At 35.4% G+C, this 72,089-nt stretch overlaps 1 pseudogene; it reads left to right on the top strand.

Annotated features, from left to right (window-relative positions):
- The first annotated feature begins 13,730 nt into the window (after positions 1–13,730).
- Positions 13,731–50,141, top strand: LOC107847107 (annotated as a pseudogene).
- The last annotated feature ends 21,948 nt before the right edge of the window (positions 50,142–72,089 follow it).

Raw genomic sequence — 72,089 nt, 5'->3', positions numbered from 1 at the left:
TTTATGCTTTTTTCTTTTTTCAACTCTATCAAGTAACTTCACTTCTTGTTGTAGCAATTTCTCCTCCCTAGTTGAATAGGACTCTTTTGCTTTATTCTTTATCTTTGCAGAACTCTTCTCATTGCTGGACTTCTAGATCAACTCAATTTCTAAGTATTGTATTTTTCTTCCACTTTATTGAAGTGATAAGTGTTTGAGAAGGTTCCTGAATATTCTTGCTTATCCACTCATATCTATGCATAATATCATCTTATCAACATTCTTGCTTGCAGCTTTTCTTTGTACACTTGAGTGGACCAGCTTTCACAAAAAGTTTATTCACATATCTATCATCAAAACTCCACATGCCTTAAAAAATGCCCCCATTTTGATGATGACAAACATAGCAGCACAACATCACAGACCCCTTACATACTCTATAAGGAATTTGAATAAAATAATAGCACAGAATGAAATAGGTTCGTCCAATCGAGTTATAAGCATTTCATAGCCTACTCTTTCTCTTTTTGACATCATCAAAAAGCTAGATTAACAAGTGAAAAATGTCTAATAATTCATGGACATCGAGGCTATCATTAAGATAATCAAAATTTAGAATAAGAGAACATGAATACAATATGAGAAAATAGGAGCAGAAAGCAGTAAAACAACTAAGCCCATTTCATTCATTAGCATAGATGACTACATATACCAAAAAGTAAACTAAGAGAGAACAAGCTATTAGGGAAAGGAAAAAAAAGAGATAGACTTAAGATATCAGTCACGAGGCTAAGTAGAAGAAGGGGAGGAAATAAGAGAGGTGACTTTCCTAATAACAAGAAATTTGAGCATGGAGGATCATCTTTTCTTTTTCATGAGCAGCCTGTGCAGCCTCCAAAGCTACCTAAGCAACTTCCACCTTAGCTTATTTTCAACCAATGAATTACTCAATCTTTACATCGGATTATCTGCATTCCTCATGGAAATAGTTAGCATCCTGTGGTTCACATGACCTATGATATCTTTGGTAGTCTGCAAAGACTATACTTGAATAGAAACACCAAAGTCCTTAACTATGGGGGTGAGCCAGAATAGATAAGGTAGAGCATGTCCATTTATTTACTTGAGTATAACCCTTTGCATATTCTTTAGTATGAGTAGAGGCAGATCAATTTTTACTTCAGTATCCAATAATTCCATGAGAGTGAGATCAAGAAAGCTAGCAACAGTCCTTCTTTCCTTCCTAAAAAGAATTATCTTACGCACTACATCAAAGTATAGTTGGTGAAGAGGACACATCTCCCTCTTAAACACTCTTATATGATTGACCAAGTGTTGATTCCCAGAGAACTTTCTACATATGTCAAGAGTTGCGGTAAGATTATCAAGAGGTGGCCAACTGCCTTTGACGTAGTGACCCCATCCCCAGAAGAAATATCCAGAATCTAAGTAATATTACCAATGTAAAGGTTTAGTGTAACCTTTCTAACTGTACTAGAAAATAACTCACCAATAACTACCCCATTCGTATAGAACTTATACACTTTAGGTCAAGAAAATCTTTTTTGAAGGTTTCCCTATAGAAAGAGATGAGACCATCCCTGAAACTCTAATTTTTCTAGAAAATTCTGCATAGCAACTCCCCCAGATCCACAGACTACTCTTACTCTAGCTAATTTTCTATTCTAGAAGTGAAGATGATAAGCCTCACTAGTATCTTGATAAGAGAATAGTGCAGGATCCTCAAAATCAGGATCTACTTTAGCGGTGGTGTCCAGATAGAAGTCAGAGTCAGGTGAGTCAAAAGGAACAGGTTTGCTGACCTGTTTCTTTGAATGGATAGACGATCTAGGAGAAACTCTGAATGAGTAAGCTTTGATAGTGGGGGAGGGTTTTGAAGAGGAGGAAGCCTTTGAAGTGGGTTTAGAGGAAGTCTTTCACTACACAGAAGATTTGGAAGATTTTCCCCTGACAATATTGTTTTTCCTAACTAATCGAAGAAGAAGATTAGGAGAGGATGTAGGAGAAGAGACAGGAGGAGGAGTGGGATTAGAAATTAATACATATTTTCTCTTGTTGTCTCTAAGATCTTCAGACAATGTAGCATCTTTACATTGCATCTTTCCTAAAGTATGTGGGGTTCGAGGATTAGAGACATCTAGAGAGGGTTTTGAAGGCACAATGTCTTCGACATGGATAGAGGGTATTTTCTTGAACTGAGATCTCAACCTTTTTGGGATTAAGTCTGAAATAGGAAGATCATATCTATCATCAGGAAGATCATCCTCATCAACCATTCTGAGTGATATAGGAGGAGGAAGAAGGGGCGCGAAAAGGATAGAGTAGGTGAGGAAATTTGGGCAAAAGGGTTTGAGAAATTTCTGAAAGATGAGAAGTCTATGAATTTTTGGGAGATACGAGTAGGAATTAAGGGAAGTAAGGTGATGTTGGGATGAAGGATAAGTGCGGTGAGGAGATTTGGAACAGAGTCAATGGAGAAAAAAGAAGAAGAAAAGAAAGATGATGAGAGTGATGCCATTTTTGAACCAGGAAAGTGTTCTTGTGTGTGAGGAGGTTGAACAGAATTTTTAGAGTAGAATCAAAACAAAAGAAAGCGTATTTAAGAGGGAAGGGTACAAAAGTTGAAAGGGTGAGGGACTGTATTTAGCAGAGGCGTAATAATGAGTGTTTAAATCCTGATGGGAAAGAAAGTGGCAGCTTTTTGAAAGGGAAGGGACTCTTCATATTTTTGCGGTTTAAATGGACCAATAATGAACCGGGAAAATAACTTGTTTCTCTTTAAGCTACTTTTAAGTAATAATAATCATACCTGAATGACAATATAGCCAAAATTGCTTCTGTAATCAAGTCTTTCTGCAAAATCAACACACACATGAGTCAACATACTCTAAAATCTTTGACTTAGGATACACAACATAATGTGTGAGACTGAATTAACCAATAATCACTTGTCAAATCAACTAATTCTAGTCAAGCATTGAGGGAGACTTATGCAATTTTAATAACACCTAAGGCTAACCTATTTTTTCAAAGTGTTCTCTACTCAAGGCCTTAGTAAATGTCAGCAATCTGTTCCTCAGTAGAAGAAAACATAATGGATATATGACCTTTTTTAACATTATCTCTAAGAAAGTGATGCCTAATATCAATATGTTTGGTTTTATTATGTTGAATAGGATTTTTTGCTATGTTAATAGCACTTGTATTAACACAATAAATAGTAACACAACCAACATCTATACCAAAGTCCATGAGTTGTTTCTTAATCCATAGCAATTGAGCATAACAGGAACCTGTAGCAATATATTTAGCTTCAGCAATAGACAAGGCAACTGAATTTTGCTTCTTAGTGAACCAGGTAATCAAACATGATCCAAGGAAGTGTGCTATTCCTGTAGTACTTTTCCTGTATAACAAATATCCTACATAATCAACATCTGAGTAACCTACCATATTAAAGTTACTACCTTTGGGGTACCATAAGCCAAGATCATTGGTTCCCCTCAAGCATCTGAAGATTCTTTTCACAGATTTTAGATGTGATTCTTTGGGTTTTGCTTGAAACCTAGCACATAGCCCTACACTGAACATAATGTTAGGTATGCTTGTTGGGATGTACAATATTGACCCTACCATACCTCTATACATCTTTTGCTCTATATTTGAACCTGTTTCATCCAATTCCAGCTTTGTGGCAGTGGCAATAGGAGTACTTATCTCTTTTGCTTCTTCCATGGAGAATATCTTGAGAATCTCTTCAGCATAATTTTGTTGGTGAATCATTGTACCTGAAGCTAACTTCTTTATTTGCAAGCCCAAGAAGTAATTCATATTTCCCATCATGCTCATCAACTTTATTTCTATACACCTATTTAGTTTTAATTACTAATCTATCTTTAGGGAGAGGAACTAAGTGTCATACTTTGCTTCTCTCAAATTGATTCAACTCTTTCTGCATGGCTATGATCTAATCAGCATCAAGCAATCCTTCAGTTATCTTCATTAGCTCAATCTCTGACAGGAATTCCTTGAATACACACATACTTCTCAATCCAGACCTTGTGGTGATCCCAAATGTGAGATCAGTAAGAACATTTTCAATAGGATGTGATCCTTGATAATTGCTGATGTTCTGAGCTAGGGTATGTTGAGGGTCTATTCCCCCTATCATTGTGACCTCAGCTTCAGTTCCCCCTACCAAAGTGTCCCCATGTTTGGTAGCTCCAGTTGATGAACCGGGTTGTATAACCTATTCCTCAATGTCACTTCTTTCCTTCAGGTTAGTCTTAACACAGGATTCATTAAAGATTACATGCATGCTTTCTTCAACACAGTTAGTTTTGTTATTGGAAACCCTATAAGCCTTATGATGAAGTGAATACCCAAATAAGATTCCCTCATCACTTTTAGCATCAAATTTTCCCAGATTATACTTTCTATTATTGTGTATGAAACATTTACAACCAAAGGTTCTAAAATGAGAAATGTTATGCTTTCTTCCTTGTATTAACTCATAGGGAGTCTTATCTAACATTGTTCTGATCTTGCATCTATTTATGATATATGATGCAGTACTTATTGCCTCGGCCTAAAGGTTTTTAGCAATATTTGCTACAAGCATCATTGCTCTAGCCATATCTTCCAAGGTTCTGTTTTTCCTTTCCACCACTCTATTTTGTTGTAGTATTCTAGGAGCTGAGAAATTGTGATCTATACCATTTGCTGAACAAAATCCTAAGAACTTTGCATTCTTAAATTCTGTACCATGGCCAAACATTATGGAAACTAAAGAAGTGCTCAGTTTCTTTTCAACTTTTTTAAAGAAGATTTCAAAGACATCAAAGGCATTTTTCTTAGAGCCTAGAAACAAAGTCCATGTGAATCTGGAATAATCATAAATAATAATAAAAACATACCTTTTTTAACCTCCACTTTGAAATTTCATGGGTCCACATAAGTCCATGTAAACCAGGTTGAGACACTTGGTAGTACTAACATAGTTCTTTGACTTAAAAGAACATCTTACCTGCTTCCCCTTTCCGCATGCACTACATAAATTTTCTTTCTTAAACTTAGTCTTGGATGATCCCAATACCATGTCTTTGGATAAAAGTATGTTTAGCTATTTCAAACTTGCATGACCAAGTCTTTTATGCCAAATGAGGGGATCATTTTCTATAACACTCAAAAAAGTTAGCTCAGATCCAGGTAGTGCCATAATGTCAGCTTTATATATATTTCTGTATCTCATTGCAGTGAGCGCAATCTCTTTGGTGTCCATTCTTTTGACTTTAACACCTACAGTAGTGAAAATAACTTTATTTCCTTTGTCACACAGTTGAGAGATGCTCAAAATATTATGTTTTAGTCCATCGACAAGATAGACATTCTCTAATGCTTTTGACTCAGTTGAACCAATCTTTCCAACTCTACAGATGATTCCCTTTTTTCCATCTCCAAAAGAAACTCCTCCTCTATCTATTTTGGAGAGTAAAAGGAACATTTTTTTATCACCAGTCATGTGTCTTGACCAAGCATTGTCTAAGCACCAGTTCCTTTTGCTTCCTTTCACCTTCTCCTGCACAAGAAATCAATGATTAGGCTTAGGAAACCAAATAAGCTTGGATCCTATTTTATGAGTGAAAGGATAAATTAAGTTCCTTCTAGTCCATGCAGGCAGCATGTAGTTCAACCTGTTTCTCTGACCAGAACTGGTATTGTTCTTTTTGGTTTGAGAAGATACGTTAGCTAGGTTTAGAATGTTTAATCTACTTTTTGCAGCCACTAGACATTCCCTGATGGGATGTCCAAGGTTTCCACAGATATAACATAAATCCTTAAGATTACCAAAACTTTTGTGGAATCCCAATCCTTCCTTTTCATTGAAATTTCTTTCACTAAAATTGTGAACAATTCTTGAGGAGGTTGTCAACCTATTTGCCCTTTCTAGATCAAGTTTTAGTTTAAAAACTTCATGACTCAACTTATTCATTTTTTAGCTAAATCACAACACTCTTGTTTGTATCTAACCAACTTAAGTTCAGCATTTTCTTATTGTTTACTCATGGCCTTTTCCCCATTTTTAGAGAGAGTTAGTTTGAGAACTTCAGACCTAAGATTATTGTTTGACATCTCAAGTTTCGAAACTTTTTTCTTGAGAGTGTATTTTTCCTTGTCAAGTGTATCTGAGCAAGCCTTTAGATCAATGAGATCAAATTTGAGACTGGCAAGACTGTTGAATAATTCATCCCTATTAGAGGATAACTCTAGGAAATCATCAATCAATGCACTCATTAAGGAAACAATTTTTGGTTTTGAAAAGAATTAAAGTTTTTCTTTAAGTTTGAGTATGCTTAAATCAGAATATTTTTCTTCTTCATCTACATTTGAATCTTCAAAATTCATGAATACAGTTTCATGATACAAGTATGATCATGATCATGACACTTTTGAGTATTTTTGAAGACTAGTCACTAAAGGGCTCTTTTGTCATTTCTTTATTATTTGTAATGTTGTATAAATAGAAGCTTGTAGGGTTTATTTTCTTAGTTTATGCTTGATATTGAAGACACTACTCTTTGGAGAGAGAGTTCTGAAAACTAAAATTAAGGCATAACATAAGGGCGAACTCTCTTGTGTGTTGCAAAGCTTGAGACTTTGGTGCTTCGACAGGTAGATTCCCCTATTGTGTAATTGTAAGAGTTAGGTTTTTGTTGTACGAAGTGTTAAAGGTCCAAGAGTGAATATTCTCTTGGGTTGTTAAGACTACACCAACACTTGTCTAACTATCTATATTTGTTTCTTGTCCTAATCTTGTAGTTTGTGTTGTTGTTGTTCAAGCCATTCGGTTATTGTGGTTGTAACATTGTTGTTCTTCATTTTTATTGTCATAATAGAGTTTGGTTTGCTGATGGTAATTAGGTGTTAAACACCTTATTAAATGGTGTTCTTGTTGTGTTCTTGAATTCGAGACGGTCACCAAAAAAGGTCCATAGTTCCTTGAACTAGTGGACTATTTTAGTGTTTGTTTTCTTGCGTTCTTGGTTTGTCTTGTATCATTTAGTATCAAAGAAAGGTTTTATTTTGTTCCAACAAATTCAATCTTGGTATTGCTATCTTGAAAATAAAAATAAAGTGAAAAGAAAGAAAAAGAAAAAAGAATAGTTTACGTTTTTAGGGTCTTTCAAAAAAATCTGATTTTTGTGTGTTTTGTGTGTTTCTAGTGTTTGATCCTTGTTCCCTAACACTATTAGAGTCTAGAAATTGAAAATCCCAACAAAAAAAAACTAAACCCATTTTTGACCCTAGGTCAAATTTTGAGTTTTTGATTTTCTGTTTTTCTTGTATTTTTAGTGTTAGATTTTTGTTCTCTAACACTATAGAAGTATAGGGTTCGAATTTGAGCTAAATTAGAGGTTATTTGAGCCATCCACCATTGTTAAGCTTGAGTTTGAACAAACTTGATGGTGGGTTCTCATTGTGAGAGGTTGTTTTGAACTTACGTTTGTTTTATTTTGTAGAATTTGTATTGTATTGTTGTATGTGGCATTGTGAACTGATTGGGTTTCTTGTTGTACCATAACTTGAAGGGTTATTTTTGGTATAACAACAATGGAACTCGAGGTTTCAAATGCTCAAATAATGGATAATAATGCCATCAATCACATTTTGGCTAGCCTTGAACTATATCCCAAGATGTGGCTAGGTTAACTATGGGTGTTGAGAAATTAGATATGGATGTGGCATCAATAAGTGAGAAATTAGAATGTGTAGAAAGCCAAAGGAGTCAACCTTCCACACCTCTAAACAATTCCCCAACTAATACTCCCGGGATCATGCACCAAATTCTATATCCACCAATTGCCATAAATCCAACCAATCTGTACTCCTGAAGCCAAAAACAAGATAGACCAAACTATCCTCCATTCCACCAAGTTCAACAAGAAGGTCTTGGAACCTAAATACCAACACCAAACTCGAAACCTCTTATCCAAACTCCACTTGACCAAAGACCTCACTATCCAAATCCAATCTTGCCACTACAAGCTCCACTTAACCCAAATAGACCCATCCATGTTGAGGGCTATAGTAGGGGAGAACAATATAGTGGTTATGGTCCGTATGATGATGTTTACTTAAGGGAAGAAAAAATGAGGGGTAGACATAGGGAGTTAGACCAAGAGATGAGATATAGCCATCCAAACAGAGATGTAGGACTTAGCTCCATCAAAGTGAGCCTTCCCATTTTCAAAGGTGAGTGTCATCCTGAAGTCTAACTTGCATGGGAGTGGTCTTGTGACAAGATCTTCTAACTTAATGATCTCACCGAAGAAAAGAAAGGTTTCTATGCTATAGCTCACTTTGAAAGATATACTAATACATGGTGGGAGTATGTTAAATAGTTTGGGAATGAGATGATTGGGGGACAACATCCTCCTTGGTTTCGGTTTAAGAACTTTATGCGGCAATGGTACTTGCCCAAGACTTATAGGCATGAGCTTTTTTCCAAATTGTATAATTTTAGCCAATGGAGCAAGAGTGTCATGGCTTACTATGGTGAATTTCAACAATTGATATTGAAAATTGACCACCGAGGTGAGCAAGTAAGTCATGACATTATGCACTTCAAGGTTGGATTAAACAAGGATATTTCCACTCTTATTATGCTTTATAAATTCTACACCCTATATAGCATCTTCCACGCAGCTTTAGAGGTTGAGAGGGAGCTCAAAGAGAACTCATTCATGGATACCCAACTCGATGCCACTAAGGGTTTCCAAAAACATCCTCCAAGGTATGAAGGTAAATCGACTTCTACTTCCAATCCCAAGGGGTTTCAATGCTTCAAGTGTCAAGGGTTGGGGCACAAGGCTAGTGGGTGCCTAGACAGGTGGAATATGATCCTATGATGGGGGGGAGGGGGGGGGTAGATTATACTATCTTAGAGAAGAGGTGGGAATTGAATCAATTTAGAATAATGACAAACCGTAAGATGGAGAGAGAAAAGAAGCCGAAGTGCAAAATGAAGAGTATGGAGAAGATATGTGGCCAGAAAAAGCATATTGTGAAGTGCCTTTGTAAAAGAGGTGAGCCCATGAATTTGAAGTCAAATTCCTCTCAAGATTGACAGGATAATACAAGTATAAACATGATCATGACACTTTTGAGTATTTTTGAAGACTAGTCACTAAAGGGCTCTTTTGTCATTTCTCTATTATTTATAATGTTTTGTAAATAAAACCTTGTAGGGTTTATTTTGTTAGTTTATGCTTGATATTTAAGACACTACTCTTGTGAGAGAGAGTTCTCAAACCTGAAACTAGGGCGTAGCATAAGGGTGGATTCTCTTGTATGTTGCAAAGCTTGAGACTTTGGTGCTTTGAGAGGTGGATGCCCCTCTTGTGTCATTGTAAGAGTTAGGTGTTTATTGTATGAAGTGTTAAAGGTCTAAGCGTGAATATGTTCTTGGGTTGTTAAGACTACATCAACACTTGTCTAACTAACTATCTTTGTTTCTTGTCCTAATCTTTTAGTTTCTGTTGTTGTTGTTCAAGCCATTTGGTTATTGTGGTTGTAACATTGTTGTTCTTCATTTTTTTTGTCAAAATATAGTTTGGTTTTCTGCTGTAAATTAGGTGTTAAGCACCATATTACATGGTGTTCTTGTTGTGTTCTTGAATCCGAGAGGGTCACCAAAAGAGGTCCATAGTTCCGTGAACTAGTGGACTATTTTGGTTTTTGTTTTCTTGTGTTCTTGGGCTGTCTTGTATCATTTCATCAACTTTATCTTCACATGAATTAGATCCCCAAGCTACTATCATTGCAATCTCCTCCTTCCTTTTTGACTTCAATTTCTTTTACAGTCCTTTCCTTCTTCCATTTTATTTCCCAGACTGGACAGTCTCTGATCTGATGATCAATTTTGCCACATTTGTAGCATCCATTTGGATTGTCATTTGAATGTTTCTTGGTACCTGTTCCCTTATTCTTTTTAAAAAATTTTCTGAAGTTTTTTGTTATGAAGGCAATTTGCTCCTTATCAAGTTCAAAATCCTCATCACTATCAGAAGCATTCAATGCTAAAATTTTCTCAAAAGAGACTGGTTCTTTGGTTCCATCAATTTCCATTTCTTAAGACCATAAGTTCCCTACTAGTTCATCTAGGGTCATTCCTTCAAGCTCCTTATTTGCCTTCCTGATTGCAGTGACCTTAACATTCCATTTTGACCTAGGCAATACCTTTAGTACTATTTCAACTTGTTCCTCCTCAGAGATGATCTTTCCCAGGGAATTCAATTAATTTGTCAAGGTGGTAATCCTTGTCATCATTTCATGCAGGGTTTCATTTTCTTTCATTTTGAACGCCTCATACTCAGTAGATAGAAGAGAGATCTTGAATTTTCATACTTGAGAGGTGCCTTCATGGGCATTCACCAGTGCATCCCATATTTGCTTAGCAGTAGTGCAGGTGGATACCGTGTTATATTTAGTAGGTCCTAATCCACAGACAAATATGTTCTTGGCCTTTGTATTTTAGTTCAACGCCAACAAGTCATCAAGAGTAAACTCACTCCTTACGTTCTTGACTTGTTCACCATCTACAATCTTCATTGGAATAGTAGGACCATCAGTAATACCGTCCCACAATTTATAGTCTTCACATTGAATGAGAGCAATCAAAAGTAGAGGTCTAGTAGTTGACTGGCCTTCACTGTGACTAGTAGGAGTTGCAAAATTCATCATGTTTATATTTTCTTAGGTGTTAGCCTTATTTATGAAAACCCCTCTCTGATACCACTTTTTAGAGTACGAGCCCTACTAATTGCCTATCAGAGGAACAGGTAAGTAAACGTGGTTCACAGAAGTAAAAGTTGAACACAGTGTTTTTACGTGGAAAACACCTGGCTCAAGAAAGGTGTAAAAAACCATGACCTGTACATCTACGGGATTTAACCCCAACTTCACTATAATACTTGTGCCTCAACAATCAACAAAGTTACAAGACTTTTTGTAAACGCAGAATTAAAACTTCTAACTCCTATCACTACAAAAACACAAATCTTCCCAAGATAAGTGTTCCCAAGTCTTCCAGTTTCCTAACTTGAAGACACAAATCCTAACTCTATTTATAGATCACTGAAACTAGAACAATGACTCATTATAACTCAAAGAACCTACCTACTACTCAGAGTCTAAGACTTTAGTAAGGAACCAGTGAGAACTGTTTTGCTGATTGTTGATTTTCTTTTCAGTGCATTGAGTGGGTTACTTGACCGTGCTTTGTTGTATGTATGCACACTTTTAATACACTAGTGATGGAGTCCTAATTGATTTATGCTTCTTTCACCTTTCAACTCTATCAAGTAACTTCACTCCTTGTTGTAGTCGTTTCAACTCTATCAAGTAACTTCACTCCTTGTTGTAGTCGTTTCTCCTCCCCTGGTTGAATAGGACTCTTTTGCTTTATCCTTTATCGTTGCAGAACTCTTCTCATTGTTGGACTTCTAGATCAACTCAACTTCTGAGTATTGCATTTTTCTTCCACTTTAGAGATGTGGTAAGTGTTTTAGAAGGTTCCTGAATATTCTTACTTATCCACTCCTGTCTATGTGCAATAGCATCTTATCAAAAGTCTTGCCTACAGCTTTTCTTTGTACACTTGAATGGACAGCTTTGACAACATTTTTCATTCACATGTCTATCATCAAAACTCCACACGCCTTAATAGTATGTAATTTATGCGAAAATTAAGTTGTCACACGCTTTTTGGTGATTCTATTAAAACACTTGATCTTATAATCTTCAATATGTCTTTTGATAAATAATTGGTGATTGTTCAGGTTGGAAACAACTGGTGATAGAAAACTCCTACTAGTCCAGGCGTGAAGCTCGCAAAAAATTGGTGCTTTGACCCTGTAATAATATTTGTTTTGCTATCAGCGTCTCTTATTAACAACTAAAATAACAATTTGTGGAACATGGTTTGTTCTTCAACCAGCAACTCTTCATTAAATGATTTTGAATCAAATTGCATTTGTGGTAAGTCCCATCTCCATTCTCTATATCTTGGAAACAAATATTCAGTATGTGTTATCCATCGTAAAATTACTTTTTAAGGAATTTTCTTATGTATATGGTTTCACTTATCACAGGCTACTCAAAGGAAGAAATAGCATGAAGAAGCTTCATCAAGTTCAAGTGCTTAGATGATGAGATCTCTAGGTTGCCATTGATAAAGAAGTAAGAATGTAATTGTAATTTTCTCATCTTGTTGCATATATTTCTTATATATTTTACGCAGTATGGGGGTGTTATTCTACTTCTGACGGATAGTTCTTGCAATCATTTAGGACTGATTTCTAGCAAAAATAAATTTCTTCTTTGCTGGTTTCTTTGAAACCGGTTTGTTGTTTGACATGTACTTCGTTGAGAATATAGAATGAGGATCCCATACTCCTGCCACAAGATTAGGTGGAGGAGAGATTTATCTAAATTATGCTATGCCTGGTATTCTGTTCATGGTGGTTGCAATAGGAATCACACAAGTGTGCCACGTATATTTTTCAGAATACTTGCAACATACATATGCCATGTTTTCATGGACCTGGAGGCAATCTTTTGGTTCGGCTTTTGGAGTTCTTCCATTTTGTTAACAAAAAGAGGAATGATTGAAAAAGGAAGATGGAAGCCAAGGTGAAGAATTACATTTTGGGAGAGTTAGTCAGTTCTGTATTTGGTGATTCTTCAAAGTTCAGTTGCATATGCTCTTATATAGGTTCCTGGTTTGATTTGCAAATAATTGGATATGTAGAAACAAATATAGTATTGATAATTGGTCAACATTAATAGTATGGTTATTCTTATGCCCTACTCTCATATAAAAGCAAATAGGGTGGCTACTTTTTTTTCTTCCTTTTTTGGACTCATCATCTTGGTTTGTCCATGAAAGAGGAATTGATTTTATTAATTAGTAGGTGCCACCTTGGAATTCCTACTAAGTTGGAGCATTTTTGACCTATAGGTCCATTAGCAAAAATGACATTATTTTAGGGTTGCGTTTAATTTTTATCTTTCAATGCAAGGTAAAGCTACGCATAATAGACCCTCGTGATTCAACTCTTTCTCAGACACTTCATATAGCAGGATATTAATTAGTCACCGAACTGCCCTTTTTTAATTGATAGTGTTTACTTTTTGTCCTACGGCACTTCAAGTAACGAATAATAGTGTATGATGGACGAAGAATATATGGTACTTGACGATGTAAGAAAGCTGAAGCCAAATCTGAGTGTCTATTAATGTATAACAATATATTCCACCTGTATCTTGATGAGGTTTTAAGGGAACATAGATAAGAATCTCTTTAACATATCATAAAAACAACTAGTGCTACTTAAACATATATTAATTAGAAATGATAATCTAACATCCCCTACCAAACCTTTGGTGGATTTTGGTATTTGAAATAAAATTAAAGGCGCTAGCTGCCTGTTCAGTATCTTGCAAATATGTTCTTGTATGGTCAAGTGGGGCAACTGGGAAAAGATTAAAAAAATGATTTGCCAGTTTCTCACATAATTGACTCGTATGATCAGTTTTTAAAGGTATCATACAAATATATGTTCCTGTATAAGGTCAAGTGAGGCAACTTCAGGAAAAAAGATTAAAATGTATGAGGAGGCTCATTCTGCTATTGCAAGGTGTTTTTCACCTTTGTTATTGTTGCAACAATGGCCTCAGCTGTAGTTTGAAATACTGTTGAAGAAGAGATCATTCACCCATCGCCAACTTCTCTCCAAGTCTATGGAGCGATCTTTTCCTTTCCTTCTCCATCGACTATCACGTAATTAATTATTATAATTCGTAGTATCTTCTTAGTTCTTTGCTTTTATTAGACAATATAGTTCGATTTCTTTTGGATTTTGAATATATTTTTAGGTTATACAAAAGATGCTTAAGAGATTGATGTGTTGAAGGAATAAACAAGGATTATGTTGTTAGCTACCGGACAGGAATTGGCTGACAAATTGAATCTGATTGACACTATTGAACTCCTTGGCATAGCCTATCACTTTGACAAAGAAATTGATGACATCTTGGATCAGATTTACAATGAAAATTCAAACTTTGAGGACAATGGCAATAATGATGTATGCACTTGTGCTCTTCAATTTCAATTGCTCAGACAACATGGTTACAACATCACTCTAAGTAAGTCCCTCTTCAAGTACAAATTCAATGTTGTTATAGTTATATATGTACAAATCTATTTAATATGAAGGTTAATATTGTGTATTTTTCCCTGAAAATCAGAAAATTTCAGAAAATTTTTAGATGGAAATGTCAAATTCAAGGAGTCTCTTGCTAGTGATGTCTTAGGATTATTGAGCTTTATGAAGCTTCACATGTAAGGACTCACAGTGAAGACATCTTAGAAGACACACTTCCTTTCTCTACTATTCATCTTGAGTCCGCAACTCCACATTTGAACTCTCCTCTTAAGGAGCAAGTGACACATGCCCTTGAGCAATCTTTGCACAAAGGTATTCCTCGAATTGAGATTCAATTCTTCATCTCATCTATCTACGACAGCAGGAAACAAAAAATAATGTGTTGCTTCGATTTTCCAAATTGGATTACAACTTGCTCGAAATGCTGCACAAACAAGAACTTGCTGAAGTTTCAAGGTGAGAATATATGAAAACAGTAAATCCTTTTTGATTGATCATTTACCAAGTACTTGTCACGACCCAAACTGGGGCCTGGCCATGACAGATATCACGAACCATGAAGGCCTGAGAGCCCTTCTAACTTGTAATCTTACACACCATTCATATACAAATAGGAAGTGTGGAAAGTACATACTGAAGCAGAATCATGGTCATAAGTCTGAACTCAATTTATAATGTGAAAGTAAAGTCCAACAATAACTCAACAATGTTTGAACAAGTCTGTGAAATCTCTACTACATTTGAAAATAACAACTGTCTGAAACTAGGACAAGGACCCCAGTGGACCAAAACCAAAATAAATAACATAATCTGAAAGGAATAAACCTTCTGGAATAAAGAAGGATCACCAGTTTCACACATCATTGTTGTCTGAAAACTCTATGGCTTAGCAGGGATTCTGAATTGAGCTTTAGACCCTGGAGGTATAGAGTTCAATACAATTGTACTGGTGCATAGAGAAATACAAAATAAAGCTTTTATATAAATAAAATAGTTGAGAGCTAGTTATAAACATCCTGGAAGATATCATTTCTAAACACTTGGGCATTTTTGAAAACATAAAACCTTTCTGTCATTGCAGTTTCTGATCTTTGAATTACTTCTAAGATAGGTGGCATTTCCCTACAAGTCTGATATTTCACGGGCTATATGGAATCTGTAATTGACTCGGCGGGGTAGCCCCCAACCAAAGTATGCCTCAAGGGTTGGAGTGTCTGATTCTAATACGCCACAGGGCACTAGCCCAACATATAATAATATACCCGGATTGGCAAATCACGCTTTTGGACAATGAGTTATCTGAACTCGTTCCTTCTTTGGGGAATCACCTAAGATCTCTTTATACCCAATTTAAGTCTGTTCTGAAACATGCATCATACTAGTTTTAAAATCTGAAAATCTAATTTCAAACATGCATTCTATTCTTTTCTGAATTACCATGGCATTATCTGAGTTGGTGTCGTCACACCAAGACTTGCAAGTCCTAATTCTGAGCCACATTGTACCATTCATGATTCTTTCATGAAAATTGAATTCAGACCACCCAAACATACAAATAGTGTAAGAGATTTGATGTTCCAAAACAAAAGTCAAAACTATGCAAGAATCCTACAAACATATGGTGGCATATGCTTTTGGAAAAATCATGCACTCTTTTGTTATATGAATATTTTGAACATTTATCAACATAACTACCCTCTCTTTTGAAATAAAAATCATAATACAACTATAACAATACATAAAGAATTTCATATCATGTTTTTCAATATATATATATATATATATATATATATAATTTCAAATCAATTTGGGGGAAGGCCCAAAGACCAAAACAATATCATCAAGGCTTCTAAAACATGTTTATAATCATAAATCCAAAATCATTTTCCTAAAATCATGATTTCTAAACCTTTTGCATAATTAAAAGAAGATTTCTATGCCCAAGTGATTTTAGGAAAATCCCACGTACCTTAAATTAGAAGATTTTGAATGAAATTTAGCTTTTGGGATGCTATACATATGATTGATGGGTGCTTCTTGTAGCCTGATACGCCCAAATTACATCTCTCTTACGAGAGAGTAAGCGGTCGCTGTCAAATATATAACCCAACTAGGTAGAGGTCGAATCCCAAAGGGAATATGGTGCTAATTAAGTTGTATGCAGATTAGTTGACTTTTAATCTTTCATTTTCATAAAATAAATAGGGGATTTGATTCAGTTTACAAATTAATGGTTTCAGTTTAACAAGATGAAATATGTGTAGTAGTTTTCAAATTTATAGAAATAGAAAGCTAGGGTTATGTCCACCTTGTAGTTTTTAATACTTTCTAACTATGGGCTTTACGAATTCATACATGCATCATGGTTGCAAAGAAACGTATTGTATTTAATAACATAATCCTTATGTTTCTCAGCCATCAAGGTCTAATTCACTTTAGTTCTCTCGAATCAAAAACGTTTACCAAAAACAATACGAAATCTCCAAGTAGTTTATCCTGCTAAGTCATTAACTTATGAAATAGGGATTGGTAATCCTATTTTCTTGTCACTACTCTCTTTTCCGAACATAAACCTTTCTCTCGAACAAGTTGCGTTTTAAGGCATAGCCTCTATGTTTGCAACCACGAGAATTCAAGATAAGCGAAGAGAGTATGATATAAACAAATCAATGCATAATGAATTCAAAACCCAAAGTGATAGATTGTATGCTACAAGGCTTCCATAAAACTAACTAATAAACTTAGCTACTCATGAATAAAACTAAAAACATCCTAAATATATTCATCATACCAAAAACTAGAGGAGGATCTTGGTTTGTGAATAGTGAAAATAAGAGAAAAAACGCTTTTCTCTCTCCCCGGGCTAAGCCTCCACTCTCCTTTCAAAAACTAACACATAATAATTCAAAAATGAATAAGAATTCAGCATTAAGTCTTTTAATAATATTTTCTCTCATAATTGCCTTCTAAGTCCCTAACTAATTATAAATGACAAACTAGTCTTGGACATAGTTTATAGTCGCCACATTCGGCACATTTGGTCCAGACTGCTACTCTCTCTTGTGTCATATCGCATCCACATTCCATAGTCCCATTATGTCTTTATATACTCAATTAATACCAGAAATCATGCTAATCACATCGGTTAGCTTAATTACCAAGAAGTAAAGTATAAATATAAGAAACTAGGCACTTTGTTCTCTAAAATTAGCTAAAATATGGATAAGTTATGGTGCTTAGGCGTATAAATACACCCTAGATCACCACCCCACACTTAAATCTTTGTTCGTCCTCGAACAACATATCCATTTATGCATACTACACAAGCCTTAGCACCCACAAAGGATGAAAAGATGCTCAAATAGTTTCACACAACAATTATGAAGAAGAAGTAGATTCAAGAATCATTATTAGAGACAACCTACCCTTAAGAATAGACTCATTAAGTTGGAAAATTCATGCATACAATTTAAGCAAAGATATCATATAAATTACCCAACCTTCATCAACCATGTGCCCTCACAATAAGAAAGTTACCCATAATCACTCACAATCATGAAATTTCTAACAAAATGGGTAACAAGAATCAAGTTGCGATAACTCTCACAAAGAATTCTCAAATTATAACTGATGACCATATGCTTGCCCTTAGTGTAATACTCCACTAATACCAGAATGCTAAGATTAGGATCAAATAGGTCTTTTATGGGTTGTAATGCAGTCTAAAGGATGGGTAGAAACTACTTTTGCCAGAAATAGTGACTATCTTCCCTAAGCGCTTTAATACACTACATTATGCAACTAAGACCAATCTCTAACAACAAATTTCCACTTCTGCTATCTTCACATATTTGCTCTTCACACGAACTCGTTAACCCAACTAATAACACTATGGTGGGCATATACAACCCTTTCAAATATATTTTTACACCCTTTTCACATTACGCAACCCTATAATAGACACCCTCAACTTAAGCGATTTGCCTTAGTTGAGGTACACAATGTCCAAGAAGGACAAAGGCCAAAAAAGGTTCATTGTAACATGTCCGGGATAAAATTTGGAACTTTTTTCAATAATTTTTGCTTCTCCCAACCACATAAATTTCACACGCCAATAACTAGACTTTGGGGCATTATTTTCATCTTTTTTTCTCCAATTGTTAAACTCCTAACTCAAATTGATTTTACATTAAAGCGCTTAGGAAATTTTGGATCAAATTATGGTCTATTAAAGAACGGAATAGTCTACATATGAGGCTAAAAGAAGCACAAGCTAAAGGCTCTAAGGGGATAGCTAAGATAATGTACAAAGGTAGGTAAAAAAAAGGTATGAACAATGGCTATCAAAGAAATGCCTAAATCATATCCTAAACTCACGATCTTTATTTCGCTGTGCACACACACCAGGAAAGTTCTAGCATCAGTTGCAATAAGGAATATACAACATTCTTACACACTCATGGCGCATGGTCAACTCAATTTGGAGCATTATAGATTCTCGACCCAATAATTACATGAATTCAAATAAAACCAACAATCACAACAAGAGTCACAACTAGAGCCTAGGTGTTTCAAATGTAATGCTCCATCACATACTTATGTTATAATGTCATATGATCCAGAAGAGCAGTAACATGCAATTAAATGACTAATTTTCTCATAAGACAATCGTCATCCATCCATCATCGAGAAAAGCAACTAATTGTGACTAAATAGAATAAACATCTAATAAGAAACAAAATAAACAAAATAACTAATCCTATCACAGAAGAATGCTAAGGAGAAGGTACCACTTTCTTACAAAACAAGTAGCAAAGTAACAAGCCACCCCACACTTAAGCTCAGCACTGGACCCATTACAAATAACAAGATAAAGAACCTGGATAGTAGTACTCCTCATCCACATTAGGAGTCATGCCACCTTCATTGATATCATCATCAGAGCTATTTTTCCTGTGTTCATCATATCATCAACATCAACCACACATAATGAAACTAACTACAATTAATATGAAGGTGGTGTAGTCACCACCCCATACTTAATTTGTTAGTATAAACCAATTAAGTGTTATTATTGGGTACTCAGACTTCGCCGACATACACTTTGGTATGGTGCACCTATATTATTCGCAATACAATTCACTCATTTCAATTGCCCTAATTCTATTTCAATGAAGCACTTTTTAAACAGAATCATGCTCTACACTTTCAACCATACCAAATATAAAAAACATCATCAGTTTCACAACATCTCCATGGAAAGAATTTAATTTGTAATCCTTAAGAAATCAATTAACTATAACATAGAGTCACAATAACTAAGGATTAAAAAAAATAAGACTTACCTCGAAGATGGAAGACTATTAAAGTTCAAAGAGAATGGTGAGAGATCAATATTGGACGGCTTAAGGGTGAAATAAGGATAAATTTAGGCATTTAGGGTGTGAAGTCTATTTGAAGAATAAAAATCTGGGCCGGGTTAACCCAAGTTAAAGTTGGAAGTGGGGTTTTAGGCTTATTTGGACTAAGTGTGCGACGCACATCTTATCGAACATCTCAAAGTGTGTGTCACATACGTTGTCGCACATTTGGGACAGTGAGCCTGTGCAAAGAAGTGGGAACGTACTACCTATCACAGACATCAAGGTGTACATCGCATAAAGTATCGCAGACTTAAGGCAGTGGGCATGTGCATCTAGGTGTACGATGCAAATCTTATCGCACATGTTAAAGTGTGTGACGAATAAGTTATCGCACACATCAATGTGTGCGGCACATTGCACATTGCATAGTTGGTCCATTGAGCATGTGCGATGGGATGTGCGGTGCACTCTTGGTCACACACATAAAGGTGTGCGATGCACACATGCCCTTATTTTTTCTGGTATGAAGCAATGCACCTATGCGAAGTGCTAAATGGTGCCCTTACCAAGATTCAAGTGAAATTGAGTGCCACACCCAATAGTACACTTAAAATCCAATACTATGCCAACAATATCCGATACTATCGGCCCGATCCCTGTACTACCACCACATACCTCATTTAAAGTCACAAAATAAAGTTGCATCGCAAAACTTTTTGGGTCGGATTGACATAATTCGAGGCATGACTCTAATGTGAATCATACTTTAACCTTACACATTTGACCAGTCCAACTTACCTGTAATGTTCCCATCTCTCCTAAACTTCCCACCATTGACATAGCCCAATTTCAAATCAAATTTGGTACTAATCTCCTCCTTAGTACTTCATGCACCTACATTTACTCAAAAACAACATAAATGATTAGAAGGATTGGTTGCCTCCCACCAAGCGCCTAATTTAGTATCGCAGCACGACCCAATCAACTTTTTCCTCCACCTTGAGGATATGAATTTCACCCCAGCATCGCATCCATCTTTTTGCCTCGCTCATACGGGGGTGGTGCAAAAATTAAGAAACTGAGTAATGGAAGATGCATGGTAAACAACTTAGTCTTAAAGTGAGGTGTGTTTTTATGTTGCTTATCAAGTGTAAAATAAAGAATATAGGATTCTTGGTCCTCATCTTCACACTCTTCCACTATTTTTTAGATAATTCAACGGATAAGATATCATCTAAACATAATGTGGAAATATGCTTTGAGTGAGGCCCAACTAATTCTACTTCCAAATTTACACTATCTACTACACACTCACGTTTACTTACCTTTTCAACATCTTCTCTTAGAATTGGGCTAGAGTCTTTATTAGAGATTTTCTTTGTTTCTTCTTTTGCCTCTAGCACCAAGTCCTCAATCTTGGCATCATCTCTCATGGTTGGTTCGGTTGGTTGGAAAGTCACTGAGGGTTGCTCAATAGAAATATAGGGTTCTAGATCCTCATCTTCACACTCTTCCATTATGTCAAATGATTCCACAAAAAAGATATCATCTAAGTATATTGTAGAAGAGTGCTTTGAATGATTGACCTCTATATCCATCTCCTTATGAATGATTGGCCTTATGCCTTGACGCATATCACATACTATATCATATGTTTCTTCCTGGAGATCCAACATTCATTGAAACATAGCTACAATGGAACTCCTTCCGGTGCTTTATTATTCCTTTTCATGACCATAAGACCTGTTAAACTCAAAAGAAAAACTAGAATTTGGGTTAGCGCAATGAAGGGAAAGGGTATTAGGGAAATCACTCCAATGTCCATCTTGACCCCCACATAAAGAACAATTATACTCCCGGTCGAATGAAGATGGTGCACACATCTCTCTTCGGGGAGCATATCTACAATCTTGCCAACAATATGGCCATGGATCATTAAGATAAGATTTTCAACCACCAAGCTCATGCTCATCCCACAATGCCATAGTAATAAGTAAACTAAAATAAAAATCTACCTAACACAGGAAATAAAAGAAAACAAAAAAAATATTTACAAGTTGGAATTCAAGCAAGTAGGCTAAAATTCCAAACCAACTCTCTTAAACGTAAAATTAAGAAACTTGACTAACAGAAATATAACACACATAAACTCAATCAACAACCATATTCCCCAACAATAATGCCAAAATTTGATATGCCCAAATTACACATCTCGTATGAGAGAGTAAGCGATCGCTGTTAAAGATATAACCTAACTAGGTTAGGGTCAAATCCCACAGGAAATATGGTGCTAATTATGTTGTATGCAGATTAGTTGACTTTTAATCTTTCATTTTCATAAAATAAATAAGGGGAATTTGATTTAGTTTACAAATTAATGGTTTGAGTTTAACAAGATAAAATATGTGTAGAAGTATTCAAATTCAGAGAAATAGCAGGGTAGGGATATGTCCACCTTGTAGTTTTCAATACTTTCTAATTATGGGCTTTACGAATTCATACATGCATCGTGCTTACAGAGAAACGTATTGTATTTAATAACATAATCCTATTGTTTCTCAACCATCAAGGACTATGTCACTTTAGTTCTCTCAAATCAAAAGCGTTTACCAAAAACAATATGAAATCTCCAAGTAGTTAATCCTGCTAAGGCATTAACTTATGTAATAGGGGTTGGTAATCCTATTTTCTTATCACTACACTCTTTTCCTAACGTCAACCTTTCTTTCGAACAAGTTGTATTTTAAGGCATATCCTCTATGTTTGTAACCACGAGAATTCAAGATAAGCAAAAAGAGTATGATATAAATAAATTAATTCATAATGAATTCAAAACCCAAAGTGATAGACAGTATGCTACAAGGCTTCCATAATCCTAACTAATGAACTTAGCTACTCATTAATAAAATGAAAAACATGATAAATATATTCATCATACCAAAATCTAGAAGGCGATCTTGGTATGTGAATAGTCAAAATAAGAGAGAAAACATTTTTCTCTCTCCCTAGTCTAAGCCGCCACTCTACATTCAAAAACTAATAGAGAATAGTTCAATAATGAATGAAAATTCAGCATTAAGCCTTTCAATAATCTTTTCTGTCATAATTGCCTCCTAATTCCTTGAACTAATTATAAATGACAAACTAGTCTTGGACATAGTTTCTAAGCGCCACATTTGGTCCAGACTGCTACTCTCTCTTATGTCATATGCCATCCACATTCCATAGTCCCATTATGTCTTCATCTACTCAATTAATACCTGAAATCATGCTAATCACATCGGTTAGCTCAATTACAAACAAGTAGAGCAAAAACATAAGAAACTAGGCACGTTTTCTCTAAAATTAGCTAAAATATAGATAAGTTATGGTGCTTAGGCTTATAAATACACCCTAGATCATAGCACTCATAATGGGGATTTCAAATCTTGAAGAACTAAGGAAAACCCATGGTTAAATCTTGAGATATGTTGATCTTTGGGTTGAAACCCTAAAGAGTATTCTTGGTGATCTTGAGAGAAAATAATGTTTTTTTGTATTTGGAGGATTTAATCCTGTGTTATGGCTGAATATGGGATTGAAAATACCACTTTTTCCCTTTAAAATGGGAAAATAGTACCTGGAAATTGGGTGCATGCATCGCACACTAATCGCGCGATGCTACTATCTCAGTCACAAAAATAGCTATAACTTTTATCTCGGGTATGTGATTTTGATGAAATTGGTATCGTTAGAAAGCTAATCCGAAGAGATTTCATTTGATATATAGTAGGTCCTATAATTCGTTATATACAAAGAGGTATGGTCAATTGAAGTTGATCCAAGTTTTGACACTCACTCAAACTCGAAAAATAGGAAAGCTTTCAACTCGTCCTTGAGTTTGGGGACCTCTATGATCTCAATTCATGCTTAAATAGGTTCCCACACTACATAATTAATTAACATTTTGAATTTGCATAGGATTTATGGCTTTTGGATCATCTATGCATAGAAACAACGGTTTTCATTCTAGCCCAAAATGCGGGGTGTTACATTATCTCCTCCTTGGGATCAGTCTTCCCCGAATGATGGGTTGGAATGTTGAATTCTTAAAGGTATGAAATAATGTGGACATGATATGTCTTCTAAGAAGGGATATAGCCGAGCAGAAATATTTAAACTTCTAGCATGTAACTGAATTCTGACATGACTTGACTCTACTTGCTTTAAGGAGATGATTCATGCTGAGATTTTAGGATTCCCCTGAAGTGTTCATGATCAAATCATACATATTGAATTGAGAAGTGATAACTTATGCACGTATCAATCATGAGATAAATGGACTTAGATAGTATCAAGGTATTACACTGTTTGAGCTAAAATACTTGGGAAAATTTGAGATTATGCGCTGAACTCTTATGAACTGAGTCTTGATTAAATAGATGAATCTAAAACATGATGCTTTGAATGAACTGAATTCGCAACTTACATGGATGGAATAGATTATCTCTTGGGATGGTCATACAATTGAGACTTCGAATAGTAGGACTGGGTGAAAAGGTGGAAAACCAGCATAACTTGTCTGGTTGACTGTTAAACTGAATTATACTAGACATTTATACTTAACTGGAGTATTTCTTCAACACCCTTTCTAAAAAAATCCTAGTAGCATTAGGAAGCAAAGAATCTCTAACATGATTTACACAATACATCCAACTAAGGAATAACAACAATGATACTACTCTATAACATGGAATATAGATATATAACTCATAAGCTAGGATAGAATTACCAGGCCTTAGGCAATACAACTTCTTACTTTCAAGCTTAGCACACCTCTCAAATATCCCTTAACTATACTATTCTTCTTAAATACCATACTCATTTGATTCAACTTATTTTTCTCACATATCCGCTAATATTTCCATTACTAATGTCTAAACTAAACTAAATCCCGTCACCATCTTCAAGCCTAACTCAAAATCACAAGACACACCACATAATACTGTAGTACTAGACTGAATCATGAATTCAGTACACCCTGTATTTCATAATTCCTTATCTCCTGCATAATTCTTATTGCCACTCCAACAATCACCTTCAACTTCGTATTAGACATTCACAAATGCTCAAAGTATCCATCCGTATGTATACAAACATGACATTCAAGCCTATCTTCATACCCACATATGCACTTCTAAACAAACACTCATAAAGCAGTTTTCTCATATTCTCTAATACTTCTATCCATAACAACTTCCCGACACTATTCAGATGATACACATAAAATATCCTCAACTAACCAAACCATACACAAAACTTCATCTCAAAATTCTTTCAACTTATAGACTTACATAAAACAAGCACACAATAATTTTTTCCAAATATAACACAAAAAACTTCAACTAACTTTCACAGATATCAAATACTTGGCCTCCATCTTACTCCACAATTACTTCCTTAACTCAAATGTGCACACAACCATCTTTCATCAACAAGAAATATTTACTCTTTCCCATCTACGCAACTGTTCATCATCACTATCTCTACCTAAGGGAAAAGGTCAATGAAAAATTGGAATATCGAGATCCGGAACATGAGGGGAGAACTAAGCATAACTTGATACCTTACTGAGGCGTGAGGAATAGAGCAGTCACGACATGAACTCATTAAAGAGATCTAATCTAAGGACGTAGCTGATATAAATTTGAATTTTCACTGATCATTAAGAATGTCACATGTGCACAAGAGTCATGAACTACATTACCTGATTTTTTAGAATTCATAACTTACGAAAAGTAATTTGACTGCTGAATAAATTGGGAATTCATCATACTAGGAACTAGGAGAGTACATGATTCCTTATCATATACATGAACACGAGAAATGATAATGAAGCTGAAACCTAAAGAATGAGTATTTATCGGAATAACTGAAGTAAACTGCTGAAATAAGAATAGATTGAGCAGCATTCTTTCTCACGGCCAATTCCACAACTTTACTGGCACATCTAATAGCATCTGAAAACTTGACTTGGTTACTCATTCTATCATCTCCCTCTTATATTTAAGCCATTACTCTAAGTCTACAAACCACTATATACACTCTGGTATAAACTAAAATCACTTTACTCTAGAGTCGGGGATATAAAAATACACATAAAACTAAACTTACCCTGTAAGATGGTATCCTCATGTATAATAACGAATCCTAGTGCCTCCTACTAAGATTCAACCCTTAGGTTTCTATAGCCCCAAAAGTCATCATATAACAGCTTAAACATTCACCAACTTAGATTCATCATAGTCTACCAGCATCATGCCTGCAAACTTATATTTCTAAACCATGAGAATCAAGATTATACAAAAAAGCTCAACATCATTAATCACAACTCTATAACTTAGCTATAAAGAACATCACATATTATCTAACTAGTATTTCTCCGCCTATCAAATCAACGGTACTACTAACCACAAAACATGCAATGATCTAGAAAATAATGCATCACCATAGCACCTTGGGTGTACTTCTACATCATACTTACCATATCAGACTTGACTACGAATCAAATAAACTTAAGCTCTTATAGACATTGTTCACACCTACTAGATCAATTTCACACAACTAACACTCACCACATTACTTCATCATATCCATCTTGATCATCATCTACTATTCCAACTTAGTGTCTAGTTCTAGCTATGATGAACCACAACTTCACACAATTTTCTTACATGCCAAACATCGGAAAACATTAATTCGCCAAAACTTAATAACAGTAAGGCTCAATCACAATCCTATGATCTATCTTATTTAAAATCCATTAACACATCCTCCTTCTACACATCATTATTATCTACGACTTTCGTACAGCTAAACTTAGTTCATAGCTCTATGAGTCCCAACTAAACTCCTTCTTGCAACCTCAGGGACATTTAAATTAACACCACTCATCCACCAAGTACCTTCATCAATAACCTATAATTTTCTTGCACGTGAAACACCATCAACAACACTTTTCATACTTCAAATAAACAATAATTCACCTTAATAAATAACTCTTTCTCTACCTTACCTTCTAGTAAACTATCAAAAAGGGATGTATCACTTCATTACCAACTCAATCTCATGCAAAAAGATTCGGCCATACATATATTCAATCAATCACTCTTACCACTTTTATTGCCATTATGCCACTAAATCCCAGTTCCAACCAATACAAGAACAACAAGATGAACAACAAGTTGCTAGTGAACCAAAATAGGCCCCACACGGCACCACTAGACTTTGATTTTGTGTTTTGAATAAGAAATGAGATGAATGACAAGGCAATTGTGCTAGTGAATCGAAAGAGCCCCACACGGCTTCACTAGACTTTCAATTTCAACAACACAATGATAATAAGATTACAAGAGATAGAAACTTGACACACAACATTCTATGATCTAAGAATTGACATCTACTCTGTATAAATAAAACAAAATTTACTTAAACATTTCTCCCACAGACTACCATACAATCCACACATGCTACTAGCAACCACATTAGTCTATCACTATAAAATGGTAAATCATTCTCAAATATCAGTTATTCAACTAAACACATTTATCTACACAAAAGTCACCATCACTTTGATTTCTAACCTTGCGACTTTACATCCCAACTTCTTGGTCCAAAATCACTACCAATAGGTCCTGACACCGTTAATTTAACTTATACTACCACTTGGGTGGAAATACAATTCCAACACTCTACTACACATTATTCCCGCTGAAGCAAGACGTCTGCAACATAAATTTTGAAAAGGACTGAATACACTTAATAATGCAACTGAAAAGCATGATTTCATCAGAATCAAAGTTCACAGTAGAATCAATACACCTTGGAGTACTAACGGACTCTTCTCAAGTCCTTGGACAAATTTTAAACTCTTATATGGCTTAATCATAAAGGATCATACCGTTTAGACTCTAAACTTGTATACTTGAATTACCCCAATAATAAGACATATCTGAGCACATTAAAGTAAGAAAAAAATTAGGATGAATTTACTCCGGTATGGGAAATACCATTGCATAAATTAAAGTATGTAAGAGGAACATTATGACTCCATAGCATGAACTAGAACATGAAGTAAGAGAGACATTCCTAAACACCTAGTAGCCTCCTGCCTATAAGTGTGGCATGCTACACACCCATAAATAAGACTCTACCCAACGTGATTTTGCAGATACCCTGGGACCATCTACCGTGCTCTGATACCAAGAGTCCTTCTAATTTTTAATCATACACACCATTCATATAAATATAGAAAGTTCAAAAATGTAATGCCCGATAAAATCTTCTTCAAGTCTAAGCCTTAGAATGTATTTCGTAAAGCAAAAATCCCAGTCTAAATGTTTCAAAAATATCTTCCCAAGTATGAATACTTTGAATCATGTGGGAATCTACTTGATCATGAATTAACATCATATCAAAAGAAATATCTTTGAATTATCTTTCTAATGATACCATTTTTGTCAAAAACTGATATTTGAGTAAAGAGTTATACCCATTTTACTCTAGCATGTCAAGCTGAGAAACGGAGTGAATACATTCGTGAAAAGCTGTCACTAGAATGATGAGCTATCACTTATGTCATCATCCCTGGGCATATTTTTATCCCTGGTGATGACATTTTATGACAATTCGTCATGCCCATGACGGCCTATCACCAATGTCGTCAACCTTAACCAAACACTCAAAATTTCAATCTTTTGTGACGACATTTCATGGCAACTTATCACCAACTTGATGACTTGTCATGGAGGTCATCAGCTATTTTTTCCAGCGGTTTAAGGATGTTTTTGCAAGGGTATTTTGGTCTTTTTCCACCTTTTAGAGGTCTCTGTAATATAAGGAACCCCATTTAAACCCTAATTCCTTCATCTACTCTTCCAATTATCTTAAGAGAAAATATCTAGGGTTTCAATTGAAGAACCCTAATCTTCCAAAAATTCATCCATAATTATTCAAGATTTCTTCAAGAATTAAGTTCCTCATAGTGTGGGCTTCGAGAATTATTTATTACAAGTGTGGATAGAGTCTCAAGCATTAGAATTCATCTAATTTAAAAGATTAAGGTATGTAGATATTGATTCTTGGATCCCTTTTATCCAAGAAGCTCAAGAACCCTTTTCAAAACTCAAAATTTTTTATGTTTATGAGTTGTTAATGATTTTTATGAGTTGAAATTAATGTTACATGTGTTGTTGAGTTTTGATTCATGTTTGCTTACAAGATTCATGAGACTTGACCCTAGTAGGTGGAATCCATGTGATATTTGTGATGAATCTTCCTTATGTTGCTTTCTATGGGATGGGTTCATGTCAAATGGGTGTAGAAATGGTTGAATAAGTGAAGCATGTTCCCCCTAGGTTTGATAAAAAGCTTAGGTGAAGAATAAGGTCCATTGTAGCATGTTAAAGATGAAACCCAAAATTGTAAGTTAGTTTATGCATGCCGAGTGTTTGATAAAATAACCAAGTGAATGAATTATTCCATGGTAGTACTAAATCCCCAAATAAGTGTGAACCCGTGCATGTCTAGTGTTTGTTGAAGGACCTTAGTGAATAAGTGGAGATGTGATGTTAGTCAATTCCCTAATTATATGCTCTGTATATATGCTAAGTTTCTAATACATGCCAAGTTGTTAGCAAGTAAGTTATGACATGATAGTATGAAGTTTCCCCAAGCCATGTGATATCCAAACACAAATCAAGACTTATTTAGGTATGAAATAGTTGAGGTAAAACCTTGTTGAATGGAGTATGATCTAGTAGCATGTTTCCCTTATGTTATTATATGATTGTGATTTAGAGATGCTTAAAGTGACCCACTGAATGCTTGTGATAATGAATGAATGATTGTGGTGATGACTAGTCAAGAATAATTATGCTTTACTTTTATGTTATCAAGTCCTGGGGGTATTTATACCCGATAATAGAGTTGTTGTCTAGAGCCCGTGTCAGTTTCTCGATAATTTTAGTCGATTCATTATTCTCAGAACTTAGTGAACTATAGAACTCTGTATCCTTAGACAAGTGCAGAACTTAAGAAAGCTCAGTAATCTCAGTTAGCTCAGTAATTTCTGTATCGCTAGTAATCTAGCCACAGTCTTGTAATCAGCTCTGATAATAGTATTCAAGTGATTCAATTCTAATATCAGAAGCAATTCTAGTAATCTCTTTTCAAGCTCAGTATCATTAGTCAGATACCATGATTCGATACCTTTTTCATCAGATACAAAACTAAGTAATCTCAGCGTAACTCAGTCAGATCTTTTGAGAAATATAATCAGTATCAGATTTAGTTTAGTTGTGTTCAGTTAAGATTTTAGTTTAGAGTCTTTCAGTTGGGAGTAAAAACTAGCACCACACGAGGGAAGGGATGGCGGCTCCCCATTTCAGAGGCTAAGTCATTAGGAACAATCCCTGAACACTAGAACTGCGTAGCCATCACAGGATGCAGGAGTCCCAATTAGTACAGGCTATCACCGTCAGAGAGGTTTGAATATTATATTACCTTAGGCTAACATTCTGCGAGGTTCATCCCGTTAGAGAGGCTTGACCAGAGAGGTCTTTAGCCGTGGCACAGTATTGTCACCCTTCCAGCTGGGGTTACAAATTGGTCCCCACCTGTGGTAGGTTGGGGCATGTCAATTAAGTAACTACTTTCCACAATTGCAGTTTCAGTATCAATCTTTAAAAATTAGGACTGTGTGGTACAGTCGTCTATCTCATTGAGGAACTCAGATAGTTCCATTAATTCATGGACTATTCCATCAGATAGGCTTGGTCTCATATATAGATTTTTTTTATCATATCTAGAGATCTCCCATCGGATAGGCTTGATCTCCATCTCAGATTCTATTGAGTATTTTCGTTGTCAGATTCGAACATGATCATACCTCTTATCATTGGTAATCGCTTCCATAATAATTTCTTAGAAAAGTTGATCTTTAATTCATTCAGTCGAAAATAGTAAGCTCAGTTTTCTATATTATGAGTATTCATAGATGTGTTGAACCTTATAGCTAGTTTTTGTATTTATTTTGGATATTATGTAATGTACAGGTACAGATATCAGTAAAGGGTTAGCTTGTGGTCCTTCGGGGTCATAAACATCGTGTGACATCACGGGATAGGATCTTAAGGCATTACAGGAAAATACATTTTGAAATGGAATCATGGTCATAAGTCTAAACTCAATTTATAATGTGAAAGTAAAGCCCAACAATAACTAGACAATGTCTGAACCAGTCTACAAAATCTCTACTACATCTAAAATAACAACTGTCTGAAACTGGGACAAGGCCACCAGTGGACCTAAACCAAAATAAATAACATAATATGAAAGACATAGACCTTCTGGAATAAAGAAGTCTCACCAATTGTACACATTATTGTAGTCTGAAAACTCTATGGCTTAGCAAGGCTTCTGACTGAGCGTTAGACCCTAGAGGTTGGGGGTCAATACAATTGTACTGGTACACCGAGAAACCCAAAATAAAGATAATATATAAATAAAATAGTTGAGAGCTAGTCATAAACATTGTGAAAGATATAATTTCTAAACACATGGGGATTTTTGAAAAAATAAAATCTTTCTGTCATTGTAGTTTCTAATCTTTGTATTATTTCTGAGTTAGGTGGCACTACCCTACAAGTCTGATATTCCATGGGCTATATGGAATCCGTCATTGATTCGGTGGGGAAGCCCCCAACCAAAGTGTACCGAAAGGGTTGGAGTGTTTGAGTCTGATACACCATAAGGCACTAGGCCAACGTATAATAATATACCCAGAACGACAAATCACGGTTTTGGGCAATGAGTTATCTAAAATCGTACCTTCTTCAGGGAACCACCTAAGCTCTCTTATAACCAATTTTAGTCTATTTTGAAACATGCACCATTCTAGTTTCAAAATATGAAAATCTAATTTCAAACATGCATTCTATCCTGTTCTAAATTACCATGGCATTATCTGAGTTGGTGTCATCACACCAAGTTGAGCCTTAGAGCGTATTTGGTAAAGCAAAAATTCGAGTCTCAATGTTTCAAAAATATCTTCCCAAGTATGAATACTTTGAATCATGTGGAAATTTATTTGATCATGAATTAAGATCATAGAGGTCCTCTAACTCAACGACGAGTTGAAAGCTTTCCTATCAGTCTTAGTGAGCGTCAAAACTTTTGTCAACTTCAATCGACCATAACTTTTTATATATATGGAATAAGAGGACCTACTATATATCAAATGAAATATCTTTGAATTATCTTTCTAACGATATCATTATTGTCAAAAATCTGATATTTGAGTAAAGAGTTATACCGATTTTACTCTAGCATGTCAGACTGTGAAACTGAGTGAAGGCACTTATGATAAGCTGTCACTAGCGTGACTACCTATCACCAAAGTCATCATCCCTGGGTAGATTTCTATCCCTGGTGATGACATTTTATGACAAGCCATCACGCCCATGACGACCTACCACCAATGTCGTCAACCTTAACCATAAACTCAAAATTTCACCCATTTGTGACGACATTTCATTACGACATATCACCAACTTGATGACTTGTCACGGATGTCGTCAGCTATTTTTTTTCAGCGGTTGAAGGATGTTTTTACAAGGGTATTTTGGTCTTTTCCCACCTTTTAGAGGTCTCTGTAATATGAGGAACCCCATTCAAACCCTAATTCCTTCATCTACTCTTCCAATTATCATAAGAGAAAATATCAAGGGTTTCAATTGAAGAACCCTAATCTTCCAAAAATTCATCCATAATTATTCAAGATTTCTTCAAGAATTAAGTTCCTCATAGTGTGGGCTTCGAGAATTATTTATTACAAGTGTGGATAAAGTCTCAAGCATTAGAATTCATCTAATTTCAAAGATTAAGGTATGTAGATGTTGATTCTTCGATCCCTTTCATCTAAGAAGCTCAAGAACCATTTTCAAAAGTCCAAAATTTTTATGTTTATGAGTCAGTAATGGTACGCATAAGTTGAAATTGATGTTACATGTGTTGTTGAGTTTTGATTCATGTTTATTTACAAGATTCATAAGCCTTGACCCTAGTAGGTGGAATCCATGTGATATTTGTAATGAATATTCCTTATGTTACTTTCTATGTGACGTGTTCATGTCAAATGGGTGTAGAAATGGTTGAATAAATGAAGCATGTTCCCCCTAGGTTTGATAAAAATCTTAGGTGTAGCATAAGGGACATTGTAGCATGTTGAGATGAAACTCCAAATTGTGAGTTAGTTTATGCATGCCTAATGTTTGATAAAATGCCCAAGTGAATGAATTATTCCATGGTAGTAGGAAATCCCTAAATAAGTGTGAACCCATGCATGTCTAGTGTTTGTTGAAGGACCTTAGTGAATAAGTGGGGATGTGATGGTAGTAAATTTTACAATTATATGCTCTGGATATATGCTAAGTTTCTAATACATGTCAAGTTGTTAGCAAGTAAGTTATGACATGATAGTATGAATTTTCCCCAAGCCATGTGATATCCAAACTTAAATCAAAACTGATTTAGGTATGAAATAGTTGAGGTAAAACCTTGTTGAATGGAGTACGATCAAGTAGCATGTTTCCCCTATGTTATTATATGATTGTGATTCAGAGATTCTTAAAGTGTTCCCCTGAATGCTTGTAATGATGAATGATTGATTGTGGTGATGACTAGTCAAGAATAATTATGCTTTACTTTTATGTTATCGAGTCCTGGGGGTATTTATACCCAATAATAGAGCTGTTGTCTAAAGCCCGTGTCAGTTTCTCGATAATTTCAGTCGAGTCATAATTCTCAGAACTCATTGAACTATAGAACTCTGTATCCTCAAATAAGTGCAAAACTTAAGAAAGCTCATAATCTCAGTTATCTCAGTAATTTCTGTATCGCTAGTAATCTAGCCTTAGTCCTGTAATCAGCTCTGATATAATAGTATTAAACTGATTCAATTCTAATCTCAGAAGCAATTCTAGTAATCTATTCAAGCTTAGTATCGTTAGACAGATATCATGATTCGATACCTTTTTCATTAGATATGGAACTAAGTAATATCAGCGTAACTCAGTCAGATCTTTTGAGAAACATGATCAGTATCAGATTTAGTTTAGTCGTGTTCAGTTAAGATTTCAGTTCAGAGTCTTTCAGTTGGGAGTAAAAACTAGCACCAAGCGAGGGAAGGGATGGCGGCTCCCCATTTAAGAGGATGAGTCATTAGGTACAATCCCTGAACACTAGAATTATATAGCCAACACAGGATGCAGGGTCCCCGTCAGTAGTGGCTATCACTGTCAGAGAGGTTTGACTATTATATTACCTTAGGCTAACTTTTTGTATCATCCTGTTAGAGAGGCTTGACCAGAGAGGTCTTTACCCGTGGCACAGTATTGACACCCTTCCAGCTGGGGTTACAAGTTGGTCCCCACCTATGGTAGGTTGGGGCATGTCAATTAAGTAACTACTTTCCACAGTTTCAGTTTCAGTATCAATCTTTAAAAATCAGGATTGTGTGGTACAATCGTCAATCTCAGTGAGGAACTCAGATAGTTCTATTAATTCATGGACCATCCCATCAGATAGGCTTAGTCTCACATATAGATTCTTATTATCATGTCTAGAGATCTCCCATCGGATAGGATTGATCTCCATCACAGATTCTGTTGAGTATTCTTGTTGTAAGATTCGAACATGATCATACCTCTTATCGTTGATAATCGTTTCGGGAATAATTTGTTAGAAAAGTTGATATTTAATACTATCAGTCGAAAGTAGTAAGCTCAGAGTTCAATCCTCAATATAAGTACATCCAAACTCTCAGTTATCAATATCAGAGGAGTCATTGATTTAGTATCTTAGTGTGAGTAGTGAGTTCAGTCTGTAATAAAGTGGTACCCGAGTTTCAGTATCTAGAGTTGCGGTGATTGTGTTCATGGTCTGTGCATTCATGTATATGCTCTCATGTGGCATCTTCATGATTATTCAGTTTAGATATTGTGCATGCATGAGCCCTTGCATTAGCCTACCTCGTCAACATACTCGGTACATTTTTGTATTGACGCATTTGCGCTATAGTGTTTTATTTGACAGTTAGGTTCAGAGGCACAAGATCCAGAGTATCCTCAATAGTGCAATACCAGTCAGCAGCAGTAGCAGTGAGTCCTCTTCTTTCAAGGATGAATTTTAGTTTAATATTATTACTTCAGTCTTTGTTTATTTTCAGTTGATGGAGTAAGTCGGGGACCTGTCCCATCAACTCCGTAGTTCAGATAGTTTAGAGCCTTTTCAGATGGATGTATTAGTATTTAGTTTTCTGTATTATGATTATTCATAGATGTGTTGAACCTTATCGCTAGTTTTTTCATTTATTTCAGATATTATGCAGTGTACAGGTACAGATATCAGTAAAGGGTTTGTTTGTGGTACTTCGGGGTCATAAGCACCGTGTGACATCACGGGATAGGATCTCAGGGCATTACAGGAAAATATATAATGAAATGGAATCATGGTCATAATGCTAAACTCAATTTATATGTGAAAGTTAAGCGCAACAACAACTAGACAATGTCTGAACCAGTCTACAAAATCTATACTACATCTAAAATAACAACTGTCTGAAACTGGGACAAGGCCCCCCGTGGAACTACACTAAACCAAAATAAATAACATAATATGAAATACATAGACCTTCTGGAATAAAGAAGGCTCACTAATTGCAGACATTATTATTGTCAGGAAACTCTACGGCTTAGCAGGGCTTCTGAACTGAGCTTTAGACCCTGGAGGTTGGGGTCAATACAATTTTACTGGTACGCAGAGCAATCCAAAATAAAGATTTTATATAAATGAAATAGTTGAGAGCTAGTTGACATTTTATGACAAGCCATCACGCCCATGATGGCCTATCACCAATATCGTCAACCTTAACAAAAAACATAAAATTTCACCCTTTTGTGATGACATTTTATAATGACTTATCACCAACTTGATGACTTGTCACGAATGCTGTCAGCTATTTTTTTCAGTGGTTTAAGGATATTTTGCAAGGGTATTTTGGTCTTTTCCTACCTTTTGCAGGTCTCTGTAAATATGAGGAACTCCATTCAAACCCTAATTCCTTCATCTACTCTTCCAATTATCTTATGAGAAAATATCTAGGTTTTCAATTGAAGAACCCTAATCTTCCAAAAATTCATCCATAGTTTTTCAAGATTTCTTCAAAAATTAAGTTCCTCATAGTGTGGGCTTCGAAAATTATTTATTACAAGTGCGGATAGAGTCTCAAGCATTTGAATTCATCTAATTTCAAAGATTAAGGTGTGTAGATGTTAATTCTTGGGTCCCTTTCATCCAAGAAGCTCAAGAACCCTTTTCAAAACTCAAAATTTTTTATGTTTATGAGTTATTAATGATTTGTATGAGTTGAAATTGATGTTACATGTGTTGTTGAGTTTTGCTTCATGTTTATTTACAAGATTCATGAGGCGTGAACCTAGTAGGTGGAATCCATGTGATATTTGTGATGAATCTTCCTTATGTTGCATTTTCTGTGATGTCTTCATGTCAAATTGGTGTAGAAATGGTTGAATAAGCCAAGCATGTTCCCCCTAGGTTTGATGAAAAGGTTACGTGAAGCATAAGGGACATTGTAGCATGTTGAGGATGAAATTTCAAATTATGAGTTAGTTTATGCATGCCTAATGTTTTCTAAACTGCCCAACTGAATGAATTATTCCATGGTAGTAGGAATTCCCTAAATAAGTATGAACCCGTGCATGTCTACTGTTTATTGAAGGACCTTAGTGAATAAGTGGAGATGTGATGGTACTAAATTCCCCAATTATATGCTCTTGATATATGCTAAATTTCTAATACATGCCAATTGGTTAGCAAGTAAGTTATGACATGATAGTATGTAGTTTCCCCAAGTCATGTGATATCCAAACACAAATCAAGACTGATTTAGGTATGAAATAGTTGAGGTAACACCTTGTTGAATGGAGTACGATCTAGTATCATATTTCCCCTATGTTATTATATGATTGTGATTCAGAGATGCTTAAAGTGGCCCCCTGAATTATTGTGATGATGAATGAATGATTGTGGTGATGACTAGTCAAGAATGATTATGCTTTACTTTTATGTTATCGAGTCCTGGGGGTTTTTATACCCGATAATAGAGATATTTTTTAGAGCCCATGTCAGTTTCTCGATAATTTTAGTTGATTCATGATTCTCAGAACTCAGTGAACTATAGAACTCTGTATCCTTAGACAAGGGCAAAACTTAAGAAAGCTCAGTACTCTCAGTTATCTCAGTAATTTCTATATCGCTAGTAATCTAGCCTCAATCCTGTAATTAGCTCTGATATAATAGTATTCAAGTGATTCAATTCTAATCTCAAAAGTGATTCTAGTAATCTATTCAAGCTCAGTATCGTTAGTCAGATACCATGATTCGATACCTTTGTCATAAGATACGGAACTAAGTAATTTCAGCATAACTCAGTCAGATCTTTGAGAAACATAATCAGTATCAGATTTAGTTTAGTTGTGTTCAGTTAAGATTTAAGTTCAGAGTCTTTCAGTTGGGAATAAAAACTAGCACCAAGCAAGGGAAGGGATGGCGGCTCCCTATTTAAGAGGCTGAGTCAATAGGAACAATCCCTGAACCCTAGAATTGCATAGCCAACATAGGATGCAGGAGTCCCCATCAGTAGGGGCTATCACCGTCAGAGAGGTTTGACTATTATATTACCTTAGGCTAACTTTCTGCGAGGGTCATCCTATTAAAAAGGCTTGACCAGAAAGGTCTTTACCCGTGGCACAGTATTGACACGCTTCCAGGTGGAGTTATAGGTTGGTCCCCACCTGTGGTAGGTTGGGGCATGCCAATTAAGTAACTACTTTCCACAGCTGTAGTTTCAGTATCAATCTTTAAAAATCAGGATTGTGTGGTACAGTCGACTATCTTAGTAAGGAATAGAGATAGTTCCATTAATTCATGGACCATCCCGTCAGATAGGCTTGGTCTCATATATAGATTCTTATTATCATGTCTAGAGATCTCCTATCGGATAGGCTTGATCTCCATCTTAGATTCTGTTGAGTATTCTTCTTGTAAGATTTGAACATGATCATACCTCTTATCATTGGTAATCGCTTCTGGAATAATTTGTTAGAAAAGTTGATCTTTAATTCTTTCAGTCGAAACTAGTAAGATCAGAATTCAGTCCTTACTGTAAGTACATCCAGACTCTCAATTATCAGTTTCAGATGAGTCAGAGATTCAGTATCTTAGTGCCAGTAGTGAGTTCAGTCTTTAATAAAGTGGTATCCGAGCTTCAGTATCTAGTGTTGCGGTGATTGTGTTCATGGTCTGTCCATTTATTTATTTGCTCTCTTGTGGCATCTTTATGATTATTAAGTTTAGATATTGTGCATGCATGAGCCCTTGCATTAGCCTACCTCGTCTACATACTAGGTACATTTCTGTACAGATGCATTTGCACTATAGTATTTTATTTGACACCATAGGTTTAGAGGCACAGGATCCAGAGTATCCTCAGCAGTTCAATCTCGGTCAGCAGCAGTAGTAGTGAGTCCTCTTGTTTCAAGGAAGAATTTTAGTTTAGTATTATTGCTACAGCCGTTGTTTATTTTAGTTGATGGAGTAAGTTGGGGACCTATCCCATCAACTCCGTAGTTCAGATAGTTTAGAGGTATTTCTGATGGATGTATTAGTATTCATTTTTCTGTATGATGAGTTTTCATGGATGTGTTGAACCTTATGGCTAGTTATTGCATTTATTTCATATATTATGTTGTGTACAAGTACAGATATCAGTAAAGGGTTAGCGTGTGGTCCTTCGGTGTCATAAGCACCGTGTGACATCACAGGATGGGATCTCGGGGCATTAAAGGAAAATACATATTGAAATGGAATCATGGTCATAAGTCTAAACTCAATTTATAATATGAAAGTAAAGCCAAACAATAACTAGACAATGTCTGAACCAGTCTACAAAATCTCTTGTACATCTAAAATAACAACAATCTGAAACTGGGACAAGGACCCCAGTGGACCTAAACCAAAAATAAATAACATAATATGAAAGACATAGACCTTTTATAATAAATAAGGTTCACCAATTGCACACATTATTGTTGTCTGAAAACTCTACGGCTTAGCAGGCTTCTGAACTGAGCTTTAGACCCTGGAGGTTGGGGGTCAATATAATTGTACTGGTACGCAGAGAAATCCAAAATAATGCTTTTATATAAATGAAATAGTTGAGATCTAGTCATAAACATCATGAAAGATATAATTTCTAAACACATGGGCATTTTTGAAAACATAAAATCTTTCTGTCATTGCAGTATCTAATATTTGTATTACTTCTGAGTTAGGTGGCACTCCCCTACAAGTCTGATATTCCATGGGCTAAATGGAATCCATCATTGACTTGGCGGGGAAGCCCCCAACCGATGTGTGCCACAAGGGTTGGAGTGTCTGAGTCTGATACACCACTGGGCACTAGGCCAATGTATAATAATATACCCAGAACGACAAATCACGGTTTTGGGAAATGAGTTGTTTGAACTCGTACCTTCTTTAGGGAACTACCTAACCTCTCTTATACCCAATTTTAGTCTATTTTGAAACATGCATTATTCTAGTTTCTAAATATGAAAATCTAATTTCAAACATGCATTCTATCCTATTCTGAATTACCATGGCATTATCTGAGTTGGTGTCCTCACACTAAGTTGAGCCTTGGAGAGTATTGTGTAAAGCGAAAATCCGAGTCTAAATGTTTTAGAAATATCTTCCAAAGTATGAATACTTTGAAACATTTGGGAATCTATTTGATCAGGAATTAAGATCATAGAGGTCCCCTATTTCAAGGACGAGTTGAAAGCTTTCGTATCGTTCTTAGTGAGCATTAAAAATTTGGTCAACTTAAATCGACCATAACTCTTTATATATATCGAATCAGAGGACCTACTATATATCAAATTAAATATATTTGAATTATCTTTCTAACGATACCGTTATTGTCAAAATCCGATATTTGAGTAAAGAGTTATACCCATTTTACTCTAGCATATCAAGCTGAGAAACTGAGTAAAGATATTTGTTATAAGCTGTCACTAGTGTGAGGACCCATCACCAATGTCGTCATCCCTGGGAAAATTTCTATCCCTGGTGATGACATTTTATGACAAGACATCACGCCCATGACGGCCTATCACCAATATCGTCAACCTTAGCCAAAAACTCAAAATATCACCCTTTTGTGAAGACATTTCATGACGACTTATCACCAACTTGATGGCTTGTCACGGATGTCATCAGCTATTTTTTTCAGCGATTTAAGGATATTTTTGCAAGGATATTTTGGTATTTTCCCACCTTTTGGAGGTCTCTGTAAATATGAGGAACCCCATTCAAACCCTAATTCCTTCATCTACTCTTCCAATTATTTTAAGAGAAAGTATCTAGGGTTTCAATTGAAGAACCCTAATCTTCCAAAAATTCATCAATAATTTTTCAAGATTTCTTCAAAAATTAAGTTCCTCATAGTGTGGGCTTCAATCATTATTTATTAAAAGTGTGGATAGAATCTAAAGCATTAGAATTCATCTAATTTCAAAGATTAAGGTATGTAGATGTTGATTCTTGGATCCCTTTCATCCAAGAAGCTCAAGAACCCTTGTCAAAACTCAAAAAATTTTATGTTTATGAGTTATTAATGATTTTATGTGCTGAAATTGATGTTACATGTGTTGTTGAGTTTTGATTCATGTTGATTACAAGATTCATGAGCCTTGACCCTATTAGGTGGAATCCATGTGATATTTGTCATGAATCTTCCTTATATTGCTTTCTATGTGATTTGTTCAAGTCAAATGGATGTAGAAATGGTTGAATAAGCGAAGCAAGTTCCCCCTATTTTTGATAAAAGGCTTAGGTGAAGCATAATGGCCATTGTAGCATGTTGAAGATGAAACTCCAAATTGTGAGTTATTTTATGCATGCCTAGTGTATGATAAAATGCCCAAGTGAATGAATTATTCTATGGTAGTAGGAAATCCCTAAATAAGTGTGAACCCGTGCATGTCTAGTGTTTGTTGAAGGACCTTAGTGAATAAGTGGAGATGTCATGGTAGTAAATTCCCCAACTATATGCTATTGATTTTTGCTAAGTTTCTAATAAATGCCAAGTGGTTAGCAAGTAAGTCATGACATGATAGTATGAAGTTTCCCCAAGCCATGTGATATCCAAACACAAATCAAGACTAATTTAGGTATGAAATAGTTGAGGTAAAACCTTGTTGAATGGAGTACGATCTAGTATCATGTTTCCCCTATGTTATTATATGATTGTGATTAAGAGATGCTTAAAGTGACCCCCTGAATTCTTGTGATGATTAATGAATGATTGTTGTGATGACTAGTCAAGAATCATTATGCTTAACTTTTATGTTATCGAGTCCTGAGGGTATTTATACCCGATAATAGAGTTGTTGTCCAAAGCCCGTGTCAGTTTCTCGATAATTTCAGTCGAGTCATAATTCTCAAAACTCAGTGAACTATAGAACTCTGCAACCTTAGACAAGTGCAGAACTTAAGAAAACTCAGTAATCTCAGTTATCTTTGTAATTTCTGTATCGCTAGTAATCTAGCCTCGGTCTTGTAATCAGCTTTGATATAATAGTATTCAAATGATTCAATTCTAATCTCATAAGTGATTTTAGTAATCTATTAAAGGTCAGTATCGTTAGTCAGATATCATGATTTGTTACCTTTTTCATCAGATATGAAACTAAGTAATCTCATCATAACTCAGTCAGATCTTTTGAGAAACATGATCAGTATCAGATTTAGTTTATTCCTTTTCAGTTAAGATTTCAGTTCAGAGTTATTCAGTTGGGAGTAAAAACTACACCAAGCGAGGGAAGGGATGGCGGCTCCCCATTGAAAAGGCTGAGTCATTAGGAACAATCCCTGAACACTAGAACTACGTAGCTAGCACAGATGCAGAAGTCCCCGTCAGTAGAGGCTATCACCGTCGGAGAGGTTTGACTGTTATATTACCTTAGGATAACTTTCTCCGAGGGTCATCCTTTTAGAGAGGCTTGACCAGAGAGGTCTTTACCTGTGGCATGGTATTGACACCCTTTCGGCTGGGGTTACAGGTTGGCTTCACCTATGGTATGTTGGGGCATGTCAATTAAGTAACTACTTTCCACAGTTGCAGTTTCAGTATCAATTTTTAAAAATTAGGACTGTGTGGTACAGTCGTCTATCTCATTGAGGAACTCAGATAGTTCCATTGATTCATGAACCATCCCGTCAGATAGGCTTGGTCGCATATATAGATTCTTATTATCATATTTAGAGATCTCCCATCGGATAGGCTTGCTCTCCATCTCAGATTCTATAGAGTATTCTTGTTGTAAGATTAGAACATGATCATACCTCTTATCATTGATAATCATTTCCAGAATAATTTATTAGAAAAGTTGATCTTTAATACTGTCAGTCGAAAGTAGTAAGCTCAGAATTCAATCCTTAATTGAAGTACATCCAGACTCTCAGTTACCATTATCAAAGGAGTCAATGATTCAGTATCTTAGTCTCAGTAGTGAGTTCTGTCTGTAATAAAGTGGTACCAGTTTTTCAGTATCTAGAGTTGCAGTGATTGTGTTCATGGTATGTGCATTCATGTATGTGCTCTCATGTGGCATCTTCATTATTATTCAGTTTAGATATTGTGCATGCATGAGCCCTTGCATTAGCCTACCTCTTCTACATACTCGGTATATTTTTGTACTGACGTATTTGTGCTATAGTGTTTTATTAACATAATAGGTTAAGAGGCACAGGATCCGGAGTATCCTCAGCAGTTCAATACCAGTCAGCCGCAGTAGCTATGAGTCCTCTTCTTTAAAGGATGAATTTTAGTTTACTATTATTGCTTTAGTTTTTGTTTATTTTTAGTTGATGGAGTAAGTTAGGGATCTGTCCCATCAACTCCGTGGTTCCGATAATTTAGAGGCTTTTCAGATAGATGTATTAGTATTCAGTTTTCTGTATTATGAGTTTTCATAGATATGTTGAAACGTATGGCTAGTTTTTGCATTTATTTCAGATATTATGTTGTGTACAAGTACAGATATCAGTAAAGGGTTAGCTTGTGGTCCTTCGGTGTCATAAGCATCGTGTGACATCATAGGATGGGATCTCGGGGCATTACAAGAAAATACATATTGAAATGGAATCATGGTCATAAGTCTAAACTCAATTTATAATATGAAAGTAAAGCCAAACAATGACTAGACAATGTTTGAAACAGTCTATAAAATCTCTTGTACATAAAAAATAACAACTATCTGAAACTGGGACAAGGCCACCAGTGGACCTAAACCAAAATAGATAACATAATATGAAAGACATAGACCTTCTATAATAAATAAGGCTCACTAATTGCACACATTATTGTTGTCTGGAAACTCTATGGCTTAGCAAGGCTTCTGAACTGAGCTTTAGACCCTGGAGGTTGGGGGTCAATACAATTGTACTGGTACGCAGAGCAATCCAAAATAAAGCATTTATATAAATGAAATAGTTGAGATCTAGTCATAAACATCATGAAAGATATAATTTCTAAACACATGGGCATTTTTGAAAACATAAACTCTTTCTGTCACTGCAGTATCTAATATTTTTATTACTTCTGAGTTAGGTGGCAATCCCCTACAAGTCTGATATTCCATGGGATATATGGAATCCGTCATTGACTCGGCAGGGAAGCCCCCAACCCAAGTATACTGCAAGGGTTGGACTGTCTGAGTCTGATACGCCATAGGGAACTAGGCCAACGTATAATAATATACCCAGAACGACATATCACGGTTTTGGGAAATGAGTTGTCTGAACTCGTACCTTCTTCAGGGAACCACCAAACCTCTCTTATACCTAATTTTAGTCTATTTTGAAACATACATCATTCTAGTTTCGAAATCTGAAAATCTAAGTTCAAACATTTATTCTATCCTGTTCTGAATTACCATGGTATTATCTGAGTTGGTGTCCTCTCACTAAGTTGAGCCTTGGAGCGTATTTGGTAAAGTGAAAATCCAAGTCTAAATGTTTCAGAAATATCTTCCTAAGTATAAGTACATTGAATCATGTGGGAATCTATTTGATCATGCTTTAAGATCATAGAGGTCCCCTAACTCAAGGATGAGTTGAAAGTTTTCGTATCGTTCTTAGTGAGCGTAAAAAATTTTGTCAACTTCAATCGACCATAACTCTTTATATATAACGAATTAGAGGAACTACTACATATCAAAAACCGATATTTTAGTAAAGAGTTATACCTATTTTACGCTAGTATGTCGGGCTGAGAAACTGAGTGAAGACATTCATGATAAGCGGTCACTAGGGTGATGACCTATAACCAATGTCGTCATCCCTAGGAATATTTCTATCCCTGGTGATGACATTTTATGACAAGCCATCATTCACATGATGGCCTATCACCAATATCGTTAACCTTAACCAAAAACTCAAAATTTAACCCTTTTGTGACGACATTTCATGACGACTTATCACCAACTTGATGGCTTGTTACGGATGTCGTCATCTATTTTTTTCAGCGGTTTAAGAATGTTTTTGCAAGGGTATTTTGTTTTTTTCCCACCTTTTGGAGGTCTCTGTAAATATGAGGAACCCCATTCGTAATTCCTTCATCTACTCTTCCAATTATCCTAACAGAAAATATCTTGGGTTTCAATTGAAGAACCCTAATCTTCCGAAATTCATCCATAATTTTTCAAGATTTCTTCAAAAATTAAGTTCCTCATAGTGTGGGCTTCGAGAATTATTTATTACAAGTGCGGACAGAGTCTCAAGCATTAGAATTCATCTAATTTAAAAGATTAAGGTATGTAGATTTTGATTCTTGTGTCCTTTTCATCCAAGAAGCTCAAGAACCATTGTCAAAACTCAAAAAATTTTATGTTTATGAGTTATTAATGATTTGTATGAGTTGAAATTGATGTTATATGTGTTGTTGAGTTTTGATTCATGTTTGTTTACAAGATTCATGAGCCTTGACACTAGTTGGTGGAATCCATGTGATATTTGTGATGAATCTTCCTTCTGTTGCTTTCTATGTGATGTGTTAGGGCAAATGGGTGTAGAAATGGTTGAATAAGCGAAGCATCTTCCCCCTAGGTTTGATAAAAAACTTAGGTGAAGCATAAGGGCCATTGCAGCATGTTGAGGATGAAACTCCAAATTGTGAGTTAGTTTATGCATGCCTAGTGTTTTATAAAATGCCCAAGTGAATGAATTATTCCATGGTAGTAGGAAATCCCCAAATAAGTGTGAACCCGTGCATGTCTAGTGTTTGTTGAAGGACCTTAGTGAATAAGTGGAGATGTGATAGTAGTAAATTCCCCAATTATATTCTCTTGATATATGCTAAGTTTCTAATACATGCCAAGTGGTTAGAAAGTAAGTTATGACATGATATTATGAAGTTTCCCCAAGACATGTGATATCCAAACACAAATCAAGATTGATTTAGATATGAAATAGTTGAGGTAAAACCTTGTTTAATGGATTATGATCTAGTATCATGTTTCCCCTATGTTATTATATGATTGTGATTCAGGGATGCTTAAAGTGACCCCCTGAATGCTTGTGATGATGAATGAATGATTGTGGTGATGACTAGTCAAGAATGATTATGCTTAACTTTTATGTTATCGAGTCCTAAGGGTATTTATACCCGATAATAAAGTCGTTGTCTAGAGCCCGTGTCATTTTCTCGATAATTTTAGTTGAGTCATGATTCTCAGAACTCAGTGAACTATAGAACTTTGTATCCTCAGACAAGTGCAGAACTTAAGAAAGCTCAGTAATCTCAGTTATCTCAGTAATTTCTGTATTGCTAGTAATCTAGCCTCAGTCCTGTAATCAGCTATGATATAATAGTATTCAAGTGATTCAATTCTAATCTCAAAATCAATTCTAGTAATCTATTTAAGCTCAGTATCATTAGTCAGACATCATGATTCGATACCTTTTTCATCAGATATGGAACTAAGTAATCTCATCGTAACTCAGTCAGATCTTTTGAGAAACATGATCAGTATCAGATTTAGTTTAGTTCTGTTTAGTTAAGATTTTAGTTCAGAGTTATTCAGTTGGGAATAAAAACTAGCACCAAGCGAGGGAAGGGATGGCGGCTCTCCATTTATGAGGCTGAGTCATTAGGAACAATCCCTGAACTGCGTAGCTAGCACAAGATGCAGAAGTCCCCCTCAGTAGAGGCTATCACCGTTAGAGACGTTTGACTGTTATATTACCTTAGGATAACTTTCTGCGAGGATCATCCCGTTAGAGAGGCTTGAACAGAGAGGTCTTTACCCGTGGCATGGTATTGACACCCTTCCAGCTGGGGTTACAGGTTGGTCTCCACCTGTGGTAGGTTGGGGCATGCCAATTAAGTAACTACTTTCCGCAGTTGTAGTTTCAGTATCAATCTTTAAATATCAGGACTGTATGGCTCAGTCGTCTATCTCAGTGAGGAACTCTGATAGTTCCATTGATTCATGGACTATCCCATCAGATAGGCTTGGTCACATATATAGATTCTTATTATCATATCTAGAGATCTCCGATCGGATAGGATTTATATCTATCTCATATTCTGTAGAGTATTCTTGTTTTCAGATTTGAACATGATCATACCTCTTATCATTGATAACCGCTTCTGGAATAATTTGTTAGAAAAGTTGATCTTTAATTCTGTCAATCAAAAGTAGTAAGCTCATAATTCAGTCCTTGAAGTAAGTACATCCAGACTCTCAGTTATCAGTATCAGATAAGTCAGTGATTTAGTATCTTAGTGTCAGTACTGAGTTCAGTTTGTAATAAAGTGGTATTCAAGTTTCAGTATCTAGAGTTGCAGTGATTGTGTTCATGGTCTGTGCATTCATGTATGTGCTCTCACGTGGCATCTTCATGGTTATTCAGTTTAGATATTGTGCATGATTGAGCCCTTGCATTAGCCTACCTTTACTACATACTCAGTACATTTTTGTACTGACGCATTTGCGCTATAGTGTTTTATTTGACACCATAGGTTCAGAGGCACAGGATGCAGAGTATCCTCTGCAGTTCAATCCCAGTCATTAGTAGTAGCAGTGAGTCCTCTTCTTTCAAGGATGAATTTTAGTTTACTATTATTGCTTCCGTCTTTGTTTATTTTCAGTTGATGGAGTAAGTTGGGGAACTGTCCTATCAAATCCATAGTTCAGATAGTTTAAAGGCTTTTTAGATAGATGTATTAGTATTCAGTTTTCTGTATTATGAGTTTTCATAGATGTGTTGAACCTTATGGCTAGTTTTTATATTTATTTCAGAAATTATGCAGTGTACAGGTACAGATATTAGTAAAGGTTTAGTTTGTGGTCCTTCAGTGTCATAAGCACCGTGTGACATCATGGTATGGGATCTCGGGGTGTTACAGGAAAATACATATTGAAATGGAATCAGGGTCATAAGTCTAAACTCAATTTATAATGTGAAAGTAAAGCCAAACAATAACTAAACAATGTCTGAAACAGTCTACAAAATCTCTACTACATCTAAAATAACAACTGTCTGAAACTTGGACAAGGCCTCAGTGGACCTAAACCAAAAATAAATAACATAATATGAAAGACATAGACCTTCTGGAATAAAGAAGGCTCACCAATTGCATACATTATTGTTTTCTGAAAACTCTACGGCTTAGTAGGGCTTCTAAACTGAGCTTTAGATCCTGGAGGTTGGCGATCAATACAATTGTACTGGTACGCAGAGAAATCCAAAATAAAGATTTTATATAAATAAAATAGTTGAGAGCTAGTCATAAACATCATGAAAGATATAATTTCTAAACACTTGAGCACATTTTAAAACATAAAATCTTTCTGTCATTGCAGTTTCTAATCTTTGTATTACTTCTGAGTTAGGTGTCACTCCCCTACAAGTCTGATATTCCACGGGCTATATGGAATCCATCATTAACTCGGCGGGGAAGCCCCCAACCCAAGTGTGCCACAAGGGTTGGAGTGTCTGAGTTTGATATGCCGCAGGGCACTAGGCCAACGTATAATAATATACCCAGAATGACAAATCACGGTTTTAGGCAATCAGTTATCTCAACTCGTACCTTCTTCAGGGAACCACCTAAGCTCTCTTATACCCAATTTTAGTCTATTTTGAAACATGCATCATTCTATTTTCAAAATCTGAAAATCTAATTTCAAACATGCATTCTATCCTGTTCTGAATTACCTTGGCATTATCTGAGTTGGTGTCATCCCTCCAAGATTTGCAAGTCCTAATTCTGAGACACATTGTACTATGTATGATTCTTTCATGAAAACTCAATTTAGACCAACCAAACATGCAAATAATTTAAGAGATTTCATGTTCTAAAACATAAGTCAAAACTATGCAAGAATCCTTCAAACATATGGTGGTCATGTGCTTTTGGTAAAATCATGCACTCTTTCGTTATATGAATATTTTTAACATTTATCAACATAATTGCCCTCTCTTTCGAAATCAAAATCATAATCCAATTGTAACAATACATAAGTCATTTCATTTCATGCTTTTCAACGATGCATTCAACATAATCCATAGCATATGATAAGTAAAGAAAATCATAATAAGAGAGGAATTTTTACATAAATCATGCTCTCAATTAAATCATCAACCTTAAAATACATGCTTACATATATATAATTTCAAATCAATTTGGGGGAAGGCCTAATGACCTAAAAAATATTATCAAGGCTTCTAAAACATGTTTATAATCATAAATCCAAAATAATTTTCTTAAAATCATGATTTCTAAACCCTTTGCTTAATTAAAAGAAGATTTCTATGCCATGAGATTTTAGAAAAAACCCACATACCTTAAATTAGAAGCTTTTGAATGAAATCTAGCTTTTGGGATGCTATACATATGATTGATGGGTGTTTCTTGTAGCCCTCATAATGGAAATTCTGAATCTTGAAGAATTAAGGAAAACCCACGGTTAAATCTTGAGATATATTGATCTTTGGATTGAAACTCTAAGGAGTGTTCATGGTGGTTTTAAGAGAAAATAATGTTATTTTGGTGTTTGGAGGATTTAATCCCATGTTATGGCTGAATAGGGGTGGAAAATACCACTTTTGCCCTTAAAAACGCGAAAACGGCACCTGGAAATTGGGTGCGTGTGTCGCATGCTAATCGCGAATGCTACTATCACCGACACAAAAATGGCCATAACTTTTCTCTTGGGTATCAGATTTTGGAGAAATTGGTATCGTTGGAAAGATAATCAGAAGATCATTCATTTGATATATAGTAAGCCATCTAATTCGTTATATACAAAGCTTTATAGTCGATTGAAGTTAACCCAAGTTTTGATGCTCACTCTTACTCGAATGATAGGAAAGCTTTCAACTTGACCTTGATTTTGGGGACCTCTATCATCTCAATTCATGCTCAAATAGATTCCCACACTACATAATTGATTAACATACCAAATTTTCATAGAATTTATGGCTTTTTGATCATCTACACATAGAAACGACGACTTTCGTTCTAACCCAAAATGCAGGGTGTTATAGATGTTAATTTGTTATGCTGTAGGTGGTGGAATGATTTGAATTTCCTGAACATAGTTCCATACACTATAGAGAGTAGTTGAAAGCTACTTTTGGGAATTAGGAGTACACTTTGAACGTCAATATTCCCTGGCTTGCATCTTGCTCGTTAAGACCATAGCAATGATTTCAATTGTGGATGACACCTACGATTCTTATGGTACAACAAAAGAACTTACCAAAGACACAGATGTCATACAAAAGTAAGGATACATACACAGATGTCATACAAAAGTAAGGACTCATCAATTCACTTCCTGAAAAGATTAAACCGTGCTTTGGATCATTATATTTAATTTAAATGCATAAATTTACCTTGGCTTTGTTACCTTACAGATGGGATATTAAAGAAATTGACCGCCTACCGGATTACATGAAAATTAGCTATAAAGCTCTTTTAGATCTTTATGAGGATTATGAAAAAGAAATGTCTAGCAATGGAAAATCTCATCTTGTTTATTACGCTAAATAAAGAGTGAGTCTCAATGACCTAACTATCAATTCACATTTTTCCTCGATCACGTCATTTTGTGAATATGAACTAGAAGCAATTGAGTTAAAATTTTCTAACACTTTGAATTCGTATGGTTGGTGTTCTCAGATGAAAGAATTGGTAAAAAGTTATAATATTGAGGCAAAATGGTTTATCGAAGGACATATGCCACGTGCTTCTGAATACCTACGCAATGCACTTATAACTACCACTTACTACTTTCTACCCACAACATCATTTTCGGGAATGAAGTATGCTAAGGAGCAAGAATTTGAGTGATTGTGTGACAATATGCTGAGTTATTGATGACATATCCACATACGAGGTATGAGACTATGAGTTGTATCTCATAAAGTCATAATATTACATGATATTTGAATAAATAGAATGTTGTGTTAACAATTAAAGCACTATAAAAGCTAACGCCTAACTAACCTCCTTTGCTGGTCGAGAAAAACAGGGGACAACTTTCAACAAGAATTGAGTGTTAAATGAGAGATTATAATTTACATTTTTTAATTTAAAACACTAGATAGAGTATCTAGTGGGTTTTTATTAAAATAATAATAAAGTCCACAATAGGTAAAAGTACAAGCAATGGAGGCTAAACCTTATTGTACCAATCGTAATGAGGTGATGAACCTCTACTAATAACAAGGATACAAAATATAAGAGCAAGACAGAACTAGGTATTCTATGATCATCAAAGAGTTTGTTATACACTCTATGATGATATTGCAAATGAGGATGCTTAAATAATGTAAAAATATAAAAGCCAGGAAGAAAGTTTTGTTATCAACTTCAAATTTCTTTGTATGAATGTATGAATTTAAAATGATAGATTGCCCATTTAAAGTAACCTAAAGTCTTTTCCTCTTGCCTTCCTCATCAAATAAGTCCAACCAAATTTGATATTTCATCATTTCTTCTTGAATTTAGTGGATTCTTTTGAAGCTATTGACACTACTGTATGATTTTGCTTTGCTAGTCGCATCGGCAGATGTCTTGGCAAAATCTCCATAATTACTCTACCATCCCAACTGTGCTGCCTTCCATGTGTCTTATTTTTTTGTTTTTGTTGCTACTACTTCTTCGATGTCTTGTCGAGATATCTCCATCCCTAGCCACTTGAGAAAATTAAAGCAAAGGTGTCTTTTAAGTCTTGAATGAAGGATTGGTGACAATGACCAACTTAAAGGGTTAAACATCATTAGGAAACTTGATAGTTAACTGTGGACTCGATAATTAATATTTTTAAAACTTTCTAATCTTTTCAAAAATACAGACCAACCCACACACCCTTCAATTCAAATCAACTATCTTTCTCTTGTTTCTCTCGACAACTTCTCTCAACTCTCTCCCAACCAACAGTTCTGCAAAATTCTCCCTTCAATCCCTGGTGACTTCAACCTCCGACAATAAATAGTCAGGCGAGTTCCCTTTTGACTTTCTACCGTCAATTGATGTGAAGACTTCTCCGATGACAACAACTTTGAGTTCTTCATCCTTTCATTTCTTTTTTCACAGGTAAAAAATTATGAAGAAACAAAGAAACTTGAGGCAACTACTCTTAAAATATTAGTTAATAATTTCAATATTTCTAGCTTAAATTGGAAATATAGACTGAATAAAACCCTAATTTTTATAATTTTTCTTCATGTTGTCGAACTGTTGATTCAAATTCGTTGGTGATTTTTTGTCATAGTTGATATTCTTTGTTTATGTGTGTGATGTGTTGGTGTTGCTGGGTTGATTTGTTGTTTGTATTAGTAAAAATGGTATTGCAACAGATGAAACATCTGATGTGATTGATGAAAATATCTGATGCAACAGATGAAAATATCTGTGCAATAAATGAAAATCTAATGCAACAGATGAACAATCTAACGGATTATTCAATTGTTGGAAAGACGACTCTTCTGTTTGTAAGAAATCTAAACAATATTAATACAACAGATAACTTATTTTGCAACAGATGAGTGATATATTTCAAATGATTAGTGATCTATTTTATTATTTCCAACGGATTACTCATCTGTTGCAATAGATTGGTTATATGTTCAACAGATAACCTTCCTGGTGCAACAAATGAGTGATGTATTTTTACTATTTCCAATGGATTACTCCTCCATTGTAACAGGTTAGTTATATGTTAAAACAGATAAACTACCTGGTGCAACAGATTAGTGATCTATTTTTATGGTTTCAATGATTTATTCATCTGTTGCAACAGGTTGGTTATAGGTTACAATAGATAAACTACCTGATGCAACAGATTAGTGATCTGATTTATGATTTCCACTGAATTGTTCATCAGTAGCAATAGGTTGGTCATATGTTGCAACAGATAAACTACCCGGTGTAACAGATTAGTGATCTATTTTATGGTTTCCAACGAATTACTCATCTGTTGCAATAGGTTGGTTATATGTTGCAACAGATAAACTACCTAGTGCAATAAATTAGTGATCTATTGTTATGATTTCCAATAATTTACTCATCTATTACAACGGTTGGTTATATATTGCATCAGATAAAATACCTGGTGCAACAGATTAGTGATCTATTTTTATTATTTTCAATAGTTTACTCATCTATTGCAACAGGTCATTATATGTTGCAATAGATAACATACCTAGTGCAACAGATTAGTGATCTATTTTATGGTTTTCAACGGATTACTCATCCATTAAAAAAATTTGGTCAAATATTGCAACAGATAAACTACCTGCAACAAATTAGTGATCTATTTTTACTGTTCCCAATTGATTACTCATCCCTTCAAAAGATTGGTTATATGTTGGAATAGTAACCTTTCTGGTGCAACAGATGAGTGATTTATTTTTTCTATTTCCTACGGATTACTTTTCTGTTGCAACAGGTTGGTTATATGTTGCAACGAATAAATTACCTGCTGCAACATATTAATGATATGTTTTTATGTTCCAATAGTTTGCTCATTTATTGCAGTGGTTGGTTATATGTTTCATCAGATAAACTACCTGGTGAAACAGATTAGTCATCTATTTTTATTATTTCCAATTATTTACTTATCCTTTGCAATAGGTCGATAATATATTTCAACAGATAACATACCTGATGCAATAGATGTGTAGCCTGTTGGAACTATTATTTTACTGTTGTGCATGTTAGATTTATTGTTATCCCTTTTTAATGATGCATTAATCAATTATAATCTATTTTATGTTCTTGTTAATTTTAAGATAATATGGCTCCCAAAAGAAAAAAAAATCGAATAAAGTCCAAGTAAAGAAACAAGTGCAGTAGCTCGACTACATCTACCAATCTATGAGCTTGCTTTACAAGCGTTATCTCCATCAGGAGTAGAAGATAATGAACATGGGGAGAAGGATTATTTCAAAAGAGATAACCCAAATACAAATAGCCCTTCCACCAAAGAGTTGTTCAAAACCTATAGCATTGATCGTTATCCTGTGAGAATGCAATGCGATGATGCTACAGATTTAATGGATGATTTTGTGGTTAAGTAAGCCATGGAAAAATCTTTCGATGCCTTCAGAAAAATACTTTGAGAACAGAAATTTGATTCTTATTTCAGGGAAAGCTGCTTTGGGAAATATCTTGATTTGTCGGAGGAAAATAATGCTCTTTTCTAGATAAAAATGGTATATGATCTTCTTAAGCAGGTTTATGCATGAAAACAAAGATAAGATAGATGATCTTCCTTCTTCAAAGCTTCATTAATAGAGTCCTAGCTGTTCAAGCTAGTTTTCACATGGTATTGGAGAAATCAATGATGGTTGTCTCTATTTCAGTTGAATTTTGAGCTATCGAGTTGAGATCTCTCAGCCGAATTAAAAGAGATAATGGCGCAAAAAATTGATCAAAATAATACTCTTTTCATTGGAGCCTCAGATGTTACGGGAGATGTATTGATTCCAATCAAATGGACAAGACTTGAGAACTATAGAGTTTGGAGTATATACATGAAAATATCATTGTTGGGCAAATGAAAATATGGCTTTGTTATTGGTACATGTACAAAGGAATCGTGTAGGTATGATTTGCACAAGCAATGGGAGACATGCAATGTTATCATACTATCGTGGTTGATAAATACAGTAAGTGAGGAGCTCCTTAATGTAATAGTGTATGCTATGAGTGCATCTGAAGTATGGGATGATTTAAAAGAAAGGTTTGACAAGGTCAATCAATTGCGAGTGTACGAACTACATAAAGAAATTACCATACTCTCACAAAGTTCTGATTTTGTGTCCTAGTATTATACAAAACTGAAGACATTATAGAATGAGTATGATGTTGTTACTCCTTCACCTAGCTGTGATTGTCTGCGATCAAGGAACTATATGGAACATTATTACCAATGAGGCTAATATCCTAAGTGGCTTGAATGAATCCTATGACCAAGCACAAAGGCAATTTCTATTTAATGGAACTGCCGCCACACTAAATCAGTTATATGTAATGCTAATTGAGGATGTTATACAACACTCAATATATGTAGCCACAATGGTTGGGAGGTCTGATAAGCTTGTTATGAATTCCAATAGGATCCAAGGAAAGGAGCATTACAAAGGGAAGAAATGTGAATTCTGCAATTTCACTAGTCACACCAAATAAAATTGCTATAAGTTAATAGAATACCCAGTGGATTTGAAGCAAAGGAAGAAGTCTGGTAATGGTAATGGTGTATACAGAAATATGACTAATCACTCAAATTTTGGCAGTACTAGAGGGTATAAGTATGGTAATGCTAATCATGGGCATGCTGTTCAAGGAAGTAATTTTGCAGAAAACTATATATCTAATGGATCATGTGATATGAGTCAAGCAACATCAACTAACACAGCATCATCTAGTCATGAGGGTAGCACTGTTGTACTTGAAAAGGGACAAGCATTTACTAATGAAGGGTATAGAAAAATCCTCACTATGCTTCCCAAAGATACTTCAGAGACTAACCAAGCCAACATGTCAGGTGTCACAACTTGCTTAATGTCACATGCTGCATTTACACAATATTGGGTTATGGACTGAGGTGTTTCTTACCATATATCATCCAGTAAATATATGTTGAGGGATATTCATAACCTGACTAATTCACAAAAGGATCAGGTTCATTTAACTACAGGAGATAAGGTGGAAGTCAATGATATGGGAATAACAAATATCTTTTTGGATGCAGAAGTGAAGAATGTCCTATTAGTGCGAGATTTTAAATTTAATTTTCTATCTGTTTCTGAAATCACAAGGAAATTATCTTGCTTTGTATCCATCTACCTTGACTTTTGTGTCATCTAGGACCTCTTGAGTGGCAGGGTGAGGGGGACTGGCAAGGAGAATAGTGGATTGTATATCTTTAAAACTGAGACTGTGCTAAGCATCTAAACAAAGACAGTACTAACTCAAAATCAACAACAGAAAAAAATGTGACAGATAAAGCGGTGGCATTCCAAGTGTGGACATCCTTCTTCTCAAGTCTCAAAGCACCTAAAGTTGACGGAATGCAGGAATGATAGTGAGATTCTTAATAACTTTCCTGTTTGTCCCCTATCTAATAAAGCTAGACTTTCTTTCCCATCTAGTACTTGTAGAGAATGCACTTTGTTTGGGGTTGTTCAACGGATCTCTGGGGCAATATCATGTCCCTACTATTGACAGGACACATTACTTTCTTACAGTTGTGGATGATCATAGTGATTTGTATAGGTTTATCTGTTGCAGTTAAAATCTAAAACTATTGTTGCCATTAAATTTTTTTGTTGATGATCAAGTCTAAATTTGACTCTCAAGTTAAGATTGTGAGATAAGACAATGGTATTGACTTTTTTAACCATTAACGGACTGAGTTGTTTCAAAAGCATGCCATATTGCATCAAAGTAGTTGTCTTTATACTCCATAGAAAAATGATATTATGGAGATGAAGCATAGACACATTCTAGAAATTGCCAGAGCAATCAGATTTGAGTCAAACCTACCTATTATGTTTGGGGGAATTTGTATCAAGGCTGTAATGTATTTGATGAATAGACTATCACATTCAGTTCTAGGCTATAAGACTCCATTTGAATTGTTGTATTGCAAGGAGCCTTAGTTGACAAATCTAAGGGTCATACGATGCCTTTGTCATGCCTCAGCCTTACCTAAAGGTGATAAATTTTTAGTTAGAGCTATCCCTACTATACTGCTAGGTTTCTCAAAGTTGTAAAAAGGTTACATATTGTGGGATATTTCTACAAGCAAGATCTTTTTGTCCAGAGATGTGTCCATCAGAGAACATATCTTTTTTTTATTGATGCACACCTTGATAATTCTTCTCTATTACCATCTTACTGAGGTTCTTCTTTGGATGTAGTGCATGATTCGTGTTCACATAATAACATAGACAATAAAGATGCGGCTGACAGCATCCCTAACACTGGTATATGTTCATCACCAACAGCAGAAGGATAGAATTGTTCCATCCCTACTATAGAGGAAGTACCTTCATAAAGTACCTCATAGTGATCCATCACCTGTTGTTGAGATTTTTCAACTCAGAAGAACTAGTAGAGTGACTAAACAACCAGCATGGATAAAAGATTTTGCTACTATCACAAGGTCTCAGACTGGTACCCGGTACCCTATGTCAAATTACCTTTCATATGACCATGTGAATCCTCATTGTCAGTGTTATGTGGCCAAATTTACTCAAGCTGTGGGGCCTAAGACTTTCAAGGAGGAGCTAAAGATGATAGAAGGGTTACTACTATGAATAAAGAGATCTAGGATCTTGAGAAAAATCAAACTTGGGAAGTGGTTGATTTTCCACCTGGAAAACATATAGTAGGCTTATTAATATAGGCGTATAAGGTCAAATACCAGGAAAATAGGGAAGTGGAGATAAATAAAGGAAGGCTGGTTGCAAAGGGCTATGGTCAGTTAGAAGTCTTGGACTATTATGACACATTTTCTCCTATTGCCAAGATGGTTACAGTGAGATGTGTCATTGTTGTAGTTGCATCTAAAGGCTGAAACATATTCTAAATAGATGTCTACAATGCCTTCCTTCTAGGTGATCTAGATGAAAAGATGCTTGAACCTAAGTATGTATACACTCAATCCAGGTTACTGATCTACTGACTAAAGGCCTAAGTCAAGCTCAACATTTGCATCTATTAGGCAAGCTTAATGTGCTTAACACCCTTCACCCTATATCTTGAGAGGGAGTTGTGCTGATGATTATATTGGTTTACTATGTTTTAGTAATAAATACTATTTCATTGTTTAATTGTATTACCAGTGAATGAGTTAGATGCATTAGATAATGATTGAGTTAGTTGATTGATTAGTTAGTCAATTTTTAGTCGTTAGTGGAGCTTAAATGCATAGTGAGCTGGCACAAAAAAACGTTCTAGAACATAGTTACTCATAAAACTCAGCCTATAAGAGGTTGAATATGCACCTCATTTTAACTACTTGAAAGCAGTTATAAAATTCTGTGATTGTTCTCTCTTCATTCTTCGAAGATCCATTAATGGAGTCCTAGTTGTTCAAGCTAGTTTTCACAATAGTTTTCATCCCACTTTGTTAAATTGCCCTACTTCTTTGTTTTTTATGTTGTAATTTGTATGATAAGGTTTTAGCAGGGTTACTACTGTCTACATGTATTGGCTAAATTGTTGGTAATGGTAAAAGATATGTGTTATTGAATGAACAGGAATAAGCAATACCACAAATAAAAACAAACAATAAGAACACACAAATTTTACATAGAAAACCTTGATAGAAAAAACCAAAGGCAGATAAGGATGAATTTCACTATAACAGAGAGAAGTACAAGAAGGAGATGAAAGTCTCAATGACGTATGTAACGCCCCACTTTTTTGGCTATATTATAGACCATGATTCCGATGCGTTGATAATCTCGAAGCCATAAATCCTTTTCTAATTTGGTATGTTTATGTAGTATGTGAATGCATTTGAGCATGAATTTAGACCATAGAGGCCCTTCAACTCAAGGACGAGTTGAAACCATTTTGATCAATTAAATTTTAGTGGATGTAATTTGTGTCAGCTTCTATCAACCATGACTCTTTGTATATGTCGAATTAGAGAGCCTACTATGTGTAAAATCATAGGTTTTCGAGTTAGATTTCCAACGATATCAATTTTGCTAAAATCTGGCACCCGAGCAAGAAGTTATGGCTTTTCAAAGTAGTATGTGTCGCCTAACCAATCGCACATGGCCACTGGAAAGCATATGCGGCGCCTATATAAACATAGGCGATATCATATGTGGCGCCTATATAATGGTTTCAAGTGACTTAAACACTCCGTTTTTAGAGCAAAATGGTCCTTTTCCCACCTTTATACACGAAATTCAGTCCCCAATTCTCTAAAATACATCCACATTCATCTAAAAATTCTCAAGAACACTCCCAAGGGTTTCAAACTAAAAATCCAAATAAATCAAGGTTCAACCGTGGGATTTTCAAAATTGATTAGAGATTCGGAATCCCCAATCCAAAGGCTTCAAGAAGCACCCATTATTTTCCCAAATAGAGGTACGCGGGTTTTCCTAAATTCTCATAGTCATAGAAAAATCATGTTTTAAAATAGGGTCTATATACATATTCAGGTATTAAATTTTTTAACATCATTTTTTTGGTCTTTTGACCTTCCCCAAAGTGATTTGAGAATATGAATGTATGAAACCATTTATTTAAGAATTAATTCTTGTTGAGAGCATTATTTTTGGTGAATTCCCTCTTACTATGAATTTTTTAGATTTCTCATGGCATATGAATTATTTTGCAATGCATCCTTGAAAACCACTATATGAAATGATTAAACTCTTGTTATGATTTAAAGGTGGTTTTAAATCACTAAAGAGGGAATCTAGCTTGAATGTTTAATGTTCATAATTCATATAATCAAAGAGTGCATGGATTTTCTAAAGGTACTAGACCACCATATGTTGATGAAGTTTTTGTATGCTTTTGATTTGAGTTTCGAATCACAAAATCTTCTATATCAGTTGGATATTTTTGGTTATCTAAATTATGCTTTAAATGAAAGATTTAGCTTAATGTATTATGGCTCAAAAATCACGACTTGCAAGTCTTCGTATGACGATACCAATTTAGACCAATGCCATATCAGACTTAGACAAATAGACATTTTAGACTATTATGATTTTAGACTTTTAGAATGTTGCATGTACAGAAAAGGTTAAAAATGGGCATACAGAGATGTTAGGTGGTTCCCTGAAGAGGGATTGAGTTCAACCAACTCATTGCCTAAAATCGTGGATTGCCGACCAAGGTATATTATTTTACGCTGACTTAAGTGTTGTGTAGCCTATCAGATTCAGGAACTCCAACCTTTGCAGCATACTCGGGTTGGAGGCTTCCCCGCCGAGTCAATGGCGGATTTTATATCGCCTATGCAATATCAGTCTTGTAAGGGATACCACCTAACTCAGAAGTAATTCACAGATCAAAGTTTGAGATTTACAGACAGGTTACTTGTTTTCAGAAGGTTCCCATGTGTTTTTCAGAAATTGTTTTATGCGTAATGTTTGATGAACATTTTCTCTCACGTATTATATATATATATGTTCAATTACTCTATTTTGGATTGCTTTGCGTGCCAGTACATTTGTGCTGACACCTCTCCCCTCCTTACAGGTTTTGAGACACAGGTAGGGGTCCAGATAAATAGTAGATGTTTCAGATCGCAGAACAGATTGTGCAGGGGTGGGCCTTTTCTATTCCAGAAGTCCTGTTTACTTTCAGCTATTTATCTTTAGTCATGTTTTGGTCTACTTGGGGCCTTTTCCTAGTTTTTAGATAGTTTAGTTTAGTTCATAGTAAAGATTTCGTAGACTGAGTAAGATATTATTATTCAAACATATTTTTCAATTTCAGTATTATGATCATATTAAGATTGACCATGTTTCCATTTCAGATTTCTATTTCTGCATTATCTTTTATTTTATGAATATTATGCATGATTACCAGATAGACAGAGGGCGTTTCACGCCCACAGGTTCGGGAATGCTCATCATGGCCAGGGCCCCAGTTTAGGTCATGACAAACTTGGTATCAAAGCACGGTTCATGGTCCCAGGGTGTCTGCGAAATCGCGTTGGGTAGAGTCTTATTTATGGGTGTGTAGCACACCACACTTATAAGTAGGAGGCTACAAAGCATTTAGGAATGTCTCTCTTTCTTCATGTTCTAGTCCGTGCTATAGAGTTAGAATGTTCCTCCTTCATACTCTAATTCGTGCTATGGTGTCACCCATACGAAAAGAAAAGTTATCCTAACTTCTTCCTCACTCTGGTGTTTCCATATATTCTCTGATTATGTAGCAGAAATTTCAGAAGTCCTATAAAGGATGGGAGAGGAGTTCCCTTGTGTAAAATTGTGTCCTAGTTCTTCTGAGGCGTTCAATTAAGACAAGAGTAAGATGTGTATTCTTGAGTCATTGAATATTGTGTATCAAGTTTCTATCTCTTGTAATATTGATATCATTGTGTTGTTGAAAATAAAAGTCTAGTGAAGACGTGTGAGGCCTATTTTGATTCACTAGTAACGTGTTGTTCATCTTATTGTTCTTTTGCTTGTTGGAACTTTATTTCCTCCCGAGTAGTAGTATAAGTTAGAGTGTCAGTGTCATGACCTATTGGTAGTGAAATTAGACCAAGAAGTTTGTGATATAAAGTCATAAGGTTAGAGGACAGAGTGAGGGTGACTTTTATGATTAAATATTTATAGTTGAATAACCGTTGATTAAGAATGATTTACCCTTTCGTGATGGTAGACTAATGTGGTGGTACAATTTTTGAATTGTATGGTAGTCCGTAGAGGAAGTGTTGACTCAGAATGTTATTTTTTTTCTTCCTTCAAACTAGAGAAAGAGCCCAGAGTGGATACTTAAGGTGGTTATAGAAACCCCTTATAGGCCATGAATGAAAATGGCTAGATTTGCCAGTAGGTTGTAAGTATAGGCTCATTGTCATATGGGGTATCTAAATGTAGTCTAAATGCCCATTGGGGTAAGTAAGTATAGGCTCATAGTTTCTAAGTGAGGATTGTGTGTAAGGTTGGTTGTAAATCATGTTTAGCAATAGACATTAAGTTTGAAACAATTAATGGTCATGGAGGTGGATGTGATGATTTATTGGTTAATGAGACTAGTTAGATGGAAGTGATCTATAGGGTTGAACAGTGTATGCAAGTGCCTAAGTTTATTTGATTCGTAATGAAGTATGGCGTTGTATATGTGATGTAGAAGTATGACCAAGGTGGTATGAAGCTGTAGTATTTTTCTAAGGCTATTACATGTTATGTGTGGCTACTGGTACCGTTGAGTTGCTAGGTGGAATAAGACTAGCTAGATGGTATATGGTGTGCTAAATATACAAGCTAAAGACCTTTGATTGATAGCGTTGAGCCTTTTGATATGAACTTAATTCTCAGAGGAAAATAAGTTTGAAGTTACTACGTTTGTATACTACGATAGAAATAGAGTGGCTTATTGAAGACTTGGTGATACCCATGTTAGGTGTTATAATCTAAGCTCAAGTCCTTGAAAGTCGTGCTAATAGAAATAAGAGTAGAGGCACTAGAGGGTGTGCATATCAACTTTGGGGATACTCATGAAGATTCAAAGTTAGTAGGTGCTTGAGTAATAGATGATGACTATTAGGGTTACAGAATGATAGAGTGTGCCTCAGGAGGTAGTATTAGCAGTGGGAATTCCACTCTTATATGTGGTCTTTCGGGTTAAGTTTTATTAATTTTGAGTATTTTCATATTTCAGAACCTAGAGTGCAGTGAGTGCAATTAAGTTTAAAGTCTAGTAAGGTACTTCCCAAAACTTAAGACGATGGATTAAAGCTAGGGAGGAGATGACTAAACGAATAACCAAGGAAGACTCTCAGATTCTTGTAGTGATATCATGATGATATAGAACATCAAAAAGTAAGGGTGAATCTCAACCCATTCCTATCTCAGTATTTCTCAGTGATCCTAACACCTACTCATGCTTTACGATTTAGTTCCATGATCAGTTCACGTTCATATATATGATAGGGAGTCATGTACTCACGCTTTATAATGCGCTCCGTTTTCATAACTCATATTTTACACCAAATGATTGGCGATATTCAGATTATAGCCATGAATACCCTAAATTCAGAGCGCTTTGGTGAGTTCCTATTGTTGTTTTGCAATTCCTTAGGCCTTAGATGAGTGTCAAGCTTCATATAGTATCATTTCATGCCTCCAAATCTTATGTTCTAACCTTTTTTAGACTCCTCCTTATGCGATGATAGTGGTGGTGAATAATTATTCCTTGTTGATAGAAGATCATAGTACGCTTGTTTAGATAAGGCCATAAGTAAGAAGTAAGATTTAGGCCCAAGTTTTTGTTTATGTGATGGCTAGTGGAATTTTGTATGTGTATGTTCTTGGGGTAGCTCATGGGAGTGATATTGATAGTGGTTTAGAGACTGTGTGAAGTATGCCTTTATGAGTGTTTGCTTTGAAGTTCATATGTGGTTATAAAGATAGGCTTGCATGGCACGTCGAGATTGTTTTAAAGGAACGCTATATGCGCTAGCGACTTCATAGTAAGAGTTCAGAGTAGTCATTGAAGTGGTAAGGCATGTTATACATAGGATGTGATCTTTAAAGGAGATATAGAAGATTGGATCATATGGTTTAGAATAGCGCGGTATGGAATGTTGTATATTTGTGACTTAGAGTTAGGCTTGATCACGGTGAAAGGATTAAGTTATTTCCGACATTAGTAGAAAGATTTACCAATGCTTATATGAGAGTTTTAAGCTAAGTTGAATGAATATGATATTTAAGGAGAATAGTATAGTTAAGTGATGTTCGTGAAGTGTGCTAAGCTTGAAAGTAAGAAGTTGTAATGCCAAAGGCCTGGTAATTCTATCCTAATTCTGGAGTTATATGCCTATGTTCCATACTGCAGAGTAGTGTCAATGTGGTGATTCCTCAGTTGGATGTCTTGTGTAATCCATACCCAAGATTCATGGCTCCCTATTACTTCTAGAATTTCTTTAGAGAATTTTGATGATGAGATACTCTAGTTAAGTATGAGGGTGTAGTATAATTCAGTCTATATGGCCAATAAGTCAGTTTAGCAGTTAGATTCACATGACTTTTTTTCTTGTCTTGGCATTTATTCATGCTACTCGAAATCTCAGACACGCTACTATTCCAAGATAGAATATACCAGTAGTTATGAGTATAGCCATTTTATGCATCATGCATTATATTCGAATTCCAGATGTTCAGCTATGATTCAATTCGTAGGTGCCCTGTGCATCGCCTTAATTTTTCGAGTATCTTAGTGAATTGAGCATTCATAGAGGGACATAGGGTACCAAGGTGGAGATACCCCATTCAGTTGTATGCAAATATTCCTATTACAAGATTCACATCAGTTATTATTGCATATTTAGCCATACGGTCATACGTTAGTTGAGTCAGATATGCATGCATTAGAAATGCATGTTCAATAGAAAAGTTCAGCTTATCAGTGTATTCAGTCTTGCATTCATGAGAAAAACTCAGTCACAGATCCATGCATCAGATATGCATGATTCATTATGAGAATTCAGCCTATGAGTCGCTTCAGTTATGTATTCCATGCCTCGGATATGCATGTACGGTAGAAGCATTTAAAACATCAGTAGTTTCAATCTTATAGTCATGTTTCCTATCAGTGTATTCTTTCTTAGTGAACATATCATGTCCGCGTTATCCCATACCCTTAAAATTTCGACATTCTATCCATCATTCGGGGACGAATGATCCCAAGGGGGAGATAATGTAATACCCCGCACTTCGGGCTACAATATAGACCATGATTCCGATGCATTGATAATCCCGAAGCAATAAATCCTAAGCTAATTTGGCATGCTAATGTAGTATGTGAATCAATTTGAGCATAAACTTAGACCATAGAGGTCCTTCAACTCAAGGACGAGTTGAAACTATTTTGATCGATTAAGTTTTAGAGGACGTTGTAATTTGTGTCAGGTTCTATCAACTATGACTCTTTTTATGTATAGAATTAGAGATCCTACAACACGTAAAATGATAGGTTTTCGAGTTAGATTTCCAACGATACCAATTTTGCTAAAATCCGACACCCGAGCAAGAAGTTATGGCTTTTCAAAGTAGTATGCGTCGCCTAACCAATCGCATATGGCCACTGGAAAGCATATGTGATAGCATTTGCGGCGCCTCTGTAAACATAGGTGATAGCATAGGCAGGCGCCTATATAAACATAGGCGATAGAATATGTGGTGCCTATGTAAATATAGGCAATATCATATGTACCGCCTATGTAATGGTTTCAAGTGACATAAACACTTCGTTTTTGGGGCAAAATGGTCCTTTTCCCACCCTTATTCATCTATAAACACGAAATTCAGTCCCCAATTCTCCAAAATACATCCACATTCATCTAAAAATTCTCAAGAACACTCCCAAGGGTTTTAAACTAAAAACCCAAATAAATCAAGACTCAACAGTGAGTTTTCAAAATTGATTAGAGATTCGGAAACCCCAATCCACAGGCTTCAAGAAGCACCCATTATTTTTCGAAATAGAGGTACGTGGGGTTTTTCTAAATTCTCATGGGCATAGGAAAATCATGTTTTGGAATAGGATTTTGGAATCTATATATATATTAAGGTATTAAATGTTTTAACATCACTATTTTGGTCTTTTGACCTTACACAAATTTATTTGAGAATATGAATGTATGAAGCCATGTATTTAAGAATGAATTCTTGTTGAGAGCATGATTTTCAGTGAATTCCCTCTTATTATGAATTTTTTAGATTTCTCATAGCATATGAATTGTTTTCTAATGCATCCTTGAAAAGCACTATATGAAATGATTAAACTCTTGTTATAATTTAAAGGTGGTTTTAAATCACTAAAGAGGGAATCTAGCATGAATGTTTAATGTTCATAATGAATGTAATGAAAGAGTGCATGGATTTGCTAAAGGCACTAGACCACCATATGTTGATGAAGTTTTTGCATGATTTTGACTTGAGTCTCGAAACACGAAATCTTCTATATCAGTTGGATGTTTTTGGTGGTCTAAATTATGCTTTAAATGAAAGATTAGCTTAATGTATTATGGCTCGAAAATCATGACTTGCAAGTCTTGGTATGATGATACCAATTCAGACCAATGTCATATCATACTCAAACAAATAGACATTTTAGACTATCATAATTTTAGACATTCAAAATATTGCATGTACAGAAAAGGTTAAAAATGGGCATACAGAGATGTTAGGTGGTTCCCTAAAGAGGTCTTGAGTTCTAGAAACTCATTTCCTAAAAACGTGGTTTGCCGACCCGAGTATATTATTATACGCTAACTTAAGTGTCGTGTGGCGTATCAGATTCAGGAACTCCAACCCTTGCAGCATACTCGAGTTGGAGGCTTCCCCACCGAGTCAATGACGGATTCCATATCGCCCGTGGAATATCAGACTTGTAGGGGATACCACCTAACTCAGAAGTAATACACAGTTCAGAGTTTGAGACTTACAGACAGGTTACATTTTTTCAGAAGGTGCCCATATGTTTTTCTGAAACTGTTTTATGCATAATGTTTGATGAACATTTTCTCTCACGTATTATATATATATATATATATATGTTCAATTACTCTATTTTGGATTGCTTTGCGCGCAAGTACATTTGTGATGACCCCCCTTTCTTCTAGGTTTTGAGACACAGTCTAGGGGTCCAGATAAACAGCAGATATTTTAGATCGCAGAGCAGATTGTGCAGGGGTAAGCCTTCTATATTCCAGAATTCCTGTTTACTTTCATATATTTATCTTTAGTCATGTTTTGGTCTACTGGGGCCTTGTCACAGTTTTCAGACAGTTTTGTTTCATTCATAGTAGAGATTTCGCAGACTGAGTCAGATATTGTTATTCAGAAATATTTTCCAGTTTCAGTATTATGATCATGTTCAAATTGACCATGTTTCTGCTTCAGATTTCTATTTTTGCATTATCTTTAATTTTATGAATATTGTGCATGATTAACAGATAGACAGAGGACATTCCGGGCATTCGGGTTCGGGAATGCTCGTCACGGCCAGGGCCCCAGTTTGGATCGTGACAACGTATCTTCAAAACCACCAACAACAACCCACTAAATCGCACTTATATAATATATGCGTATAAATAAATCCTAAGCCCAAAAACATACAAGTCCACAAACATATAACAAGATGAAAAACTTGTGTCGATCCCTCCGCTACCAACATAGACCCCACAAAAATCACAAACATGGGTCGCACTGCGAAATTTTCAGGCCGGATCAACAAACTTCGGGTCACAAACTCTAACAATATGCTTTCAGAAGGATGTGATATGATGATCTACGTTGAAGTATGAAGAGTTCCTGTTTCGTTTGTTTATACCTTTCGAGTAAAAAGAGAATCTTGTCATAGATAGTTGGGCTATTATCAAAAGGCACCCAAAGGATGAAATTTTGTACATTGATGATTTAATTTTGACTTGTACAACCCCCACCTCCACCCCTTCACACCCACCCAGCCCCCAACAAAAAAAAAAGAAAGAAAGAAAGGAACTGATTTGTATATATGGAAATTGTGGTGAGTTAGAGTTGCACTAGGTCTGAAGTTTCAGCAGTGATGCTTGGATGTCATTGCTAATCAGTTGATTGAAACATCCTTTTTCAATAAAATTGTACGCTTGTGTCTGTGCTGTTCTTTTGCTTAAACTAGGTGACTTTTTTTGTAGTGCTATACACTATTTTTACTAGTTATGTGTGAAAATTTTGTCAGATGGATCTTAACTTGTTTTGTACAATTGGATTTCAGGAAGTAGAAGCTGGTGTTGAATACTAGTCAGTACTTGTTGACTGCATGGATTGAAATGATGAAGCCTTGACATTTCTTTTTATTGATACATTGCTGATCTTTCTTGCCTGCCGAATTTGAACAATGATCTGTTTTATGTTCTCCATTGTATCTGTTGTATTTAGTGTTAGACTTGTAGCCCTATCCTGTTACCAATGTACATTCCTTGCTGCTATAAACCAGAATCCTGATAACAGTTGCATTAAGAACTTGGTTTGGTGTAAATCTTTTTTGTGTGTAAAATTAGGTATTTGAATGTCTCTAGAATGTGAAGAGAACCTAATATTGCTGAGCATCGGAATGAAACCAGTCCAAATGAATCAAAATAGATTCTGTGGATTCATATAATTGATACCAATTTGTGCACAAAGAGCGGAGGAAACCTTGTGGATTCTTCCCTTACTTTTCAGGGTGAAAGAATATTATTAGCTCTTCCACTAAACTAGCATTTGGCCTAAATTACGGAAAACATAATCAGATTCATTCGTATGTTCAGTAACTGCGAAGAAGCTAATGAAGACCACCGAAAATTATGATGCCTCGTTCAAAATGAAATAGAATAGGAGTCTTTATCTATTTATTTTCTGAGACTGAATGAATAATACAAGCTGAATATTTTATTGTCCATCGTATCCTTTCTTCTTCTCTGTAGAACAACAAATGGTATCAAGAGTTATTTGATTCTAAGGGCTTGTGAGTTAGAGAAGACCCACAAAGAAAACCTACATAAAAGACAAAATTGTATAGCTTCCAGTAAGTTCTCAATTCCTTTACCCCCAATATTTTTAGGTGAGAATATAATTATTCAATTTGGGTCGTTAAAATGAGAACTTATTTGCGAGTATATGACTATGGGAAGTGGTAGAGGTTCGAAGAGAGCCAAATCCTTTGTCAAATAATCCAACTATAGCACAAATAAAGAATCACAAAATAAAAGTTTCAAAAAACTTTAAAGCTCCCTCTTGTATACATCCGGCTCTTTTGAAAGTAATTTTTAGAAGAGTTAAGGCGCATGAGACTGCAAAGTAGGCTTGGGCAAGTTGAAAGAAGAAATCAAGTGACAAAACCAGACAAATAAAAGTAAAAAATTTGAGAAGAGAGTTTGAAATTCTTAGAATGAATGATTTAGAAACCATTGAAGAATTCCCCAACAAGTTGATGAAGGTTGTAAACTAGATCAAACTTCTTGGAGAAGAGTTTACAGATTCAAAATCATTGAAAAGATTCTTGTGAGTTCGCCGAAATGATTTGAAGCAAAGATCTCTTCACTCAAAGATTCCAAGGATCTCACAAAAATGTCACCTTCAGAATTTGTACATGCTCTTCAAGCTTAAGAGTAGAGAAGATCCTTGAGGCTTAAAAAAGTTGTTGTAACTGTTCTTCAAGCCAAGTTCAAAGGAAAGATGCAGATGCAAAATAAAGGTAAAATATCATAAACTTCTACTAATTTTAGTAGAAATTTTTTTGTCTCGTAACGGAGTCAAGAAGAAAGAAAACTTTCCGTCATGTAAGTACTGCAGAAAAAAACAATCATAAAGAGGATGATTATTGGTTTAGTGGGAAGAAACCACCTCTTCAATGCAGATATTGCAATAAGTTTGGTCACATTGAAATGTTTGGCAGAGTGAAGAAGGAGACCAACCAACAAACTCAAAAATCCAATGTTTCGAAAGTTGAAGAAGAGAAGGAGTTTGTGTTTACAACGATAGTAGAAATGAGATTAGATGATGAAAACACATGATTTTTGGAAAGTGGTTGCACTCATCACATGACAACAAACAAAAATATTTTACAAAGTTGGAATCTGCCAAAGGTCGTGTCAAGTTGACCTATCAAAACAAGTTTAAAATTGTTGGTAAAGGAACTGTGGCAATTGAAGATCCCAAAGGCACTAAATTTATTCAAGATGTTTTGTTGGTACCTAATCTTGTTCAAAATCTATTGAGTGTTGGTCAAATACTAGAACAAAATTTTATGTTACTGCTCGAAGACAAAAAAAAAAGTGTTGTTTCTGAACCTAGTGGCCAAGAAGTGTACTGTTGAAATGATAAAAGAAGTTTCTTTGAATTGGAACTCAAATTCTGAGCAAGCTTGTCAAAGTACTAGACATGAGCAAGATTTAGAATTGGCACAAAAGACTTGGACATTATAACTTAAAAATCAATTCAATATGCTCAAAAGCATGATTTAGTGAAGGACTTCCTTGAAATTCAGTTATATTCAGAAGTGTGTGAAATTTGGCAACTAGGAAAGAAACATTGATTGCCTTTTCCAAAGTCAGCAACATGGAGAGCAAGTGAGAAGTTACAACTGGTCTATTATGACATTTGTGAATCGATGAAAACTTGTTCACTCAATGGCAGCAAGTATTTTATTCTTTATATATAGATGATTTCACACGAATGACCTGGGTATATTTTTTAAGCAAAAGCTTGAAGTGTTGGTTGCTTTTAAGAAGTTTAAAGCTTTTTTGGGAATCTCAAAAAGGATGCCTGTTGAAAACTCTCTGAACAGAAAATAGAAAAGAGTATACTAAAAGTGAATTTCATTTGTTTTGTGATGATATGAGAATTTAGCATCATCTTACAGTCACTTACTCACCCCAAAAAAATGGAGTTTCTAAAAGGAAAAATTGTCCCATTCTTGAGATAGCTAAGTGCTTAATTTTAGAGAAAAACTTGCCAAAGTTTTTTGGGCGAAGATGGTAAACACATCAATTTTTCTGCAACATAGACTACCAATAAGGGTCGTGGATGGGATGACACCATTTGAAGCTTGGAATGACATAAAACCATCAATTTGGCATCTAAAGGTGTTTAGATCATTGTATTATACTCATGTACTAGCTGTCAAACATAGTAAGCTTGATAAAAAGCTGAAAAAAGGAATTTTGATTGGTTATAGCTCTATCTCAAAGGGCTATAGAATCTACAATATTGAAGCTGGAAAGTTTTTGTAAGTTGAGATGTGAAGGCGGATGAAGATAATTATTGGGATTAGAATGTCTCTCAAGTCAGAAAGATGGTTGTTGAACCCACTTTTCAAGACTCAAATACAGAATTGGAAGAAGAGAATGATGAACATTTTGTTGTTTGAGGCACCGGACCGTTGATTGAAATTTATGAAAGATGTAATCTTGTTGTCTTGGAACCTTCAACTTTAAAGATACAAGAAGGGTTAAAGAATGGAAGAAATAAATGGAGGAGGAAATAGCGACAATTGATAAGAACGAGACATGTAAACTTATTGACAAACCTAAAAATAAGCAAGTTATTGTAGCTAAATGGGTGTACTGAGTGAAAATGAATACGGATGGATCTTGTTTGGAATAAAACCAGCCACAATAATAATATTGAGGTAATAAAAATCAATATTTATGACAACATTAATACTGTTAATCAACAAGAACAACATGAGCGATAATGACACCAAGATTTTTACGTGGAAATCCAATAAGGAAAAAAACCACGGGCCAAGAGAAGCAACTGATATCTCTGTAATAAGAAATTATACACCGAAGTCACAAGTACAATACTCAAAGTGACTACTACACACTCAAAAGAAATCTCTATTTTGATTTTTCCACCTCCTACAATATCGCTCACACTTTTTATTTGTTCTCACAGACTAAACTCTCTATGATGCCTCACTCTATTTTTCTTTCACTCTTTTTGTTGGTGTGCCTTTCCAAAGAGATGATAAGCTCCTTTTATAGGCAAGAATTACACCCATTGATGTCATCCATGAAATCACTAAATGATAAAGATTCAAATTGTTCATAGTGAACACATTAAATATCCAACAACCAAATCTTTACTTGCCAATTTGTAGCCAAAGTGTTCAGTTGTAGAGAGAGTGACACACTTCTGCAACTTCAATTTCCATGATATAGCTCCACCTAAAAATGTAAACAAATATCCTATAGTGGATTTTCTCGTTTCAAGGTTGCCTGCCCTATCATCCTATGTATAGCCGTTCAAGATTGGATCAGATCCACAAAAACACAAGCAATCTCCTATGGTACCTCTCAAATACCTGAGTATCCACTTGACTACTTCCCAGTGTTCTTTTCCAGGATTTTCAAGGAACCATCTAACAACACCAACTTCATGAGCAATATCCGGTCTGGTACACACCATTACATACATCAAACTCTGAAGAATAAGGAACATTAGTCATATTTCCCTTCTCTTCCTTTGTTGTAGGATACATTTTCTTGCTTAACTTTAGATAAAGGGGTATGCTAATAGTGTTAGCACTCTTCATGTTGAAGCATTTGAGTACAAGTTCAATGTGCTCCTGAGATAGACATAACTTTCTGCTTGTTCGTTCTCAAACAATTTTTATCCCCAGAATTTGTTGTGCTGGGCCCAAGTCCTTCATGTCAAATGACTTGGACAAATCTTTCTTCAACTTGTCAATCAGCTCCTTGTCTTGTCCTACAATCAATATGTCATCCACATACAAAAATAGAATAATAAATTTGTAGTTCAAAAATCTTTTAAAGTATACACACGGATCAGAATAAGTCTTTTTGTAGGTTTGACTTTGCATGAATGAGTCAAACTTTTTGTACGACTTCCTTGGTGCCTGCTTCAATCCATAAAGACTCTTATTCAGTTTACAGGCCATGTTTTTCTTTCCAACTACTTCAATTCTTTCTAGCTAGTCCATATAGATCTCTTCTTCCAAATCTCCAAGAAGAAATATAGTTTTCACGTCCAACTACCCCACTTCAAAATCTAGGCTAGTTCTAAGCTCCAAATAATTCAAATAGAAGTCATTTTGACAACGGGTAAGAAAATTTCATCAAAACCAATACCTTTCTTCTGTTCAAAGCCTTTTACTACCAATCGAGCTTTATATCCGACCAGCTTGCCATTTTCATCTTTCTTGAGTTTAAAAATCCACTTGTACTTAAGCGGTCTTTTACCTTTTAGAAGTTCAACCATCTTGTACGTGCCATTTTTCTGCAGAGATTCCATCTCTTGTTGCATGGCTTTCATCCACTTGTTCTTTTCTGGATGGACCAACACCTCTTTTAGACTTTTTGGCTTCCCCTTATCATTGACGAGGACATACTCTGAAGAAGAGTACTTGGATGACTCTACCCTTTGCCTTTCTGACCTCCTTAAAGGTTGAAATTGTTGTTGTTCTTCTTTAGTAGGGTACTCCACCTGCTCAGTATAATTATCAGGTTTCTCTCCCTGCTCGGTAACCTCATCGGTTATACTTTCTACACTTCTGGGATGGTCATAATTAGAAGAAATGGTG

The sequence above is a fragment of the Capsicum annuum genome, chromosome 11 (assembly GCF_002878395.1).
Source record: "Capsicum annuum cultivar UCD-10X-F1 chromosome 11, UCD10Xv1.1, whole genome shotgun sequence".
NCBI classification, from domain to species: Eukaryota; Viridiplantae; Streptophyta; class Magnoliopsida; order Solanales; family Solanaceae; genus Capsicum; species Capsicum annuum.
This window is presented reverse-complemented; position numbering and strand designations above follow the sequence as displayed.